We start from the raw sequence: 70,173 nt of genomic DNA, 5'->3' as shown, positions 1-70,173 counted from the left end.
CTGCTGATGGTAAACCTTCCTAACATAGGTTGTGTGTTAATTTATTAATATTAAATAACTAAAGTGACAATGCTTCACAATTTGAAATATTTGGGGATTACTTAGTATTTTTGGCTGTCTCTCTGTTGATGATCTGTGTTGGCAGAAACTAGTCGAAGTGTTTCGAATCAGTGGAATATGTTTGTCTCATCTTTGTACATTTGTTTTAATTTAGAGACATTGGAGGGTTTTCAGCCTGAACACAAAATCCAGACTTTGGCTAGACCACTTCAAAGCTTCCAAATGTTTTCTTTTTCATTAAAGAAAGGTGGTAGACCGTGAAGCAGACCCAGACAAACATTCTCCCACCACCATTTTTGTATGATATCCTTTTTCTAAAGAGCAATTAAATTTACACCCAAAATAACAGGAAGCACTTTGAATCACTAAGTAAAGGAGCTTTTAAGCTGGACATTGAAGTTTTTTTGTTTAAAGGGAAAGTAAGACTAAAATCAAGGGCAGGGCTCCTGGGAATGTCTTTGGCAGGCGGAAGAGAATACGGATACGATTGGCTAACCTGGCCTTGCTTTGAATGAGACCTTCTGGAAGCAGCTTCTCATCTGGTCTGTTCAACAGCTCCATTCAGAGCCCCACTGGACAATAGACCCAGTCTGAGGTTCCTAATTTTGTTCTATTACAAAGGTGAAAAATCTTTTTCCTTTTTTGTATTTCGCTGAAGTGGTTTTCTTTCAACAGCACCGTGTTTCCTCAAGTCTGTGATCTTGTTTATGCATGACACACACACACACATCAAATCCACAGGTGTGGCTTACGACCCTCCTAAAGACAGCATCCGCACTCTCCCAGATGGCGAAATCAGGCTTGGGAACAGGAAGCAAAAGAGATCCACATTCACAAAGCAGTTCGGGAGTTACTCTTAACCAGATTCCAGGGCATCTGCTCCCAATCTTTAGAGGATGCAACACGCTGCGCAGCTCTCCCTAGGGAATCTGTTGGCAAAGATGGCGATGACGAGTGATCTTTTACCATTTTCAGGGCTCTTCTCCATAATTATCCCACCAAAAGCCCTCAAATATGTAGCCTCAATTACAGAGTCTCTAATTGAAAACAATAGAAATGGCGTAGCCACAGCCATTAGAGTAATGAACACAATAAATTTTAATTACAAGCTTTGGTAAAAGACACTAAGGCTGAGGCTGGCAGGCTGATGAGCAGCTTCACCACCCAATTCATGAAACGTTTTCTTCACATCAGTCAGGAGGCTCAACCAAACACCCACACATCAGTAGGGTCCTGAGGGCATCAATAATAATCCACATTGTTGAAGGTCATACAAATACAGATCACTTTTGGAGCATTACAGCCTGCCTACTTTAGAGCTGTCCTTTTCTTTAAAGTTCAGATTTTTTTTTTAAAGTCAATCATGCAATTAGGATTCGGTCTTGTAGGCAACCAGCTTCTCTACGTATATAAAATTCCTGAAAGGAAACGACAGGACACATGGAAGAAAAGGAAACCAAAGGTCATGTTTTATATTCTGTTTAAAACTACTATGGATAAGAAGTGAAGCAATGTGTATACTTTAAACCTTGGTCTTTATAGAGTTTAACAGTACAGCCTCTGGAAAATGTCTAGTGCCTGCAATCCACTTGTCAAGTTCAATCTGGCGATGCCTACTCAAATTCAAAGAAATCCCACCAGATTTTCACCACACTGACCCAAACATTTGTCTCTTCACTTCTGACATCACTTCCTACATGGCCAAAACCAACTTACTCGTGTCTTTCTTCATGCTAGGACACGAGGAAAGACACATTCTCAGACCTCCGGATCAACAACAAAAATCTTTACTTACAAGCTTTTTAGTGTTAAGATTAATTCATTTTTGTCTCCTCAGACATGGGGGTTTTTACTGCTTTGTGGCATGATGTAGACTTTTAAGTGATTTGTCTGTTCAAATCTAATTTATTTGCAACTGATCCATGTGGAACAACTGTTTTTTTTGTCTTCAATGTTCTAAATTTTATTCTAGTACAGCCTTTAACATGTCTGAAGTATATATATATATATATTTTTTTTTTTTCTTTGTAAGTGGAAAAAATATTTTACACTTATTTAGATTCATGATGCTAATTTAAAATAAGGCAAAAATCTAAAAGCTTTTTAACCCCTGTGTTTTCTTTCTGATAAAATTTTGTTCATGTTCTGAGGTTTCGCTGCCCACTTTTTTGTATCTTATTCTTATTGCCTCTTTTTTTTCTAATTATGCCACAAAACCCAATAACCTCAACGCTCCTTTCCACTCCACCCCCCACCTTTCCCGCAGTGACACACAGGGCCTTGATTACATCATAAGCTGCCTGAACCTCCTCTGCTTTAAAGCCTGGGATTTGCTAGCAGGGCCCTTCTGTTGCGGAGCAGAACAGAGAGAGAAAGAGAGAGAGAAGCATACAGGCCCTAATCTATCAGGCGTCATAGTGTGCATCCCACTCTTCCTCCAGATTAAAGCCCAACAAGATTGTTTTCAGACAGATGAAAACATCCTTTATTGCTTATTGTTCTAAACTCTCCCCTGGTATTTTGGATTGGAACCTTAAAAGTGTGATTCACACAAGACTAAGTGCATGTCTCCACATAGCATTTGAGTCATTTTAAGTTTGATATGCAAACTAACTCTGTAGATTAAAGGACTTATTAGCATGTTTTCCTGGAAAAGCCTACCTCCCTCTCTTTCAGTCAGCGACACCACCACAAAGTGCAATCAAATCTTACAGTAGGTGATGCAACAGCTTTGTGTTTTGTAAGTCCATGTTAGAAATAAACCATTTTTAAGGAGAAAATTCAATTAATAAATAATTGATATCTAGGGGTCATCAGGTTTTGCAACTGAGAGCTACTTCCTGGGTACCACGAGCGGAACAAGTTAGAGTGGGGCCGGGGGGCGGGGCTAATGACCAGGCCCTTTGTACTCAAATAATGAAGCTCGTGATAATTTAACTTTACAACACAGACATACCCGCAACAGTGGAGCTTACACCACTTAGAGCGAATATGTCATTCTGGAATGAATCTGACATGAAGTACAACAAACCAAGAGAACAACAGAAACATCAGGCTACTGGTCACTAACGATGAAACGACACAAATTCAAATCAGTTCAGAACCGCGGATGGGTTCGGATCATTTTGACACTTTGTCAATTTCAACTCAGAGCCTGGAGCCTGGTTGACCCGTTGAACCGAGCACGCAGCAGCGCGCGTTGAAGAAGCTACGCAGAGGCACGCTCCGCATGCGCAGTGTGTCGCAGCACCTCGTGCACCTCTGGATGTTTGTAAGTCGGCGCGGATCGCGCGCGCCGCGGTTCACGCTCGTCCGGGCGGCTCCAGTGTAAACCGTAACTATAAACGCCATACTGCTGGCTTGGCTCAAACACGCGCTCAACCCGAAGCGACTATAACTCAGCCTTCAGCCCCTGACATCACCGCTGTACCAATGACGGAGAGAAAAGGGGATGTAAGCTAGGCGGCTGGGCTGGTACACTTCACAATCAGTAAATTGTATCAGTTAACTCACACATTGTGAATAATGTCAGAGTTGCTACCTGTAACTAGTCCGGCTCCTTCGCTGGGCTGGCAGTTTTGGCGGGTCTGAATCGCTGCCAACAAAAAAGTCCGGTTCATCTCCCAAGACGAGAAACAAAATATGCGTCCAATGTTTGCCTTGTCCTTGCTCTCTTTTTTCCATCCTTTTCACGTTGCCGCTCCATGGAGCTCCTCTCGTGTTAACGTAGTCCGTAAAAATGCTCTATCTAGTTTGCTATCTGTTGCCAAGTGACTGATGATGACGTTGGTGGACGGCTGGTGACAAGCCTTACCCAGAATACACTTGGAGACAATAAGGACGATCCACTTGTGTCATAAAGTAAAATGTAAATAAAGCCAGTCATGTAGCACAAAATTTTATTCAATATTTTATACCCACTATGTCACTAAAATCAGTCGGTCTGGTAAAGTTTTTAGCAACCATGAGTCAACAATGACTGGGGCAGTCTACTATATAATCTACTGGGGTACCATTTTAAATAATCCTACATACACCATACTCGACAGGAGAGGGTTTGCTTTCTCCAGCTCTCATCAGACGTGATAAAGACCTGGATCCTTGACGTAATTTCCTGTTCTCCATCCGGGCCTCCTCTAGGCCCTGGCCGGGGGCTCGCCGCCCCCCTAAAGTGCCGCCCTTGTCGTGTACTACAAACAGCTACCAGTTTATTTTAAATTATGAAATGTAATGATCAATGAAATATCTTTTTTAGGTCAACAGCTCATTGGGCAACTCCTAGGTCTGTGGGGGGCAAACCTGGGGCGCCCACAGACACCCTGTTGGTGACCCCTGACCTACACAGAAAAGCTTTGGTTCTCCATCATGAAAGCAATATATTTAGCAGTGAAAGATCCATCCGAAGAGGGGAGCCACTGTCATTGATCCTTCTTAACAGTTGGATGAAGCTTCAGCCATGACTTCAGTGGCACAGCACCACAGGGGGTGCGCTGCAGGGAGGGGCTGGGTCATTCTTTTTGTCCAGAGTTCTGCAAGCAGACTCTGTAGCCGGGCTTTAATCTCCACTAATCGTTTCTTAATACGTGTGCATCCCAGGCTCTCCACCTCTGCACGCATGCACACATATTCCACACATATGGATGACATGCTTCTGGCCTGAGCCCCTACTTGCTCAAACAAGACTTAATCTCTTAAAAACAAAAAATCACTGCTTTGGGACCAGATGAACGCATATTTCTAGTTGTCCCTTATCAAATTGCCTGCGAACTTCCTAAGATTTGACCTTTGGTGAATTTTAACATGACTGAATAACTGTATGTACTAAGTCTTTAATTGGAAGTTTTTGCAACCTAAACTGGAAACACTTTAGAGCTCTTGAAATAGTATAATGTCTAGAAAACTATGTATAAATGTTTATGGACTTTCTCAGATTAAAGAAATGTCTTAGAAGAATTAAGAATTTATATTATATTGTGATATAGTTTTTTCACATTTCCCCCAATCCACCTTTGACTGGTTGAACCTTTCAAGCTCTAATCAAGCTCTTCATGATGACTCTTCTTCCAGAAGCATGCGCTGGTAAAAACAGTGCTTAGACCTGGATTCAGTAAGAAAGAACTACAAAACCCACCAAGAGGGTTTGCCTGACCAAATCATTGCTATAATTAATGACCAGCAATTAATTGTTATTATTTTGTAGAAATCAGTTGTCACTTTGACATTAAAACCTCCCTTGTTTTAAACCTTTAATCAGAAAAGCTACATTTTATTGATCATGACTGATTTGTAAATGCAACAGAAGGGTAAAGCATCCAAGGGAGTGAATAGTTTTACATGCACTGTGCATCAGCGTGCGAGCTAAGGAATAAGGTTGAATTGCAATTGTACAGCATAAGTGGAAAAAGTTTGCTTTTGAGATCGACTGACAGACGGACCTGATTGATCCGTGAACCTCAAGCTAAGACAGCATAATCACACTACAAAGTGGAAATACATGCTTGGAGATCCTGTCTTTCAAACCACATCTCCATAAGATGGAAAATGTTCAACGATCTGTGGAAAGGCAATGAAAATAATGGGCTAAAATGCAGACATGCTTGCTGATGAAGCATCTTCCGCTTTAAATGCAGCCTAATAGCGGCCGACTCACACCTTCGTCCAACTCCGGTCCAGACACTGCGTAAGGACGAAGATAATCTTATTTCACTAATGCTCTGCAGCCTGCATTAGAACACAGGAGAAGCACTGTCTCAGCTCGACTCTACCCACCCAGGAAACTGCGAGTGAGTCAGACTGAGAGAGAAAGGGGCCAGAGAGTTGCTGAAGGTGGTGGTTGGGAGGCGGGGTGGTCTGTGGGGAGAGGGTGCACTCAAAAATGCAGTGTAACCTGATCTGTTCGGCCCATCTGGAGAAGGCCTCGCATTGACAGGGGTGATCCCACAATGCACTTTGCTGCAGAGAAGATCGTTAGAGGGAAGCTGACACAATGGACGCAGTCTTTTTGGAAGAATTTATTACGGACTTTTTTTGGGGTGTGCTAAAAAAAGAAAAACAAGTAACTTGAGAGATGAGTCAGCAGGTGCCAGCACACTGGAACTTACAGACTGGATGGTTTTGGCTAAGGCCTTTTGCCCTCTGAACACAGGTTTTCATTTAGATCATCCCAAATATGTATCCGAACAACCTTCGCACTTACCGACTCTCTTAGTGCCTCAACTGTGCAAAAGCGTAAGAGCCTTTTGCTGAAGTCTAGTGATGACATCCTGGTAGATCAAATGCACCAGGCCTTCAGGCAAACCGTTGACAATACAAATCATATTAGCTAAAGCTCAAGTGTGGGCCATAAAGCAGGATTAATGCAAAGGCAGATAAAGGGTTTTAAATCCCAACATATCCCCCTGTCACCTACATTAGCAGACCCTGACCCAGATATAGAAAGCTCAGAGTAGAGCAGTTTTATTCTTCTTGATTTGAGCCAAACTGTCAATTCACTGTTAGTGCAAGGTAACATCTGAGGGAGAGTCCCTCGCTCGCAGCCATTCGTCGTCAACAAGGCTGCATTGAAAGAGGAGGGTAAGACGACACCGCATGGGTTGGCAATTATGCCACAGGAGCTAAGACAGGAGTCCTCTGATCGCCGCTGGCTGCAAGCAGGAATGGCTGGACATCTGTGCATAAAGTCCACTGCAGCACATCTCATATCACTGTGCCATCAAAGTCAAAACCTATCAGGAAAAACTGACTGATGGGCAGAGAAATTCATTATTGTTGTTGCGTTATCAGCACAAACTACAAGCAATTTGTATCATCCATTAAACACATGAATGGTCTGAAAGAACTTACTGCTATTGAGAGCTTTGCTTATCTTTTTTTCCTAAGAATACGTTGGCTATTTTAGTGCATGTCAAAAAAAGAGTGATAGTGGTAAATTCAATCAAGCTATTATTTTCAATCAAGCTATTCCTTAAAGCTTCCTTAAAAGTTATCACTTTTGCACATGATGAACAAATTTGATCTATATCACTTCTATATGGTAATAAATATTACTTTTAAGTGGTAAAAATGATGACTCACCTCCGGTCATGGAAAATGTGATGGGTCTGCTAGCTAACTGATGTGCAAAAATGAGCTGACGGCTGAATTAAAACACCCATTCAAAGCTTCTTCCAGTTATCTAGACAAAATTTGACTAGTTTTGACTGGTAGTCGATGATAATCAAGATGAATTTTCCCTTGAACTGCCTGCAGAAGATGCTAGCCAAAGATTGACGTCGAATTCCAGAGGAGTCAAAGAAAAGTGTTACTTAGCCTGACACAAGCCACTAATGGATCTGCTCATCAGTCTTCACAGGAGCTCTCAGTAAAAATTTTGATAATGTCACACTCCCAAAAGAAATGGGACAGTATGAGAATCTCACAATAGCGTTAAAAAAACATTGTTTAATAATATTTGCATTGCAATTAACATAACAAGCAGCTTTAAGTTGGCTAGTCAGGCTATTTGCTAAGGCAATCCGCATATAGTTAATTGCTTAACAGGCATTCAGGGTTAGCTTAACATTGTTAGTTTCAAAGCAGTGTTCCCCTTATAAGAGTGGTAGATAGTCAGGATGGCAATATGTGGGGTAGGAGCAGAGCAACTTTAATTGAAAAACACTCCAGTCATTACAGCACTTTCTTTAGCATCATATTTAATGGTATTTTAAGCTATAAGAACACTGATGTTTTTTTTGTGTGTGTGTGTGTGTGTTTTGGAACTTTTCAAAATCTTGATATTTGTTAAAAATTGGTAAGTGACCTGAAAGCAGGTGCTTTTCTTCAGCAGTCAGTGGACATGAGGCTAGTAGTCTATGGGTACCTGATGGTTAGTGTGCTTTTCATGGGCATATAGTCATGTAAAACAGAGGTTTCCAACCCTGGTTCTCAGGCCCCGTCCAACATGTTTAAGATGTGTCTTTGTTCCAGCATATATGTTACATATAATATCTGATTCAAATGATTGCATGACCTTCTCTGCATGACATCTAGTGCTGCTGAAGTCTGTTAGTCACCCAGTTATTTAAGTCAGGTGTGTGACAGCAAGAAGACACTTAAGACATTCAGGACAGGTGTGATTGAGGAACTTTGTTGGGAGTTAATGATCTAAAACAGAGACAATACATTATTGGGTAGAATATTTTGATGAATGAACTTCTCATTTTTTACCTGAACATACTGTATGCACCCCACTAATGGCAGAGAGGTAGTTTTATTGAAAGATATGAACAAGTTGGTTTTTTTTTTTTTTGGAGTGTTTCAACACATTTCAGCTCTGACTGCATTCTGTTAAAAAAAACAAAACTTTTATTGACCTTTGACTAAAAACTCCATATCACATAAGTGGAAGATAATGGATGAATGGATGGACTTGAAACTTCAAGGTATGTTTTGTCTTCTACTGTGCATACGATGCAATCAATTTGTATGGCAGACTCCAAAGTGCCCACAAACAAATGCAGTGAGCATCAAATTCGCCATGATTTTTTAGAACATTTATGACATTGTAGTTGTCTTTTTTTACTTACAGAACAGCACAAAATGTGAGGCTTTTGTGTGAATCCAACCATTACAATTGTCCAGATGTGTAACCCATCGTAGATATGTTCCAGCAGCAGGGTGTAAAATACAAATGGATGGACGACCTTCAAGACCACATACCAAAAGCCTAAAATGACCTTCACGGAGTTACTGGAGCTCTGAGGCCAGGGTGTGCAGGGGAGGAACAGAGGCTCACCCCACCCTTCATCACCTTCAGCCACTCACTCACTAAAAATGTAAAAATGTTCCTCAGACTTTTATCAGCACAGGACCTGCCAGGTTGTTGTCGCTTTTAGCTGGCGGACGCTCCCAGACAGTAGTTGGCAAGTCTAGAACCACCGGATCCATCTACCTCACCAGTGTGAGTTCTACCATTGCCAAACACCACCTGAGAGCTGCCGGGACTCTCTGAACCCACAGAAGCCAAAAACATGAAGAAAGTGAAGACAAACAGTTTGCAATGGAGCCATAAATGCACATGGGTGAAAAAAAAAGGTCTGATTTTTTCTTTGATTTGGGGAGAGTCCTCTTGGGTGTTGGCTTCCATTATAACATTCTCATAAAATGGGTGCATTTTCCCCGAAGAATATAAACGAGAGTTAAGCAACCAAACAAATCAAACTGGATGGCGAAAGCATTCCAATCCACAGCCGAGCGAATTTGTTGGAAATCTATCTTGTCCTATATTGGCACTACACATAATTGCTCAAAGTATATATACAGAAGCAAAAATGTGCTAGTGCCAAAATGGGCAAAGAAGAAGAGTGGCTTGGGTATCCAAAGGCAAGCAGCTGTTGTCACAGAGACACATGGAGGAAAAGATGAACAACATGTCGCAATACAGCCCGTGCACCAGAAAGTTACATCACTTTCCGCATCCCACCCACGAGCAACAGAAGAGCACAGCAGCAGAAAGTAAGCTGAGAAGCAAGTGGTTCTTTCTCTGCTCTGTTTATGGCCCTATGGTAATTCACTGATAGCGAGCTCTCACAGTGAATTCTACCAGTGCCATACACAGAACAGGAGTCGTTATCAATACCCAAAACACCTACGGATTGGCCAGTTAGTGAGTCTGGGAGAGGTCAGTCAGACCAGCGGAGCAAAGCTGCGCACCACATAGACCACCACAGACAGGCCTCCAGTGAGCGGAGGAGAAACAGCAGCCCAGATGTTACAAAGATGTTATGTCACGAAGGTGGAGGGGATACGCAGTGGTTGTAGCAGTGACGCAGCTTTAACTCGGGTGTGCTGCAGTGCGGTGGACTGACCCAGCCATTGAGTAACAGGTCAAAGACTACTGTGTCTGGACTAAATATAAGTTCAGCCAATCCTGAGGGTGCGCAAACACCCTCGACTAGCCGTTTACGGCTAATCACCTGCGTTGCCATCTTTAGATTTCAAGGAAATTGGGGGTTATAATTAACTATTCTTAAAACAAATGTAAACAAGGCACATCTGAATGGGTTATTGTGCAATGTAACCACAAGAAACTCAAATTTAGAGTTGTACCTATTGGACTTCATTGGTGAGACCTTCTTTAAGGTTCGAGACAGAAAAATGTGTGGCAGGTGAGTTGATGGGGGTAGTAATTTTGAATCCAACAAAAAAAAAAAGGGAACTAGCCACATTTATGCGTATTTTCAAAGTATTTATCCAATTTTTATTAATCTAAAAAAAATGCAACAAAGTACCTGCTCTTGGTTGACACGGTTATTGCAAATACATTTGTAAATTTTCAATTTTTCAATGATAGACCAGAGGATCTGATTTCTGGCTGGCTGATTGGTGCATCTCTACTAAAATCTAACCAGTGCATCATAAAGGGGGGAAAAAAGGCTGATCTTGCAAAATGAAAAATATTTTGACAAGTAAAAATGGAAACACATCATCATTTCATTAAAACTACAAGGCCCAGCAAACAAATATCAAATGCAGCTGTGAAAACATTAAAAATCAGAGCAAATAGAGTACTACAAAGGTACATATGCACACAGCCATGTTAGACATAAGGTTTAGCTCAGAAGTTAATCTCTTAACATCCTGATCACAACCACAGCATTTCCAGAGATAGTCACCTTTAACATGACCTCTGTAGATTAGGGTCGTTTTACTCTCCAGCCAATGCTCTTCTGGGGATGACTTTATAAGAGATTAAAGGATATCTTTACATATTTTGGGAGAAAATTAACACCAGCCTTAAACTCAGTTGTGTAGATTAGCTTTTCAATTAACTGGCATACACAAGTTAGCTCCCTCGCCATCTCAAATGAGCCCACAAATCATAATAAAGCAAATATCTTACAAGAACCCAAACAAATTTTGTTATGGAAAATGCGATTCGTGAAGCTTCTCTTCAGCATTAAGGCCAAAAATCAGGAATGAATCCATCCAGGATGGAACAACAACCTAACAGCAAATGACTGACCTTGACTCTGTTGTGTACAGCATCCCTCTGCTACAGATAATCCGAGAGGAACGAGCTTTCTCAGTCCTCGGCCCCCGTCCTGCCATGCCAGGGCCCGTGCAGAAGACGCCCCACCCTTGGTTCGGCCATTAGCTTCCCTGCACTGTGGGGCCCTGCAGTGCAACGGAGCTCCCATTGATTCTCAGCGATCAAACCATGTACTAAGTGATTCCTCAGACGCCCAAATGGCTTCCTGAGCAAGACTCTCAATACCATTTCCTGGAGAAATCAATACCACTAAAAAGCCAAGTCGGGGGGGAAAATAAATAAATAAAACAGAAGAAACACTGTCTCCTTTTTCATACTCATTCTATGATATATTTTTTTCTAGTTATGCTTCTTTTTTTTCTTCTTTTTTTTACTGGAAGACTTTAAAACGCAGGAATGTAAAGTAGAGAAAATGCTATGTCATTTCTGACAGAAAGTTGCAGCTTTTAATTTTTTAAATTCCCTCAATGAGAAAATACACCTGGACTTTAAAATGTAAATCATTATCGAGGCCAGCAGATAAATAACACATCAAATAGCAAAACCACTTTGGTAGACTGAGGTGGTTTTAAGTATTTAACAGGCTTGCATTTTCAACTTGATCATTTTTAAATACAAATAAGAACTGAAATGTAATCGAGAATTTCATGTAAGACATTGCTCGTTTCTTCTAATTGTGAAGCTGTAATAATTATAAAAGAAAGCCCTTTCAACTAATTAAGCTGAACAAAAATAAAAATCAGCTTTGTTAAGTCATGAAAAAAAATAACCCATGACTTGTGTGAAATATTCGAAGGCTGTTAAAATTATAATTCGACACTATGTGCAACACATTATGTCCTTTTGTCTGCCGGCCTTAAATCAACAACATGAGAGCTGCAACCCCCCCGCAGTTAATCGCATTTGTCTCAGTAGGAACCTACAAGTCCTCAACTTCACGGTTATTTCAGGAGGATTTAGCGCTTGTCTAAGACCTGCAGTGAGATCCCAATTCACCATCAGCCAACAGTCTCGAAAACAGGAACAACTGAAAACTTGGATCGTTTTGTCACAAACCGAGTTGACGCTGCTGCTTACATTTTCCAACATAACCAGGGTGTTTTTATGGTTTATATTTTTGACAACATTCCAATAATAATAGTAATAATTATTATTATTTTTCTAAAGCGGGAATAAACTGCGAAGAGCTTAAAATTGTGCAGTCACAAAGTAAATCCTGGACCTGTATTCTCCATTTAAACGCATATAAAAGCAGGTGCAACATGGTGACGACAGCCAAGCAGCAGCAGCCCGGAGAGCCACACAAACAGCGCCAAAAGCCAACACATTAGAGAAAAAGACTGTTTAGTTCTCAGAGGAGAAATACGATGGAGAACCGCATTTCTGAATGCTGAGCTCGTTTTCGCGCTTGACTCGACCATGACTATTTTATTTTTTATTATTTTAAAAATAGTCCCATCTCTTATTGGGTCTGCAATCAATTAAATATATTGCTGTAAATTTAGTTGTATTTTTAAGCTATTTAAAGCCCCATACAATATATTTTATAATATGTAATCTTTTCTTTTAGGTTAATCACTCAGAAGGTTTTCCTAAATGAGTTCAAGCTCTCTCTCTTTATATATATAAAAAGCCTTGATTTCACATTTATCCGTTGCTAGAGTATAAATTCGCGTCATACCTTTGAATCTCTTGCAGCTGATCGGCACATCTCACACACTAAAGTCGCTCATTTTCATCGCAAACCTGTCATTACGCCTCAAAGCTTTTTGCTCCGGGTTTCAAGGTGCTTGCTGATGGTGACACAAGCCTCCGCTCCGCTCCGCAGCTCTGCAGGATCACAATGAGACAAAAGAAATCCCAACGCAGTCCTGAACTTCCTGAGTATCAAATGTCAATTTCAGCCCTCTGGACTCCTCTCCTCCTCTCTCTCTCCTCCTCCTCGCTTTTTTTTTTTTTTTTACCTGCGCGTCCAGAGCTGCTCGCTTGCGCAGGAAGAAGGAGAAAGGTGCACCTATTTAAAGGCGCAGGCACACGCAGGAGTGACTCAAGCTCCAGGTAGAACGAAAACTTAACAAGCTTTTAGATCCCGTCTTCTTCGGTGGTTTTTTGGTCAAAGTGGATGCGGATGAGCGCTGGCCTGCACTGAGTGGAAAAAAACAAAATCAAAACAAGCAGACTTTGAAAACAAAGAAGCATGACAATTATTACTGTGGCTTTTTGTTAAAAACATGGCCGGAGCAGCTTCCATTGAGTCTCCCTCCGCCTGCTGGACTTCAAACAGGCTGAGCGGATGAGGATTGGTTTAGTCTCTGCGGATTAAACGCTTTTGCAGCTAAATGTTTTGCTGCAAACTCAACTCCCCACCTCCACCTGTCCTGGGCAGTATTTTGAATATATATATATTGTTTTAATGGACAGATATTATTTTCAACGATGCATTACGATCCATTTTGATTTAAACCTTTTAGTTTTTGGGGTTTTTAAAAACAAAAATCTGGACAGGACAGGAATATATTCCAACTGTTTCTTCCATTTTTTAAAACAGACAGCAGGAACCCGTCCGTTCTGCTGCAGTAGTTTAGTAATTTAGACCTGCGATATGCCGTCCGAGGATTTCAACGCAATTTTATTCAAATTGCACATTTTTTAAAAACAGCAGCACTGGATGCTTTTATCATAAAAAACAAACCACTAACAGGCCGAAAGCATGGAGAGGCCTAAAGGCATGTGCTTTATGCAGTCTATAGATTACTAGTGCTTTAAACCTTCACAGCAGTTTTTTTTAAATAATAATAATAATAATAATAATAATTTTTATTCGAGAACCACACAGGTCCCATACAGCATCTTTCCTTTCATGAATTGGAAGTGGAGATGCAAAGTGGAACCATACAAAATACACTAAAACATAAGAAGAGCTGTTCAAGAAAGACAGGAACTTCAATCACAGAAGGTAACACAAGAAAAACATTAGATAGATGTTAAAGATTTAAAGCCATATACTTAAACCAAAACACAATTTATTATCAATGAAAGGCTAACCCTTTCCATCAAGGCAGTCTGAGGAACACATTTAACAGTATAAATATCGAGAATAGTGTCTGTTTCCCTATGGAAATATTTGACCTTATTTCTGAATTGGGTCTAGTTCAATAAGTACCATCCTACAGATTCCTATGAGAGGAACCTGGTTCTCCTGAAAAGTGTAATGCAGCATAATATGCTGAGTTCAGGCCGTTTTTATTGAGAAAATGTGACATGGATATAAACAATATCCTTAGAGAAAGGATATTTGGACATGTTTTACGAAAAAAAGGGAACACCTTTTCAAATAATAACAACAAAGTTTAGCTATAAGTTTTTCGAATACCTGAGGATAATTTTCCATCTCCTCAGAATAGACTTTACATCAACCAGAGTGATAAAAGAACATAAATCTCAACAGCTACGTAAAGGTGCTGCAAATGATCATGTCATCAGCATATAAATATATTCTGGTCCTTTCTAGATTACAGCTCATGTTAGGCTAACAGAAGCTTTATTACAAGGTTTTATATGCACCGTAATTCCGTATTACCATCTGGGAACTTCAAACTCCACTTCAGAGTGTACGCAGAACACATTATGAGTTCATATCCCCATTTGTTTGTAAAAAAAAAAAAGAAGAAGAATAGAGTGGCACCGAGAACAGATCCCTGAGGAACACCAGTAGGTATTTTAAGTGGAGCGTCTGTGTTGTTTTCTGTGGTAACCATCTGAAGTTCTGTCAGATAAATAATTTCTACAATAGTCTGTGGTCAATTCATAAGAATAAAACACCCAAGACTTACATGTTTTAGCCAAATCGACAATAATTCTGTTTGTAGGATAAGTTAATGATACAATTTGCCCCCGTTTTCAATTAAACACACAGCAATTAATTACTAAAATAGAAGTTTTAAAAAAAAAGACGTTATTGAGTTATTTCTGAATTAAAAACAAACAAACTATAAAGCCCAGTTTGCACTGACATGAATTTTCACATAACCAAAGCAATGCTCACATCTGATGGACTGACCACCGCATGCCCCCCCTCCCCACACACACCCCTCATCCACACAGGATTAGTTTTAGTCGGCTGCTGCTGCTGCTGCTGCTGCTGCTGCTGCAGTTGAGCCCGCAGTTCTCGCTTCGAGATGCTGCGAGATCAAATGACCACGTCCAGATGGCTAATGATTATCAAGCATTGCATTTAAAGCTCGCACTCCACTGCAGATTGCGTAACACTTCCTTGTCCGGGAACAGCAAGGGGCGGGGGAAAAAAATGCCTTTGCTGAACCAAAACAACGTATTTCTTTTTCGTTCGTTTTTGCTTTACAAGCCGATTGAATGTCGCCAAACCCTTCAGATAAAGTTCATACGACCTGGTGATGGAGGGCCAGAGCTGCATCTCTGGGCCTTCACACGGCCTCTGCTCCTCATCCTCCTCAGCCTCCTCGCACGGTGCGCCCGCGTTGCTTTTGGATGCTTAATATATGCGTCGGAGCGCTGGCCACGCTCCTCTCCGATGGGCAGCGAGAGTCCATTTACCTGCTGTTGATAATCAGATAACCGGGCGCACAAAACCCCGTCTAATATTTAGAGGTGATGCAGCCCGGATTCGGTTTCGCTCCATTCAGAGCGAATAGCGACGGTGAAATCCATCCTGACCGCCGCCGCTCAGCAGGAGCCCCTTCAAAAAAAAAAAAAAAAAAAGCCTTGACGTGGTTTCCACCTGCTGAAACCCGAACCGTGGATCCATGTGAGGGACGGCCGTGTGTAAAGGAGACGAGGAGCTTTCTATGAATATTTAAAAATAATAATAATAAAAAAAAACCCTGATTCGGTTCCTTTTCGTGACAGAACCCGAGGAGATCGGATGATGGAGGCAGGAGGGAGGCTGGATGAAACAATGATGCTACGAGAATTAGTCAGTTGGTTCGCTGAAAGGGAATATTTCAATAACCCGGGAATTGATGAGGCCAGGGAGTGACACCATCACACACACACACAAAAAAAGTTAAAGTAACGATCACCTGATTGAAAAAGAAGCACCAGATGTATAAATGTAATTCAAATAAATAATACGATAACAGTGATGATAAATACATTCGAATCAGAAATGTATATAGGCTATATATAAATTTTATATGGAAAAAAATAACGTAAATAAGTAAAGCTGTGATAAACTTGAGCTGGAGAACATTTTCAAACAAATACAGTAAAACACAACCGAAAATAACAACAACAAAAATATATTCATTCATTAATAAAAAAAAAATATATATATATAAAAAAACATTTTCTAAAATGGGTATCATACTTTTTATATGGATTGTGCTGTTAAATTCAACATATCAATATTTCGCAGCATATTTATTTGATTAGTATTTCTCAGACCAATTCGCTGTAAAGCTATTCAATTTACATTTATTTTTTATTTTTGTTTGGGAAACAGTTGTGCCAGGTTTGCCTTGGTTTCTCCTTTCAGCTGCTTTGAGTTGTTGTGTGTGTGTGTGTGTGTGTGTGTGTGTGTGTGTGTGTAGGTGTGTGTGTGTGTGTGTGTGTGTGTGTGTGTGTGTGTGTGTGTGTTTGTGATAGAGGCCATGTTAATCAGTACCTTATGTATTAGTAAAGACCCAGCGATCATTGTACTACTTGCCGCTGTTGCAACCCCAGACATCAGTTATGGGCCTGAAACGGAGCTTGTAACTCGAGAGAACCAATCGTCTGCCACCAAACTCCATTCTGAGGAACCCAACACCTAGAACACACTGATGAGAGTTTCCTCTGATTGGTTGATGAGCTCCCGGCTTCCCAGTATGATCCCATTCTACAACATTGTACGTCTACGTTGTATTGTACTGTATGTACATTGCAGGAGTTACTGACAATGTCGAGAAAGAGACATATGGAATCAACAGGGGGTCTATTTTGTATGAGTGGGATACAACCTTCACCTTTCAGCGCAGAGACTCGAGGTTCACTTCCTGCTAAAAGCTTTGTTCTGGAAAATGCTCGAGACAACAGCGATTGATCACGGCTCGCAGCAGACGGCTCGTGAGCTCTAATGTGGAGCCTGCGGGCTTCGTAATGCCTTAAAAGGCCACAGTGGCGCAGGACACCTGACCGCCCCGTCTCTGCGCGGGCCAATCGGATGGCTGCTGCATAGGCTTTTGGGATTACGTCAGCGGGTCTCGAGCAACGCACTGCGGATAAAACAGAAGCTTTAAATATTTCATTGAGGTTCTCAGGTTGCTGGACTTCTGGAGGTCAGGGCGTGGGGGAGAGACGGCCCCCAGTCTCCTCTCCTTCCCCTCCAATAACCTTCTAATGAGGAATAAAAGGGAAGTTTCGTTGAAATTGACTGTGATAGACCAACACAAAGTGGTGCATAAATGTGAAGAGGAAGGGAATTGGGAACCAGTCGTACAGAAGTATTTATCCCTCTTTATTTCTTAACAACTGAACAAAACAAAACTTTATAAATCAGAATGTAAAAAATGTATAGAGCCCTCCTATTTTAATTTGATGTCAGTACGATTCCAGCTCTTCAAGGCATTAGTGGGGGAAAAACTTCATTAAAACCGAAGAACCCCGCAGCAGACAGGTTAAGGTTATGGAGAAGTTTAAAACAGAGTTATAGCTTCTGAAACATCCGACACTGAACACATTTCCATGGAGATGCTTGGTAGTGACAACGACAGGGAAGCTGCTCATATCTTTTAAACCAAGCATCTTTTTTTTTTTTTTTTAAACCCATTTTAATTCTGTTAGGGTTCCGTTATTTAAAAACCTCACCTCAAATTCTGTACAGTCTCCGACGTGTCAACTAGTTTGAATTTAAAAAGCCATTTTCACATTTTAATCAGTTTTCAGCTTCAGTTGCTCTTTAATTATTTGGCGGTTTTCATGTCAGAGATGGGAGAGAAATTCCACGTTTTGGCTTTGCAGCAGCGATGAAGACAAAACAGGAAGAGAGGACAGATTGCTGCGTGACAGAATACATTTTTTCAGAGGAGAGCGGATTAAACAGCCTTATGTCAGAACATTTATCCCCCCTGCTGTGATTATACAGAGGGCCGGTGGGGAGTTTCAGCTGATGGACACAGGAACAGAAGATGAGCTAGCGCCCTCGTCTGGTCCGCTGGCAAAACAGCACCCAGTGACCGCAACAAACTAGGAAATTATCAACTACAGTCGAAGTTGTTCATTTACCATGGAATAAAAAAAAAATAAGCTAAACCTCAGGAGATGGACATGAACCATCTCCATTTCAGATAACAGCAAAGGCACCTGATGTCCTCCATCAGCTTCACAGCACCGACAGGAAAGCAGGCCTCACTCTGGACATTTCTGCACCAACCGCTGAGCGAGACCACACTGACACCTAGTGGAATAATGTGGAAAGCAAAAACTTCCACTTGAACTTGAAATGTTTTACTAAATTATCTACTAAAATAACCAATTAAAATGTCGTTTTGAAACAGTTATCATTTTGAATAGGTTAAAACATCATCAACAACAAAATACATTTTAATCCATGAAACTGAAAGCTAATAAATATAAATGTTATTAATCAAGTTCTCACTTCTACATGTAGAGATAGAAACACCCAGAGTAAACTACAAGTTGCATTAAACGGATGTTTTAGCTACCACTGAAGATAATCAGTCTTAAAAATTATTTTTATTTTGCTGGATCGGTACAACACTTTCTGACTTTTGAAAGAACAAAACAAATGCATCTTTTATGGCACTTTTAAATATAGGACTTACCAAGCATACAAAAGAAATCAGCATCACACAGAAGCGCATATACATATTCAATGTTTTATTAAAAAAAGAAGTTATAACAGTTTATTTTATACACAACTATTTATGAGATTATAAGCCTGTTAACAGAGAGCATTTGTCTTTTTGACAAGCATGCCCACTTCACAATGGGGGAGGGGGAAAAAAAGGGAAAATAAGATGAACAAATTAAGACCAGAATGAACTTCTTTTAACAAATCAAAACATAAAACCTTCTGTCTTTTTAAATGCTGCAAGTATCACACAATAGGTACCAAATACATAGTTTTTTTTTTTCAAACTTACATGTTCAAAGCAGTGTGTGCTTGATAAAAAGGGGCTGATGATGGTAGGAGTGCCTGGAAGGGGTTAGAAAATCCACACAAGCACCAGAAACTGAGTGAAGGTGTGCACTGAAAAGCATGCAACTGCTAAAAGGAGACAGTCAACAAAGCGGAGGGAGAGAGAGAGGCGGGATCTTTTGTGCAGACGACTCTTCGGTTGTGCTAACAAAGAGTGGGGCTTTTAAAGTTTGGCTTAAGCTCCTCGTCGTTTTATCCGAAAGGGTGCACAGGCGAGCACAGATTACGGTCCTTAACAGCCAAGAAGCTCCAAGATGGGAACCAACATCAGGTCAAAACTAGACATTTTAATGCTGAGTGGATACAAAGTGCCAGAAAAGTTTAAGTAATTTCTCATATTTGGGTGAGTCGACCTTATTTTCATGATTCTTTTCTGGAAACGCACCAACCTCAGCGCTCCGGTATAGCAATATCTCTGAAGTAGAGATGCATCTATCAGGCTTTTCCCAGCCACAAAAAATACCTGGCAGGACAAAAAAGTGTTGCAAATTGTTTGACAGACATGTTAGTTTTGAATCCAACAAAAAATGAAAGAATTACAAGATTATTCTTATAGATGCGTCAATGAATGTGACCTCAAATTTGATCTGATTTCAGTTAAACTTAAATAAATGCCCTGATGCATTTTTATGACAAAAATGTTCAGTCTTAATTTTATTAATTTAATTAGGGGGGGGGGGGGGGGGGGGGGATTTCAGCATTTGACTCACTTATAACCAATGAGAGATGACCAAAAGGAAACTTGCAGATTCCAATTTCTGGCTGACTGACTGACTGGTGCACTTCCACTCTCGATGGTTTCAATAGTATCTTTTTTTTTTTAAAAAAAAGACGTTTGCATGATAAATCAGCTCGTATATTAAAAATATATTTTCCTAGGATGGCCAAGGCAAGTGTCACAAGCAGCAGGTAAACTAGTAGGGAACACGTGGAACATCTTGAAAAGGAAAGCTTTCACCAAAAGCCACACAGCTGCAGGTGAAAGAAATTAACACATCTTTTAAAAAAAAAAAAAAAAAATCAAATTGTTCTGTTACAAACTGAAAACAAAAGGGATGCCTCTGCATTTGAACGAGTGGATGTTCAAGAGCACAAAAACAGTCTGACAGTAGAAAGATCCGAGCCACATTTCTGCTTTCTGTACAAGTCAGATCCGTCACAACCGCTGCGCCTCAAAATAAAATCGCTGTACAAGCTCGAGCGGGTGCATCTATACGGTTAGATGAGAGTGAAAATTCCCCGTTACTAAAGAACCTCATTAATAGGTTTACCAAACTACAAATCTATCTATCCTGACGCAGTAAAAAAACAAAACAAACACACACAAAAAAAAACAGCTCAACAATTCCTGCATGATTTTCTGCCTGTTTTTTTTTTAATACCTTCTAGGTGAAACATGGTTAACCACAATGCAGAACAGAAGCAAAGAGTACTTCAAACATTCGCTATAATAAAACCTGGGGCGTTTCAGATGAATTTTGTGTCGGCGCACAAAGACAACAGAATGGACTCACACCCAGAAAAGAAAAAAAAGGAAGAGAGTTAAAACGATGTGCTTCTCTAGAATATTACAAGTCGTCTCCATGGCTTCTTAAATACATGGTTTTTGCTGAGTTTCTTGATGCAATGATGAGGCACAGAAGAGAGGGGGGAGGGTTAAACTGAAGGTGATGTGATGACTTCCCAGAAGCATGCACTATTCATCTTGGGAACCAGAGCTACAAAATATGTCAGTTTTCTGTATTTGCACCAATTTTCACCCTGATCGGCATCAAAAAGTTAACGTTTTGGCTCAAACTGTTTTTTTTTATTTTGTTTGGTTTTTTGTTTTTTTAGGAGGCCAGAGCCATATGCAGTAGACAGACACTTTATTGTTTTTTTTTTAAAAAAACAAAAAAACTCAATATTTTTATCACAAAGTGAACATTTTTTTTCTTTTTAAAGAGTACATGTAATAAAAGTTTTTGGGTAATAGAACCAACTTATATTTGCACTTGTACTGTTGTTCTTTCAGCATCATTACTTACCACACAAAGGTTTTTTTAGGTTAAGGAGACCAATTTCTACCTACATTTTTTTTCCCCCAAATGTCTTTTTCTTCTTAGTGAAAGCAGACTGCCACTTGTCAGGTAACACAGCACAGGTTGGACCAATTGCAAAGGGGATAGAGCAGCGGAATGTGAGAAGGACTAACCTGTATGTAGCGACCAAAAAAATAAATAAAAAAAATAAAAACCTAAGAAACAGAACAAAAAGTGCTCTTCATTTTCAGCCCAATCAACCCAAAAACTCAAAGATCATTGAGTGTGGGATGCTTCACAAGTTTAAAACTCCCTTTCATGCTGGTTTTTAGCAACAAGGACAATCTGCTTCCTGACTAAGAATAATTTTATTCTTAAAAAAAAAAAAAAAAAAAACAGGCCAAAAATATAGTTTATATTACAGACTTTTTTTTATGAAATGCGCTTAAATCAGATACCCAGAGCAATATGTGTCACCCTGTAGTCAGACAGGCATTCATCTGTTCTGCAATATCGGCCTGTTTTTTTTTTTCTTTCTTCTTTTAAACACCAAGACGGTCAACAGACTAAAACAAAAATATGTAACATCCAACACAGCACTTAAACCGAAACAGACCTTATTATTCCAGACTTTTCTTCATTAGTATGTTACCAGAGATATGCTTAGCAAGTATTCTGCATTCATCGATGAGTATCTACTGGGGCTGTGTGCCTTAAAATAAGAGTTTTGTAACCTGAATAAAACAGAAGCATTTCCTCCCCCCCCATACTTGCTCTAGTTTGCAACAGTTGTGCGCATCGCAGCCAGCACAGCAGAGAGGGACAGGGGAGGGACATGCAGAACGTGTTTCGCTTCAAATTTGCAAGGAAAGCCAACTTTTGTCTCAAAAGTTATCAAGTTTTTACAAATACTGTCTTGGAGGAGATGGGAGCACTTTTCACCTTCAAAGAGCAACCGACATGTTACCAATTAGCATGGAGGGACGTGGCTGGCTGTGTCAAATGGAGAAAGAACAAAAAAAAGTCTAAGCAAAGGAACGGGACGCTTCGGGTGGAGGAATTTTACAACATTGAACAAATGCAGCAGAGATTGTGAACGCTATCGGGGAGAACGACTATAGAGGAGAAGGGGCGTCTGTCAAAACACACCAAAGGCTATATATCCATAAAAATCCTTGTTTAGTCGTAATAATAAAAATAAAAAAATCAACTTGTTTAAATATGAATATTATAAGTCTGCTTTCTCGTGGTTAGGAAATCAAATATAGTCTCTGTGGGGGGGTTAAAGGAAGGGGAGTGATTGGGAGGGAACCCTTTATTACTACAACTCCATGTCCTGGGCTTCGTCTTCTGAGAAATCAGACATGGAGCTTTCAGATGAAGAGTCTCCCGTTCCTTCCTCCTGCTCCTTCAGGGCTTCCTCTGTTGCATATTTCTGAATGTACTCTGGAGAAGAAAAGACAAAAACAGAGTCACAATGGCTCATAGGATTAAAATAAAAAGAGCAACTTTTTATTTTATTCTTTGTTTTAAACTCGTTTAGGATTTACCTTTGATTTTTTGTTTGTACTCCTCTGGCCGATGAAGATACATGGCAGCTGCATCGCCGTTAAGGGGGTCGATGGGGTTTGGGTAAGCCAGCAGTTGGGGCAGGAACGATTCAAAGATGTTGGTCAGATCTAAGCATGAAAACAACAAAAAAAAAGGTCTGAATTTGACCATTGCAAAAGGTTTATAGACACTAGAAGTTCATAGACACTAGAGCTAAACCTAATAGAGCAATTCTAACCCATTAATAGAAAATGTTCCACTGCAGCTCTGGCCGGGGCGTTTTGGATCGATGTTCTGTTGGTAGGTGAACCTCCCAACGCTCTGAAGTCTTTGAAACCTCCAACAGGTTTTTTTTTCCCCCTGCATTATGTTTTGTGTGAACATAAATGTTTTTCTTGCTGCTGTTCCACAGTATGACTACTTTTTTCCTGTCACTCTCCCAGCTGAGCTGTAGGTCTCTGCAGCTCTTCCAGAGTAACCAATGGCTTTCTGCGCTCTTTTTTATTTTTTTACCTTGATAAGGTGCTGTTTTAAAAATCCGTAAAGTAATGAGTTCAAATATTTTTGACTCAAACTTAATTTTTTCATAGCTGGTCTTTTTTTAGAGAACCTGCAATTCTTCCCTTCTCCACTCAGTGTCACTGTTGGGTTTGGTCAAATTAAGCAGCTTCCCTTGTCTTTTCAAAGCAATTAGAGCATTTTAATGCTTTCAAAACCTCCCCCTTTGTAGGTAAGCCCTACGCACAATTCTCTGACTATTGGCCTAGTTGAAACACCGTTCTCCAATCTGACTGTCTTTATCAGATTGACATAAGCACAAATGGTCAAAGAAACAAAAAGAGACTATGAATCTAAAACTTATCATCCCATGTGAGTGCACCGGTTGCAATTAACAGAAATCGACACTGAAGCGTCAGCTCTTTACATCACGATAGCACCATTTCTCAGTTCAACTGAGAAATGGTGCTCTAGAGAGGAGACATCATGAGAAACTAATCGGGAAGAGTAACAAGAGCAAGCCATCTTAAAGCCGGCAAACAGAGACTCATCTGTCTGAGGTGAAGGTTTCCTGACCTTGCTGGGTTGCAGCGTTACCTTATTAGTGTTTACTTTTCTCCCCCAGTAAGTAGAATAGGACCAACGGTGGTTGTCTGGTGTGCTCAAGGGGCTAGCTATTCGCCCCTTTTCACATGGTTTGTGCCACAATGAATTATTCACACGGGTTTGGGTGGACGAATTTAATTTAAACATGTACGTCTGTGAAGTCACTCACCATAAAGAGCTGTCCATGTCTGGTTGATGACATCTAAGCACACTGTTCCTGACCTGAAAACCCAGAGGAAATCAAGCATTTAACACACTTGGGTATCCCAACAAAACAATGATACCAATTACACATTAAGAATGTATCTAGTAGCCAAACATTAAACTTTTGGAATGGCCTTCCCAAAATATCAACCTCAACCGTTTTTAAACTTCTTAAATATGACTAAAAGCAAGGTTAGATCCAGAAATGTCTTTTCAACAAGTTCTTCAGATTCTGGTACAATAGTCCAGGTCAACTATTCCGTCAGAATGAAGTTAGGAGTTTGTCAGTGGTGTGGTGTGAGATACTGTAGGTCTATTTCGCCTATAAATACCTTATCCACCTTATGGGCTGGATTAAGAGTGAATTGGAATCATAAGATCTTTGAAAAGCAAAGACATGTTAAATAAAAATCAGTTTATCTCAACCAGAAACAAACCCAATCTGTCTTTGGACCCCAATCCTATAGATAGTGTGGTGTGCTCAAAACATATTCCCTTATAATTGGAACTGTATGTCTATAATAGAACGCCGTACAATAAAATGTAGTAAAAACTAATAGCTTTAATAGTCTGGATGTAATATAATTACAGTGTAAAAAAACACGACAAACACTCAGAACACCATTAACATAAATATTTGACTTAAACGGACTCACGCTTCATCAATGTTGGGATGAAAAATCTTGTTCATGAATCCTGAAAGAGCAGAGTGAAATCAGCACAGTCTCAGCTAAAGCTAAACATCGGCTGCGTGACGGCAGAGCTCCTACCTATGGATGGCGATTTGAATGGGTATTTATCAGGAAGATCTACTCGCACTTTCCACACACCTCCCTCGTACGGCGCTGTGCATGACAAGAGGAAAGGAGATGATAAAGGAAGACCAGCAAGCACACAAAATTGTCTTACTTCCCTGATGTTCCACCCTTCACACACTCCAGCAGCCCTTAAGTTGCGTCAATTTCCTCCGCTGCAGCCGGGCTTTTCACTCCCATCTCTATGCCTCTTTTACAGCGTTACGCATTTCAGCCCGTGAGAAATCTTCACCTTCGAATCATTTCAGAATTATTCACAGACATCAAAGAGGAACGAGAGCAACGTTAGCGAGTGTGCTGCTCTCCCAGAATAGCCGTGTGTAACAAGAACCACGTACTGAAAGTGGCCAGCGCACACACTTGTTATGGCTGGACGACGATGCACGTGTACGTCGGCGTCCAGCAGCAGCAGCGACGCTTGGTTTGAAACAGTTTGGAGTCAAGAGGAGCCTCTTCCTCTTTTTACCGATGCATGAGGGGCAGCGTGTGGCAGATGTTGTGAACACAATAAGGAGGAAGTATTTCCTGCAGATGAGGCCGTGGCTCTACTTTGTTTCACACTCCGTAGCCTGAGGTCTGGTTTCAATTCATTTTACATTCCTACCAGGCTGTGCGGAACCTCCGTTTTTCACACAACAGAATCCCCTGATCTTTAGGATGACATTCATTATCGGTGTGTGTGCGTGTGTGTGTGTGTTCTGGAGTTCTGTAGTTAATAACTGAAAAATAACCACATCACTCCACCTAATCAAGCAGCTAACCTAAGATATTATGTATGTTACTCCAACCAAAAAGGACAAAAAAATAAAATTCTGCACAGTAAGACCTTGAAAACTACTAAGGGGGTTCCATAAGGTGCAACGCTCAGTCCTTTGTTTTCTGGAAATATACATAGCCAATGACAGGCATTCTGAACTCTGCTTTTTTACATCTATGCTGATGACACAGTAATTTAGATGTTCTATGCCTACTTCTGAACAAGCTTCTTAGTATCTCCAACAGACCTGCAGAGGTATACAAGAACAGCTCTGTCATTGCCAACTTGCTGTAAACACATAAGATCATGTTAAAAATATTTAGATTTCTTGAGCAGATAACCTTGGAGTGTATGATGAGAATTTCATCTCAGGTCATGCCCGTTTAAAAACTGGTTGATGATAAATGACTGGTTGGAGAAACATTAAAGTGACTAAACTAAGGAGAGAATATGTGGCTGAAAATGGAATAAAAATATAAAAATTGCAAGAAAACAAAAATCAAGCAGGAATACTTACTTCCTTGTGGGCCATAAAACTTCACTACAAATTCATTGAGTCCACTGAGGATGGTGACTTCATGCTTGCTCTCGATGCTGAAAGACTGTTAAGGAAAACTGCTTTGTGATCAGACAAACAAAAACAAAACCACAAAAATAAATAAATAAATAATCAAAAGCCATTAAAATTTGGTTGTATAGGAAAACAGAAAACATCTGAAGTTTGCTTTTCTATTCTCTTCCCATGGCTTTACTGCAAGAACACAACAAGTTGCTTTAAGTCTATTTTCCACACATTTAGCCCATCTTTTTTCATTTTAGATTGTGTACCAACAGTTTAGGAAATCTCCAGTAGGAAACATAATCTGATATCAACACAAATATGCAGGAAAAAACCCAATATGATTTTATTTGGACATTAACTACAAACCACTGGCCTTTTCTCTCTCCTCCTTTCCCCCCCAATTATTTCATTTTTCCCCATTCAAGGTTAAAGCCCTTCTTATTATTTAAATTTGTTCATTAAATGATTCTTAAAATATGCATCACAGGAGAAAATTGTTAGAAGAAATTCCAAGTTGTCCTTCAGTGAAGCACAAAATTCACAATAAGAAACCCTCGAGGCTCGAGCTGCATGAAACAAACACCTGTGAAGCTTAGGTTTGCTCAAATTTTTACTCTTTTAAATCCCATTTATTTTTCCCCCCTTTTTCTTGTGGGCAGAGAAAAGAACCACAAGAAGCAAAACAAAAGAATAAGTGAACAAATCAACCACTAAAGGCAGCAGCGATTGATTGAGAACGTACCCCGTTAGTAGCATCACAGATATCAATGGGTTAAATTGAACTGGAGGTTATTTTAAGCTCCAGTTTAGTCCGCTAAGAGCAGAATGATTCCCTGGCTTCACTAAAGAAATGTGTCACTGTCAGACAGAAGAGGAGGCTTTCTGCATGGACGTGAACTTGAGTCGGGGAGTCTCTTTCTGATGCGAGTCGAGTGAAATCCAAGAAATACTGATAAATCACCGACACAGAGACATCCGTGTAAAGCAGCCCAAACTTCAGGAGCTGATAGAAACCATCCTCCCCAAGTCCAACTAAAAGCAAAGTGTTCACGTGTTGCAGCTCACCAAGCTCTGTTCTGGATGTAAGCACTTAGGGGCATTTATCCAACAGTGAAACCACTGGAGTGAGAGAAAAGCTGCACATACAACACAGCGGAGGGGGGATGGGCGGCAACGGTTGCACTGGAAGATAACAGTGCGACAAGGTGGGGGATAAGAATCCATACGGATAATGCTGCAGGTTAACCATTTCAGACTCAAAGTCGGACCCGACCTCATGGTGTAAAATTTGACATAAATGCTTTGTGTCTTCAGAATATATGAAAGCATAAGAGGTCTTTACTATATTATACGAGAAAATTTGTTAGCCAGATATGTTGTCATCCAGTTTTTTAAAAAATAATACAAAAAACCCCAAAAAACTCCCCAAGTCTCTAAGTCAGACCTGGGTAAGCTACAGTCTACATCCATAATATTTTGATGTTGAAAGCAAATCCAGAACGTCCTATTTTTGGACGTCAAATCCACATAAGCCACAAACATAGGCGGTAAAATGATCGCCACTTCAAATAAGGTTTAAAAAGAAAAACTGTTGCTTTTGTCACCAGAACTTGTGTTTGAGACGAGACGCACAAAAGCCAGAGTCTGAGTTTGGCGAAAATAAAAAGGCTGCATCCCAAAAGTAAAAATAAATAAATAAAGATAAACCAATAATTGCAGGCTATACTAAAAAGTAAATTTATGAATTTCATCTTTAAAAATGTTTTTTCTTTTAAGAGAGAGCCCAAGTAGTACAAGGCCTGGGTTCCTCTACTGGTATTAAGGGATCAAAACCACTGAAATTTTCTGTTATATCATTCCTGATGTGTAAATTAAGTCGTTTTCTGGTCACAGTGCTGTTCTGCTCCATATGTCACTGCAAGCTTCTGTTTAGCTGACTAAAAGGAAGTACAATAAATAGCATTTAGGAACAATTTCCTGCCAGAAATAACTAATAGTTTCCTTCAAACTAAAGGAGCGTCATACATCATGACTATGCTGGAGGGGAAGCTACAAGCGGCTAAGTCATTTTGGTCAAAACACCTCTAAAAATATACAACTTAAACAGATCATTTATACATTTGCTGATGTCTCTGTATGACATCAACATAAATGTCAGCTGGAATGACTATGAAAGACATGTTGCACTACCTCAACAACAGCAGGAGTAATTGCTGCTGTTGTGAAATTGTTTTCTAACACTCCTGTGAAAAATTTCCAGCTATTACCATGACAACGTAGTATTTTTGACTCGAGCTCGTCATATCATGAGAAACGGCTACCTGCCCATGCTTTCTTAAGAACATCCTTCCCTTTGACAGTGAATATAGCTGGACTGGGTACATTCCATCTCCTATACATCATCCCACCAACAACAAAGCACTGCAAATTAATATGACGGCGTGGCGAGCAAGTCTGAACCCGAACAGTGATGAATTTTATCTGATCAGAGTCGTCACGTGAGCTAGCGCTCTGAGTCATTGGCTCTTAATTTCAGACGGGGAGGCTCGAGGCGATCACTTCTCATAGAGACTAAATAACAACGCCTCACTGATGAAGACGACTGCATTACGCTCCAGAAAGGAATGTGACAGAAATCGGTCAAAGGAAAAACCGAAGCCTCTTGATTCTACAGCTGCTGGTAGAGCGGCTTCAGAAGGTGGGGATGGACATACGCTGCGTGGCGTGTTACCAAAAACTGGGTTTGGATGCATGCTAAAGGAGTTTCTCCGAAGACATAAATGCTAGAATAGCTTGAAGATGAAAATAATAACAACAACAACTTTGCACAAACTGAATTTTATGACGTTTTATTAAAGCTCTTTCGTGGTTTTCCATCTTAGCATAACACCTGTCCATCCCCCAACTTGGATTAGTACACATCATAATCTGAGGACAGTACCAGGTCAATATCTTTTTATATACACACACATAATCTAACACACAGGGGTCAGTCAAACCAGCAGAATGAATGAACAAAACACAGACATATCCAGACTATTTCACACATGGGAACCAGAATATAAAGTAGTTTGAAGCGTTTTGAATGTAAGCTTACCAACTCAAGATTTAAATATATATAGTTGGATTGGAGCCAGTTAGTTGCACTTAATTTTATTCAGGGGTGTCGGAGTGAAAGAGGCTGAACACAAAGGCCTGTCAGGTTTTTTTCAGAGTGGATTTCAAAACCATGAATCACCTTCTCCCCACTTCACTATGACTATCCGTCTGTCACATCAAAATCCAATAAAATACGCTCAGTTTTGTGGTTCTAACAAGAATTATGAATAGATAAAACCCAATTGTGTTACCCAATGTACTTTTGGTTTGCTTGCGGAGCACATCGTCAGCCTGAGGTGTAAATATATCCGGTAAATGGCATTTTCAGCTGCGGTGCAGACATGTTTGTTGTTCTTCTGGCCCTTCCAGGCCACTGTCCCCGTTTGACCCCGGAATCAAAATATCACATCCCGCTCAACCTCTTTCCAAGTAGGGAAAATAAACATGACGATGAATTATAAACAGCTTGCTGTCAAACAATGTGGTGTCATATGCACTCGAACATCTCCTCCTTGGAGACGGTGTTTGTTGAACTTGCAGCAGGAAAGTGTTTAAAAGTTTCACAACCCTTTCTCTGCTTTGTGTACGAGCAGCAGGAGGCAGGAAAACACAGCTATGTTTCCTTGTTTTGTTCCATTTTTACAGGAGGAGATGAGGCTTTCAAAAAAGCAGTTTTAGAAAGTTAATTTTTTGTGTTGTAATCTTCATACATTAAAGAGAGAAAAAGATATCAAAGTTGAAAAATAAAATGAAGCACTGGCAACAAACAGCCTGCAGAGTTTCTGCAGATTTCTAATTCATTCTAGATTCATTCAGTGAATCAGATCATAAGACATTTTTCCAGTCTGGGTCTCCATGTTTCACAAATCATCAGAGAACACAATCCTGAAATTGGTGAATCAATTCTACAATAAAAGGCGTTTTTACTTTGTAGACCAACTTAGATCTAGTTTATTGTAGAATCTATAATACTTGTCCTAATTAAATCATTTGTGTACGAGCTCACTATAAATACAGAATATGTCGAGCGCGGTTTATCTGCAGTGTTTATACATTGGACCTGGAATCTAAACCAGGTCCAGTTCAAAACTCTTGTGTAAGGGGGACTAATTTCTTATATTGTGTGTGTGTGTGTGTGTGTGTGTGTGTGTGTGTGTGTGTGTGCACATTGATATATTGGTTCTATTGCTAATTTAAAAACCAAAACCATCAATAAGTTTAACAGCAACAAAAGCTGTGAGTCAAATTAAAAAGTAGAGTAGTGCAAATTAAATAGTAATAATAAAAAAATAGCAGCAAAACATGGATATTTTGTCGAAACATATGTAATTATCTTTTAGATCATGGAATTAGGAGAAAAATCTTGAAACTAAAAATTTTTTCTGAACTTACCCCAACTCTGAAGATGGAAAAAGAAAATCTAATTCTAGACTGTTTTAAACTACATGAGATGATTTAAAAGACAATATATTGTTGATTCTGCCTCAGAAGCAGCACCATTTTCCAACTTCACAAATGATCCACACAAAGAAGTGATTAAAAATCTCAAATTATTTATACTCAATCCAGATCTAGCCAAAGCAACGTAAAAGAAAAGTTACTAGCAGAAAAGTTAGAAGCACGTTTCATGGCATATGACTAAAAAGGCTGCAGAAAGGAGTGTTAGTGAAACTTTTTAAAAGGAAGAAGAAACAAGATAGCTTCAACAGAAAGAGAGAAACAGAGAGCAAGTTTTACAGTAGAGATGAGGAACTCTGCACCAGAGACCTCTGTTTCACTTTCCCTGCCTCAAACTCAACTTGAAGCAAGACTACAATGAAAAAAAAAAAAAACCTTGAAGATGAAAGGCAGGAAACACAGCTGCTGTCACTGGGGTGTGAGCGACAGGTAGGCTTCCTCCACAAAAACTAGAACTACACAGAGTAAAAAATGAAAAAAGTCCTTAAAACGTTCCAATCTATCAATTCTAAAATGCCTAACAAGAACAGAAACACTAGAATATACATCTGAAAACGAACAACCATTAACGTCTGTAATAAATAAACTGTTCTTTCAGTGGTGTTACAGAAACGAGAGCCTACGAAAGTTTCATTTTGCATATTTAATTTGGAGATTATTGGTTTGCAATCGCTTTGCATGCACGCGGCTCCGTTTAAAGTCCAATCCTGTATTCAAATATGGCTGTTTGTGCATTCAACTTTGTATGTCACCGAGCAAAGTAGATTACTGTGCGACAGCACACGCTGAGCACGCCGCCTGAAAAACCGAGGTCGAGCTCGAGCGAGCACGGCAGCCGTCCTGCAGCGGCAGGCAGGGCGACGGGCCCGGCTGTTGCCGTGGGAACGAGATTAAACCAGATCAAACCCAAACACACAGTTTCACCCCCCTTGCAATTATCAACAAACTTCAGTGACCCATGACTCCATTTTCACCTCCTATGACTGATATTAACATTAGCCACAAACCAGTTTAATCCATCACATTAGTCCATGAGAAACAGTGTTATTTAACAAATCTTACTATTAATTTCGAAAAGAAATACCGTAAAAGTGCCAAATTCTATTGAATCAGCAACTACTGAAATTCCTCTGTAACTTTTTAATGCATCTTGGGGTCTTAAATACTCTAAGCGCATAAAGTTAAGTACTTATTTATAGTGCCACAAATATTGGTCCTCCGGTGAAAAATGTGCAAAACATTTTATTATGAGTGATTGTTAGAAGCAGAAACTCACACCGGGGGGAAAAAAAAATTAGAAAACTAAAGAAATTAATTTGTAAATTTTTCTAGATGAGGAACAAAATCCCAAGTTATGAAATTATAGCTTTGAAAAAAGAAAAAAAAATTTTTCTTTATAACCACTTACTGCTTTGTGTGCCTGTTGGGTGGGTATTATGATTAAAGAATTAAAATACAAAGTCAGTTATCGGTACCTACATGTTACTACATGTGATTTTAGCTTTAATATATTGCAGTTCACGTGCTTATAGTTTGCGCTTTAAGCATGTAGTGCTCTGTCTAATAGTTTGCGCTCTGTTTGCTGTAACAATTTCAGAAATCACAAGATGCTCCAGCAGAAACATTCATTTATTATACGAAACAATCCTGCATTTATTCATTAATCAACCCAGAAATAAATGATTCAGTCGTAAAGCCCAATACTTTGATAAATTCTCATCATAAGGGTTGTTGAACTGCTGTTGAAAGTTGGCAGTGCTGTGAGGCAACAAGTACAAAAATGTGAAATTCATCCAAAACAAAAAGTGTGTCTCATTTCAGAAAGTGAAATTCTTATATCTGGATTCGTTACACAGTATCGTATTTAAAGCCTTTATTTATTGTAATTTTGATCAATGTAGTTTATAGATAATGAAAATCTGAAATTGTGTCTTTCAAAAAATTTGAACATTAGAAGAGATAAAGAGAAAATACAATACTTTCAGACACAAATGTCAAGTTTCTGAGAAGTATGTTCATTTCTATGCCCTCAGTCAGCCTGTTGCTCTGCTGAGGTGTAATGGAAGCTCAGGTTGCTTTGATAGCAGCTTTCAGGTCATCTGCCTTGATGGGTCTTATGCGTCTCATCTTTCCCTTAACAATGCCACATAGATTCTCTTTGGGGTTCAGGCCAGGTGACTTTGCAGGCCGATCAAGCACAGTAACACTACGGTCACTGAAGCAGCTTTTGGTACCTTTATCAGTGTGGACAGGTGCATAGTCCTGCTGGAAAATGAAACCAGAATCTACTTGTCAGCAGGAAGAAACATTAAAAGGTCTAAGACATCCTGATAGATGGCTGTGTTGACTGAACCTCAGCGTCCTACAGTCATCATCAATGACCAGAAATGTTACAAGCAACATGGATTCTCTTCCTCCAGACTCTGGAGTCTTCATTTCCAAATAAAATGCAAACTTAACTTTCATCTGAAAAGAGACTTCTGGTATCTGCGGTTCAGAGGTGGCTTGACAAAGAACGCAAAGTTTTCCTTCCGCTCAATTTTCTATGACTCTACTTGGATACAGCCCTCTGAACAACCAGCTTTTGAGGCTTTCGCTCCTTGTGGAAGATATCAATGACCGTCCTTTGGTCATCTGTCCTTCAGTCTTACCCATTATTGTGCAGCCTACCGACCCAGACTGAGGTCCTGTTTAAAGGCTCAGGAAACCTTTGCAGCTGTTTTGTGTTAATTAGCTCATTAGCAGCACGATTCTCTAATATGATTCTCTGTACGAGTTTTACTTTCTGAAATGAGTGACAAAATATATTTAACTTTCTCACCTTATATTTGAATTCTTTGTAGCAAGTAAAATGTCCCCATCCCAAAAGACTGTTAGCACAAACAGGACTTTATAAAATAATGATTTACATTTTACTAAGAATCATAGATCCTTATTGCCAGCCTATTCATAAGAATATTAACTCAGAGCCAATTTATAAAATCTGTACATTGATGAAGTTTGTTTGCATTGAAATTATAGAAACACTAAAATCCATAACAAATGTGCCTCTGATTGAGTGAACATGACAGCAAGAATTCCTCCTTCCACACATACATACGTAGCATCCTCTATTACACCAGACCTGCAGAAGCTACACAAAAGAGCCTCCAGAGTTTGCCACAAATTAATAACAAAAGCTTCCACTCAAACCGACTGCATTTTACTAATGTTCAAATGAGAAGTTAGGCATTTCAGAACAAAACTGCAGCTTAAACCGACTTGCTCTCAAAGCTTTCAGCTCCTTCTGACACTTTCAGTGTCTGAATACTGATGGTGAGGCCAGCATGTGTGGGCTGCGCAGAAGAAATCCTTGCAGCAGGTTTTACATATCAATGGACATATGGCCCCAAAGGCCTGACTCACTCAGATCCACATGTAAATGTCTGGCAGATGAAGTGGTGCACTCACTTTAAAGGTTGGATGGGAAATACATGAACTGGGAATAACTTTACTTCGTTTTGCTTTGAAAAAGGTCAATAATACAGACCTATGGAGACTTTTTTTTTTAACACAAGAAATTAACTACCGACTTAAAAATAAGACGAGGGGAATTCTTTAGCAGTAAAAATACAAATGTAAAAAGCAGAATAATGCACCTGAAACTCTACGACGCCTTGAAATAACTTGAAATAATACCTCAACAGAACCTCAACACCAAAAAAATAAATAAAAAAATCTCCTTTTGCAATGCAGATTTGCCTTCCATTAGATGAAAGTCCAAATATACTGAAGGCTACCTCCCAGAGAGCGAGCTGAAGCAGCACAGAAATGAACAGGCCAAGTTCTTTGTCTTCACTGCTGAGAGATGAGAGCCCACCCACCGCAATCAAATGTGAATCCTTCAGCTGCTCCTCCTCTCAGCCCTTCACTAAATCAACAGTCTATTTACAGCTACAGCACGCAGGGGCCCATCCGTGCATGTGTGCGTGTGTCTGTGTGCGAGTGTCTCGGCCGCATGCGCGGAGGAACAAATGACACGATCATTAATGAACACAAAACTGAGCCAGGGCAGGAGACACAACGGGCCGAATCTGAGGCGACAGCCTAATGAGGAAGCCTCAGACAAGGTTTGCTGTCTGGCATGAGAACGACAAAAGGAGGATTTCCAGCTGTGTAATGAAGGAACAGCTAACCTGAAATTCAAAGTAGTGATGAAAAAAAATATATATATAAATATATATATATATATAATGCAGTGTTCATTTTATCAATTTCTTCCAGACAAGAAGCAAACAGCAGCTGATTAAAAAGATGGGGCGTGGACGTTGTGGACGTGCGCTCTTTGATAAGGGTCTTTACAAAAATACATTTTCAACATTCAGACAAATTCATTTAGAAGATAATAAAATAACAAAAAAAAAAACATAATTACACTCATGCATGGAAAAGACTGGCTAAGCTACCTAGTGGCCAAAAAAAAAGAAAAGAAAAAAAAGAGGCGAAACAATAAGGAAGTTCAGTCCATCTGTTTTTCTGCGGGAACTCAGCCAGATGTGCAGGAAGCGTCACTGTAAGAGCAGTGGACTTAACGCCGAGGGGCTCAAGTCTCCTCCAAATGAAGGGGACCGGCTCCTGGACCCACAATGTAAGACTGTCAATCAAAGTGGGGACCTGTTAAGACAATAGCTTTGTTCAAAGGTCAGACAGGCTATTCTGTTAGACCTTTTAAACAACCAATAAGTATAAAATAAATAAATAAATAAATATTTTCTATAAAAAAAATATCACAGACTGAAGATATTTACAGTTTTACCAATTTTAAATAAATGGTATGGAATGGAACCAGTCAAATAAATAAAGGGCTGATGTTTACTATACATGCAAAAAAAATTTTATGTTTTCCTTTGATACTAGGAAGTAAAACATAGGGTAACAGTTTGCCATACAGTTGGTGCCTGAAGCAAGTTTGGGATAGAGAGAAGTGAGCATCATGTGGATTTATTGTGAAGTCACTTTGAAACTGCATGCTTTTCTAATATGGTTACAACAAAACTAGCTTAAGTCTTAATAAATAAAATGTAGAACTATTCCTGGGGCTGGTTTTCATCACTGAAAAAAGCTAACAGCCAAGTCAGTGAGAAGTACATTTAATGAAATAATTTGAATAGAGAGGAAATAATACAAAGTATTGTCAATTTTCTAGCCGCTTTCTGAGCAAGTATGTGGCGGCAGTGGAGAGAAAAAAAACACCTAGAACCTTTAAAAGTAGATCTGCTACTTTCAGACCCACTATTACTGTTACAATGAAGCTCCCAGCTATTTTAACATCCAACACCATAAAGGCCTAATGTATCAGGTATGATACTCAGAAAATATTATAAACATTTTGTTAAAAGCATCAAATACAATGAAGCTTAATTTCGAAACATTCGTGGTAGTTACTTCTTGTATCCCATTTAAAGGGTAAATAAAGAAACTCATAACCCTCTGCAGTGTATTCCATCTTTGTTGTCTGAATTTTTCCCACTCTTCAAACTTCTTCTATTTTTTTTTACCCACTTAAATGCTGTGAAGCTATCCCACTCCGTCTAAAACACTAAATCTGCTTCAACTCCAGCTTCTCTCAAATCAGTCGCTCGTTCAGGAAAGAGCAGAAAACTGCTGGTAATTCCCTTCAGCAGACCGCGTTCAGTTTGTCCAGTGCAGCGATAATAGAGTGGGGGAACGTGGGGGGTGGTGGAGGGGCGAGTGTGGAGGTGGAGGTCCGATTAGCCGCCTGTGACTGGGTGACACATTCTGACACAGCAGCAGGAGGTGGAGGTCACAGGGGCTCCTGTAAATGGGAAACACAAAAGAACGGCGCGCTGATGCTGTCCGGATGTCTCGTTACCAGAGCACAATGGGGCCAAAAGCAGAGAGCAGATAAAGCTCAGGAGTGAGATTCAACTTAAACGGGGAAAGATGGAGGGCTGCTGATAAAAGAAAAGCAGAAAATGAGCTTATTTGGAAGAGAGAGAGAGAAAAGCTGCCATATCATGCGGCGTTAATATGATGGATACTAGGGTAGGATAAATATTCAGGTCCCCTCCCTAATAAATCCCAATAGTCCTGAATATGAATTATAACCAGCCATGCTTCATGGAACTCCTCTCCATTCCACACTGCAATCATAGTTGAATCTTGCCAACACACACTCACACACCCTTTCATGGTATGAAGATTTAAGAAATGGAAAGAAATGCATACATGTTAGCAAAAAAAAAAAAAAAAAAAAAAAAAAAAAAAAGCAGTCAGACTGAGCTCGTCAGGCCTCCTTTGTCAAACTTCATTTACCAATCAGTGCTGCCACAGTTTCCACAATGTTGCATAGCAAACAAAAACTTAATAATTATCAAGTGGAAGGTAAATTAAAAACTAAAACTTTTTTTGCAAAGAGAAATAGCAAAACAAAATTGAGAGCCTGAATATAATTCAGCCTTCAGAAGTCACACACAGGTAAGTAATGAAACAATATCCAAGCTAAGAACATCTCATGAACCTCTGCTCAAGCCATTCAGCAAGTCAGCCTATGTTGAAAATATAAAAGTCTTATCCTGAGTGTAAAACATTGCAACAAAAGCCAGCGTCCTCACAGTAGAACACGGTGGTGGCAGTGTCATGCTGGCATGCTGTACTTCAGCTGTGCCAGGGAAGCATGTCAATGCTGGAAGGAAAATGAATGGAGCTAAAAAGAGGTTGACCTTCCAGCAAAGCAACGACCCCAAACACACCGTCAGACCTCCGATACAATTATTAATATCAAAGCATGTTCTTATGGAAGAAAGGCTCAGTCAAAGTCCTGACATAAATTCAACTGGAAGTCTGTACAACATTTAAAACCGATGCTCAAGAATACTCTTCACCTAGTTTTAATAAAGTTGAGCCTTTTTTCAAAAAAAAAAAAAAAAAAAAAAAGGATTGGCTCAAAAACAAAACTTTCATTCCAAATTATAATTATGTCATATTTTATGTTGTACACTTCAGTAATGAAGCAAAATGTGAAAACTTTACAAGTCACTGAGTAGGTTTCAGCTACAACATGGATCAACATTTGTTGACCTGGATTTTAACCAGAAACGTCCTCTGATTCAAACAGCTACTTTAGCATCCATTGAAACAAATGTGGCCATCCACACATATGAGAGAGAAAGCTACAGCTAATCCTGCACAACAAGCTGAACCTAAAGCTCTTTGCATTGTCACAGTCTGCACAGATCCTCACTGAAGAACACTGTGTTCCAGAGAAGTTCAAGAGCAACATGGAATCCATAACAGGGAAAAGTTACACAGGTCGAGATTCAGACTGAACACCTTTTGCTGCTCAAGTCTAAACATCTTTGTAAAAAGCTGCAAAAGAACAGAAAGAAACCTTGGGCAAAAATCGGAACTGAGCAAAGCAGCTATGAGCTTATAAATATATATATATATATAAAATAAATAAATTAAAATGCAAATTGTCGTCGATCTTAGGAAAGAAAAAAAAAAAAGAAGCTTTAAACCAATCATGTTACACGTTGAAGTTTTTCTGAGATTTCTGAAGACAAATTCCCTCATGGCCTCCGCTCCAGATTCTTAACTCTCTCTGGCGTTCACCGCAAATTAATTCATGCAACCTCTCTGAAGCCATCTTAAAAGTGGTGTGAGTTTCAGGCTTCAGTTACACCCACGGAGGGAGCAGATAGGCGGCACAGAAAGGCGTCAGCTGCAAAGTTTGGTTTTTTTTTTGCTTTCTGAGAATCCAAACAGAGTGAGGTAGACTGCTTTAATTCTGACACACACAAAAAAAATTAAACCTAGAGGTGGTGAATCCCACGTTTTAGTCTGGCATTTAAACACACGCTCGCCTTCTTGAACACTTGCTGCTGACCGCTAACGCTGAATGCTCTGCTAATAAACACAGCTCATTGTGCAGAGCTGAGCAGGTGGCAAACAGCAAATCTGCTCCAGCCTGTCAGTCAGGCAGCTGAATGAGGAGAGCGGCTGTACAACTACTGCAAGATTTTATGCACTAAGGGGGAAAAAAAAAAAAAACAAGACAGAGAAGTCTTACTGTCTGTTTCACTCGTCTGTCACAGCTGCAATAACCATATTGGGTGTCAAGTAGGGGAAGCAAAAAAAGACTTGCTCAAACAAGTGCAGTTTCTCATAAGCAAATGCAACAAAATGCCTCAGGGAGTAGGCCAAAATTAGAGAACTCAATTCTGAAAGGAACATGTTTGATGTGTGAATTTTTGGACTGAAGAAACACACAGCTGAGTAATAGCGTATGGGTTTCCACTCGGCTATGATTTTACAAATTATAATGTTTTTTTTTTCTTTTCGTTTGTTTGGTTTAAAGAACAAGCCTGAAAAATGTAGCTCTGTGTGGGATTCTGGTCAACGGCATCAAGCTGATCAGCTGGCATTCATAAAAAAAAGTTTGGCAGATGAGTAACTTCTAGCAGATTTCAACAAATTATCAAGCAAACATCAACTAGACCATATGGATGTTTTAACTACTTGGTCATTCCCATCTGCCCTGTTCTATATATAAAACTTCTGTGTGTTTTGTTGTTAAGAAATGTTCCTGAAATCCAAGCAGTATTCTTACATGTTGCACATTTTGAAATTGTAAGGACTATTACAGTTTGATGTACTGTGCAGTTCTAAGCCACAAGTCCCAAGGACGATTAGGAGAAATTGTAAGATCCACAGCTAAGGTGAGAGAATTTAAATTTTTTTAAAGGATAATATTAGAAATTAGACAACTTTGAGGAAACGTCGCAAGATTAAAAAAAAAAAGAAGAACAGAAAAAGCCACTGCTGTAAAAATAGCAATGGGAAGTTCCAACTGCAGTTTAGGGAAGAATGTGAGACCAAGACTGAACTTTCTGGCCAATACAGCAGATGACCAGTACTCCGCATAAGCCTGAACACAACAGTCCATGCGGTGAAGAATGGTGGCGGCAGCGTCATGCTGAGGGGGGATGCCTGTCTTCAGTTAACTTAGTCAAGAAGATGGATGGATGGAAATACAAAGCAGTCCTGGAAAACAACCAGGAAGACGTTGCAAAAGACATGAGACTGGAGTGAGTCAAAGTCCAGAACCAAATCCAATTGAGAATCTCTGGCAAAACTTGAATATTCATATCTGACTGAGAGGTTGTGAAGCAGAATTGGCAAATATTTCAATCTCTAGACGGTATGTAACAGAGATGTACTGAAAAGCCTTTGCAGCACTAACTGCAACACAAGCAGCTTAATGTGCAGATGCCGTATCATCAGACTTATACTTGAGAGAATTTTTTTTTTGAAAACTACATATGATTTTCTTTCCTCTTAATTACACAATAATTCATCCTGGTCTATGGCGTCATAGATCAGGATGCCAAATCTCCATAAAACACTGACACATTTATGGTTGTAATATAAAAAAGTGTGAGTATGCTAGTCAAAACTTGCTATGGGAATGGAAAACTTTATTGACTAAAAGAGCAAAAATAAAAAAATAAAACAAAAAAAAAAACTATTAAGTCATTTACGTTATACTGAGCTAACAAACTACATGTAAACACGGTCTCTTTGATTCCACAGAAAAGCCTGGTTGGTAGCTTTAAAGTTAAAACAGAAATATATTAAAATCAGTTTTTATCATATTCTCTCCCCTTTCTTGATAAATCTGTTAAACCTGTCTGGTCAACCTTCCCTTACTGATTTCATTTGACCAGCCCACTTCAAACCCCTTATTTGACTAAGCTGCACTGCCATCCCATCAGCTGTTCTAAGTCCCTCCCCCTTGTGGTTTCCGGATAGTAACAGGCTGCCCAATCACTTAGCTGGTTTTTTCACCGTGCTGGAACAAAAAACAACAAAAAGAGGGGCTACCAGTTCATAACGTTCAGGAACAATTTATGGGGCTGGAAATCCGTTTTGTTGCTGCTCTGGTTCAGCTGGACAATTCGCTTTTGTCAGAGCCAAAATACAGCAGCACTACAAAAACAAGTCAGCTGATGAAGGCTCTCAATAATAATAATAGTAACAAAAAAAAAGTAGGAACAAACTAGATGCTGCTCTGCAGCTCAGACTCCAATGAGAACGAATGCTGTTCGTAAACTACAGGATCCAGCTCTCTGAATTAACACCAGTAAGCTATGAGACAGTGAAACAGAGTCAGATACACTGATCAGGTGGCCATTTTGATGTTGAAATTAACCAACAGACTACACAGCAAAGCTCAGCTGCGTTTCAACAAACAAAATTACAAAACCTCAGCGTGTTGGCGGACAAAAGCAACGACATAAAGACGGGGAGGAAAATGTACTCGCTTCAACGGCGAGAACAGTTTTTCTATTGTAATGGAGCGAAACAAAAGAAAGCTGCTGCTTCCGTTAACCTTACGTTATGTAAACAAGCCCCTGCGTAAACGTTTGAGGGGGCAGTTTGACTCAACTCCCCCCCCCCTTCCCTTCCTCCTAAAAAAATAGCAAGCTGGACAAAGAAACCAAACTGCCACAAGGTGATTCATGTAGTACTGGTTCTGTTAGTGGTCAAACAAGATGAAAGACATTCACAGAGCAGCAGAGCACTAGCTTCGTTCTGGGACATTCTTAATATACACAGCATACTAAGCTAATGTTGGTCACATATTGTGCATAAACGCTACATGAACCTGTGACCGATGTGATTGGCTAATAGAGTTGTCCCGATAAGCAACTGAAGGTTCGCAGGACAGAAATAGCTAACACTTGGCTAACGCTATCAAAATGTTGTTTACACAAAACAGCACTAATTCACACAGAAATTCCTATATGTTTAGTCATACAAAGACTAACGAGCAGCATTCATTTAAACAGCCCACACAGCACTTATTCATACATGACGGATGTTAACACGTACTGTTGTTTATGTTCTGTTAAAAAAAGGATACAGTTTCACCACATCGGTATCCATTCGCCTTTTACCCGGACTCGGAGACGACATTTTTTGTGCTATTTCCACCGCAGAACGCCAGTAAGTCAGCTGAAAGCCAGCTCCCAGGAACGCTAGACAGTCTAGCGGTCGATACTATCCGAAAGTTAACATTTGTTTTCCCAGATGTTCACGACAGAACCTCCTCACGGTGAAGTGTCTCCGTCCTATTGAGGGTTTGAGCTATACGTTAGATCTCCTGTTCACTGCCTTCTCTGCGATCTCACCATGGTTCTGACAAGCAGGGATCCCTCCGCGAATTACGCCATATATGTGCGCCTAGAAACGCCACCAAATATGGCCATGTTTGTAGTTTCTAGACTAGAAACTACTGTCCAGGGCCAAAAGTGCTAGAAGCAGCCCAAATGTTTTAATGTTTTATGAATTCATGGTTAAATAAACAATTGTTTACCTGACCATTTAAATATGCATACACACACACACACATATACACAGGAGTAAGGTCCTGAACCTTACTCATCACATTTAAGGGGCGGGGCTAATACAATTATAGACCACATGATTGGTCAGCAAAATGATTGACTGCTGACCAATAAGTGTGAGACCAGGGAATGGTCCATAATATTTTTATGTGTGAATTTATTGGAGGAAAAGACACATTTGAAAAGAAGAAAATATTATTTACCTATTCATGTAGTTTCGCCCCCCCCCCCTTACACTATCCCTTTAGTGTACGCAAGACTTAATGGCTCAACCCAAAGAATAACAATTTGGTCAAAAATTAGCAATGCAGTATTTCAAAACTTAACACAAAATTAACTCTAGCATAGGAAATCAGTAGATTTTTTATTTTTATAGGTACTTAGAAGCACAAATTAACTTAAAGGAGATAAGGATGTATTGAAAAATCATGGAGTTTTTCTTTCAAACTGCATCAAATTCAGCTATTGCAGCTAACCTAAATCAAACTCCTGAAATTGTTACATCTGTTGTATATAATTTATTATCTGCAGATTAATGTTACCCCCGTCTGACTACCAGTTAAAAACTTTCTAGAGGTGCTCCTGTGGAGGTTAAGCAGTCAAATGATTGCATCTGCGTGGCATAAGAGTAAAGGTTGAAAATATTTCAAAACACAGGACATGGAATAAAGCTGATATAATTTATTCAGTTGTAAATACCAGTTTCAGTTAATTATTTCCAGCTTTAATTTAGTATTTTCAACACAGTAAACACATTCTGTAACTGCTAGTACATTTGTATATATCTAAGGTAGTTATCACTTTTACGTTGCCTTTTTGAACAAAACAAACAAAAAAAAAAACATTTAGGATTTTAATATACATTCAATTTTTAGCTTTGTTCATAACCGGGGTTGTTGGCACAGCTTTTCCATTTATCACTACAAACGGATGAGTTGATCTGAAATTAATTTCAAACTCATTTCACTCCAGAATGAGTGAAAATCTATAAACAACCAGGTTATAAACTAGTGATTCCACAGACGTTTCTGCTTCGATTTCCTTTTTCTTTTTATCTTCTTGATTTGTGACATTAGATGGAGCTGTAACCCAGACTTTGGGAACCACAATTCTCAACAGCAAGCAAGAAAAATGTACTCAATTTCTTTTCCCCTAGTGTGTTTACAATTCAATCCATCATATCTTAAACTGTATTCACCTATTGTTAGAATGTCAAACAATAAATGGGAAACAAATATTCAGAAAACCATTTTATTAAGTAGCTTTCACAAAAGTCTATGAAGAAAACTGTCTACCTGCCGACAAGAAAATGCTTCAAAAAGAACATCATGCTTTAAAAACAGAAGTATGAGAAACATAAACTTAATTTGCTCACAGTTGGGTTTTTATGAGGTTCATCTTTATAGCTCCTGCAAACAACTATGCATACAGCACATTAAAAAAAAGAATTATTTTTCCAGTGTTGATCCAAATGGCCATTTATCACAAACATATTATTTTTTTCATTAAAGACATGATTTGGATAAGCCTTCCTTGAAGGTGCTCCTTTATGCGAGTCCTGTTATTTGTTGACTGCTTCTAAGACCAAGAACCCAGCAGCCACAAATCTCGCTTGTGTTCAAACCCTTTTGCCATTTTTACGTTTGGCACATCACAACCACAAGCTCAATGGATTTTACCTAGATTTCAAAGTGACAAAACAACACAAAGAAGAGCATAATTGTAAAATACAAGGAAAACACATAACTTCCAAAGGTGTTCTAAAAATAAAAAATTCTAAAAGGGTGTAGGATGCGAGTGTGTTTTCAGCCTCCATTTACTTTGATACTCCTAAATAAAATTAAGTACAGCAGACTGGAGGGCTGCAGTTGCTACCTTGCAGGAATAAAAAAACAAAACAAAACATTACTGTCACATTAACTGAATCCTCTAAATTGTTCTTAGACGCGAGTGTGTGTAGTGTCCTGTGTGTCTGTGTTCCCCTGTGGCGACCTGTCCACAGTGTACCCTGCCTCTCTGCCAATAACAATTGGAGATGAGCAGCTTTGAAAACGAAGAATTATTTTCCCTTCATTTCACAATTATGCACTACTTTGTGTTTATCTGTCGGTCTCAATATAATACATAAATGTTTGGTTGCGATGTCAACCAAATGTAAAAAAAAAAAAAAGTAAAAAAAAAGGGTCCAGGAAGTATGAAAACATTGCAAGGAGTTAGTTGTACATGTAGCACAAGTGAAATGTTTGTAATACCAAAAGGAATCCTTCACATTTTTGACAGTTTACAGAGAAAACTTCCACTAAATTCCCAATAGCAACACTTTATGTGTAACAAAAGATAAAAAAAGAGGGAGTGACATGCATGAATGATACACAGCACTCCTTTTATGCTGAGATTGATCTTGTTGTAAAGTTAAAAATAGGTAGGTCAACAGCCTGTGGATCTAAATGGTCTACTGAGATGAGGAGGATACCTGCCACTGACGAAGAATGGCAAACACTCTTTTAGACTTGTCACGAGGGCCCTAGCGGGAGAGAAAAAGCAAATAAACTTAACTGTTTTTGGTTTTCTTTTTTTTCCCCCAGACATTATTCAAGCTTTCTACTTGCCTGGGCTTGGGTTCCACCTTGTGCGTTGGAGTTCTTCTTTGTGGGCATGAGGAGGTCGAGAGCAGCTTTCCAGCCCTGCTGATTAACGGTCGAGGTTCTGGCCAAAGACGATAAGGCTCCTGGATCCATGTTCTCTTTGCCCTCAGAGATCCAGGGACACCAGTCTCTGTGTTGAGCAAGGGGGTCAAACGCTTTCTTGGGCAGAGGGCCATCCTGAACAAAAATATTTGTAAAAATTAAAAGATGAATTAGTGAGTTTCCAGGGTCCCTAATTAAATTTAACTACAAGAAGTTCCAGGATGCTCATTGCTTTTTCAAGACAAGATTCACAAGTAATTTGATAGAGATTTTTACTGTCATCACTCTTAAAATATTGAATCTGGAGAAAAAAAAACAAAAAACAAATGCGATGATAAACTTGATTGATAAGACTGACAGAGGAAGCAGCAAAAGATGGAAGGACAACAATTTTATACTATTGGTCAGCCAATGAAGTTTGAAGATAAACACATTTTCCATGTTTTATTATCCATATTTATTTAGACCTGGAAAATATCCAAAAGAAATGTCATGCTTCCTTGTTAAAAATGCAATATTGAGGACAATATTTTAAGTATTTAAGAATGTAAGCAACCTAAAATGGGCTTTTCTTTCAAAATTATAGCTCCAATTATCTTTTGTTTTGTCTTAGCTCTAAAACAAAATAGCAAAATAAAACAAAATGCATAGTAAGTGCTGCAGAGGATCACTTAAACATGGTGCACAGAAGTAATTTTAAGTCTTACTGGACCACCAGCCAATGAGAGACACAGGCGTTTGGGAGGGTGCAGGCTGGCAGCGCCGTCAGTCCCTGAGCCGAATCCCTGTCCCCGACTCCGGGTTGCAGGTCTCTTGCCTCTGGTTAAAGGACTCGTCAGATCTTCACTTGGACTCGGTGAGTCTCTGCTTCGGGCACGGGAGGCTACTGGAGATGCAGTACCATCATCCTGCATCAAACGCAAAGAGAAGTCAAGCTGGCATCTGCTTGTTATATATCTGCAGGAAAGGCATATATCAGGAAGACTTTAAATTTGGACTGAAACTTTGTTTACTGCAGTGTTTGATCAACAAATTCCAAAAGTGAACTGCTTGTCCCATCCTGAAACATGACAGCAGCTCCGGTTTTAAAATAAACGTATCATTTTTACAGTTATTTTTTTATTTTTATGCAACACTTTTAAGCATTTAACCAACTAATTTCTGTTTTTAGATGAAGTCTAAAAGAGTTTAGTTGTTTTGATATATTTTCTTTGATTTCATTACTTATGAATGGTTCTATGAATATACTAAGAAGAAAGTGATCATTTTATGCAAAGAGAATTGATAAAAACATTTTACCTCACTAGATATACAAATGATAATTTAACACCGAAAGACTCCCTGCCTTCACAGATCCAGCTATATCCATAGCAGATGAAAGTTGAACAGTTAAAAGGATAAACTCCGTGTTCTGTTTAGCCTTCCTGTTATTAGCTTTGAATTTTGCCCTCTCTTCAGGATGAACATATCACAGACATGTCTCAATGTGTTGTTTTTTTTAAATAGCTTCTTAATTCTGCATTTTGTCTGATATATTTGAAAACACCTCACTGATACTGAAATAAGACAAGAATGAGCAGTCTCAGTAACACTGAAGAATGTTTTTGTTACTGCAACAAGGAAGCACTTCTCTATGGTGCATTCCCTAGGCACCATCTTAGCACCTTAAAACTGAATGCTCCCATCACTGTCTACTGTGCAAAAATAAAACAAGGAAGACCTGTGCTGGATAAAATTATATTGTGTCCTGAAATAGAAAAAAAACATCTCTAATGCATACATAGGTCAAACCGTTTACTTCTTCTAGCTTCCTGAGAGCTTGCCTGGTCAGTGCGGGTGGAGTCCTGACTCCGAAGCTTCATGCGACATGGAGTTGTTGGAGCCGGAGTGGGTGAGACTGATTCGGAAACGTCTCCGTCGGACGTTGCTGATGCGGGCCCTGCGGTGGGACCAGAGGATCCCACGAGGTTTGGTAGCACTTCTGTGTCGCCACCAAGCCCCTCTATCTGAAGAAAGTTCCACAAGCCCACCTTTCGCATACAGTAGGAGCAGGAGAGGGTCGGCAGGCTCATTGCATGCAGAGCTGGGCTGGATAGAGAGAAGAGCGCATTGGTTATGAATTTCTTTTTAGTTATGACATAAAAGAAAATTCATCTTACTTCGCTCCCCAGCCACAGAGAGAAACGATGCATGCAGACACCTGCACTGCCAAAGACTCTGAGCAGGGAGTCTCTCCCTTTCGTTTCTGTTCTTCCTCAATCAACTGCAGCACAGTGCTGATCACATCCTCTGTCAGAAACTGCAAAAAATTAAAAAAAATAAAACTCACACAGGACAACAGTTACGTCAGGGTCACCAAAACATGCATTTGGATATGTTGGCTATGCTCTTCATGCCGTCCCCAGAAACACTTTACTTTACCATGGACTTGAGCAGCTCTGGCCTCATCGCCGGCAGCTGCTGTGCCAAGACACAGGTGCTCTGGAAGCGCTCCAGAAGGGAAGTAAGAAGCTTGGATGGTTCAGAAGCTGGAACCAACCAGAACCGCTCTGGGAAAAATTAATATTTATTATGACAATACCAAGGACTTACACCATGGCTGCATTAAATACAGCTATGTAACTGGTCTTACCTGGACATGGAAAGTCGGGCCAAGGACAATACTTTTCATGCTGCGTTTGAAGCTGCCTCGATATTTCTGCAACTCGAGTTTTATCTATTTGAAAAATCAAAGAGAGAAAACTTGACTTTCATTTAATAACCTCAGCAAAGCCTCGCCAAAACTGCTCCAGCTCTGGAGAAAGTTAGCTGCTTGAAGTCTTGCTTACATTTCTCAATGTCTAACGTTGGCTGTAGGGATGCACAAAGGAAAGCCTGGCAGCTGGAGCACTTTAGCATATCACAGCCAACGTTGATCCAACCATACCTGGCGCACATCAGAGGAGACAGGATGCGTGGCTTGGCTGCCCATTTCATACAGTGCAATGCTAAGGAAATCCCCAGTGCTATTAATAGAAACTACCTTGCATTGATAGAATGAAATAAAGAGTAAAAATGCATGAATTTATTAGCTAAGAAATAGTCCCAACAACATGCAGCAAAAGGAGAATTCCTCATTGTGAATGGCAATGAGAAAAGGATATCGAATATGATTCCACTCTGGAGAAAAAAGCTTCATTGTTCGTAGCTTCACAGGGTGCCTGGTTGTTGCCTTTTACTTCCGGAAAGTTTAAATCTCCTTGTTTGCTGAATAAGACAAAAAAAAAAAAAATAAAAAACACACATATCTTGACATAATTAGTAACAAAATATTATATATTCTTTCTGAAGAACAGTGTAAAACTCCCCATTATTGTTTACAATTTTCAGTTAATTTGTTAGGGAGGAAATTAAAGAGAAAAAAAAAACAGTTAATTGAATAGGATTGCTCAAGATTCATCATGAGTTTCTTGTCAGAATTTGATAATTTCCTCTTTCATCCAGTGTTAACAGTATCAAGAAGAATCATGAAGAAACAAATAAGACATTAAAGAAGAGGATGGACAGATGACAAAAAAATATGAATAGATAAAAGAGCAACAGCAGGATGAATGGACAAATTGAAGCGAGACAATGATGGATAAATGGACGGATGGGTAGGAGATTGACAGACGGATAGGCAAAAGGATGGATGGATGGATGTACTGTACATACAGACAGACGAAAGACAAATGATCAATCAAAGCAAAGATGGATGAATGGACAAAAAGAACAATGAACAGATACCTTGTGTGAGGATAAGGCAACTGATAGAGTAACAGACAAAATAGTTGATAAGCGGGCATGAAGATGGATGGTCCGATGAATAAATGGACGAATAAAACAATAAACAGGTAAACTAATAAATGGGTGGAGGGATCAATAGATACAACTTAAAAAACAGTGTGATAGGGGGAAACAGCTAAAATATCTATTACATTAGTCTTTTTCTGAAACTCTTAAAATTGTAAACGTTTAGCATTGACCTCTTTTTCTGTAATTATGCATCGTAGCTTTGGCAGCAATGCTTCACAGGACAAAAACAAATATGCCAAATACGCCACAGCTGTAGCATGCTCGTGTACTGCACCCAGCCCTGTCTTCCAGGCTCTTATAAACCTCAGCAAAGCGAAGGCGCGGCTACATTGAGCTGCTCGGCTAAGAGCCTAAGCCGTAAGCTAACGTAAACATACAAGGAAAACGCGGGTTGGTTGGCATTAATCACCTGTTGCAGTCTACTGCAGATACCCCTTCATTAAGAAGTTCACGGACTTTCTCAGGGGAAGCGAGGCTGGATTTATGTTGGTTGGAAATGGCAATTCGCTCCCCGCGGCTACCACCGTCCGTCGCCATGGTCGACTCTGAATGGCTTCCCCAGAAACTAGGACCTAAGGAAAGACGTTCCTCTTTGCCAACCCGCCCCCACTGACACCAACACATTTTAGCTGACTGCTCATAGAGATATAACGTGATTTGAGTAGGGGAATGATTGTGGCATTAAACCACGAATTTATTCAATTATTGGTATCAGTATCATAATATAAAAATGTGTCTAGCATATGTTTTTTCACACATTTTTTTGGCTTTATAGGTTTAAAGCAAGTTCAAAAAGCTATTTCTTTGAAAAAAAGAATAAGCAAACTAAAATATAAATAATTATTTTTAAAAATACATTAAATTACATCTGAAATAGAATTATTATTTCCACCTACATTAAAATAGCATCTAATTTAGTTCTTGAGATATTCCACTGTTGTTTACAAAGGTCAAAAACAAAAGGTGGAGGAATGTAAGCAACAAACATAGCAGAAAATGCTAATTAGTAAATAAAATAAATTCTGTCTGTTGATCTCTTTTTGCTATTTGGAGATCAGGAAGAAACACTGCACTTTAGATTGACACTGGGGATACTTTACCCAAGGTTCATACGTTTTATATGGAAATTTTATTGCATTAGAAACGTGTTTTTCTGCCTAAATCTGTTATTTTGTAAATATGTTATGCATGTCTATGATTTTTTTTTTCCCGCTTTTGACTATAAAACTAAATTTTGCTCCATTTGATGACAGTTACTCAGCAGCTAAGTACCCTTTTACAAAATACCTTTTTACTCTTACACAAGTAAGTTATTAGACAGTCACTGTAGTAAACATGCATAGAAGTACTACATTTACTTAACTACATTTCTACTTACAAATGAGAGTACTTACATTTCATCAACATATTTTTGATTCATACCCACGACCAGTTGGTGGCGCTAACTGCCCTAAAGCATTGTCTTCCAACTGCTTAGCAACACCAGAAGAAGAAGTATGTCATCAAAGGGTGGAGCTAAAAGAAAAACTATGAATGGCTTCAAAATAGGCTGAAATGCGAAATGAGACATCTACGCTTTATCGGACGCTGCGTTTTTTTCCATGTGACATCCAAAGGGACTGGGCAGTAAAGGGAGAAGAAGGGAACAAAAGATGTCGGACGTTGAAGGCGCTGACAGTTCAGAGCAGCTGAATAAATTTGAGAAATTGACAGGCAGGCCGCCGCCCGGACCGATGTTAGCAGGTAGGTCAACAACAACATTAACGTCACGACATAATGTTTAATCCCAGCTTTCATGTCAGATATTGAAGATTGGCTCAGCGCAGTTTCGCCACTCAGAGTGCCTCCTCGTAAATTACACTGATAAACATCACATTCATGCTAAAAGCCACTCATATTAGGCGTTTTACCGCGATGTTTCAGGTGTGCGTTGGAATGGCATTGTTTTGTTGATTACCGGGTAGCTTAAAGCTTTTCTGTTTAGCTTGAAGATGCACTTCCTTCTCCTGCCTTTTACATGTTTGACTCTTCAATTCAGATCAGTGAACATGCACTACAGTTTTACTGCGCGCCACATTTTACACCTGCTCAGGTGTTTTTATTTTTTATTTTTGTTGCTTCAGGAGGCTCGCTTAAAGATTTGGCACCACCCTGAGATGTTGTACAAATTTATACTCATCTTGGATCCTCTGCATGCCAACATGTACACGCAGAAGTGTTTTCCTCTTTACATATTTACAGTTTGTGCTTTTCTAAATGTCTTGGATCATAAAACAAGTGTTAAGTCATCTAAATCAATCAAGACTGTTTGTGGAAAGTAATCACCCTAAAATCTAATAACTGGGTGTGCCATCCTTGACTGCAACAACCACCATCAAGCTTTTGCTATACCTGGAAACTAATATTTTTTGTCAAAATGTTAGAATTTCCCCTACTCTTCTGAGTTCTCAAGCATGAATGACCTATTGAAGCTCATTTTACACAGCGAATTTTAATCCAGGCTTAAAATGTCCACTCAAAAGTGGACTAGACCACTTTTGAGTGGTCTAGTCCACTTGAATCAGTAAAGCAGCTAGAGACCGCTACTACAACCACCATTGTGTCAGAATGTTTTATTCAGATTCAAGTCTTTTGAAGATTTTTTTGACTAGGTTAGAGGTTGACCTGCTTTTCCTTTAATCCTTCTGCATGTGTGCTTGGCCTTAAGGTCACAAGTCAATGACCAAACATTCTACTTCATTAAATTTGTAGTAGACAGCAGAATTTCTGGTTCTCCAGGCCCTGAACTCCCCACCAACTACCACCACTAAACTAGACAAATGCTTCAAAGGTATTTTATGTCCCCCTTGTTCCACCTTGACTCCTCTCTGTCCAGGTCCTCGAACTCCTCCCGCCCGCAGCGGCCATCGCTGCGTCGCTGACAACACTAACCTGTACGTGTTTGGGGGTTACAACCCGGACTATGAAGAGTCAGGGGGCTCCGAAAACGAAGACTATCCACTATTCAGGGAGCTTTGGCGGTACCATTTTGCCACGGGCTGCTGGCAGCAGATTCGAACTGAGGGTTACATGCCCACAGAGCTGGCGTCTATGTCAGGTGAAACTCTGGTCCGGCTTCTTGCCTGTAGTTTAGAATCTAAGGTTTGTTATTCATATTAAAAGCTGAGTTTATTGTTCTGTGTCTCTCCAGCTGTTTTACACGGTAACAACCTTCTGGTGTTCGGTGGCACCGGGATTCCCTTCGGGGAAAATAACGGCAATGATGTTCATGTTTGTAACGTGAAGTACAAGCGATGGTCGCTGCTCAACTGTCGAGGGAAGAAGCCGAACCGGATATATGGACAGGTAGCTGCAGGAATCAGTTCCATGTCTGCATATTGGATAATTTGTCTTTTAGTATTTAATATTTTGATTCTGCAGGGTAATGACTGTTGCAGTGCACTGACTGATGGTTTTTTTCCCTCTCCAGGCGATGGTCATTATAAATGGCTTCCTGTATGTGTTTGGTGGAACGACGGGTTACATCTACAGCACAGACCTGCACAGACTAGATCTGACCACCAGGGAATGGATTCATCTCAAACCTAACAACCCGCCTGATGACCTGCCAGAGGAAAGGTATAGTGCTGGACATCAAACTGCTACTGAAAGCCATATACATATGTTTTCTACTCTCCAATATGCCCTTGACATCACTTCCTGTTTCTGTGTGTCACAGATACAGGCATGAAATAGCACATGACGGACAGAGGATTTATATTCTGGGAGGTGGGACTTCCTGGACGTCATACCCTCTAGATAAGGTACGACACCGCCAGTTTATCTGTGTCGATGTTAAAATATTAGTTATTGTAAAATGTTTTGGGTTTCCTTTTTGTAGATACATGCTTATAATCTGGAGACAAACTCTTGGGAGGAGATCACGACAAAACCACATGACAAAATAGGTGTGTATGATACAACTTTTTTTCAGAGTTCAGCCTGCTTTTTCTACTAAGTGCTTTGGAGGTAAATCTACTCCTTTAACTCTTTCACATTTGGTCACATTTTATTCATATTTTATGTGGTGAGACCAACAGAAAAGAATGCAGAATTGTAAAGTGAAAGAAAAACTATAAATATTTAAAATAAAGATGTGAAAAGTGTGGGCTGCATCTGTGTTCACTCAATACTTCATAGAACAACAGGTATTTTGAGGCGTCTTTCGAAATAGCTTACGCTCAGTCATCTTGGTTAATCTGTGAACAAATATGATCAAATCTCGTCCAAGATACTTAGAAAGTACTCCATGTAAAATATCCACAAAAAAAAAGTAAAACTTCTCCGCTTTTTGACAGGATATCCTGCTCCTCGACGATGCCATAGTTGTGTGCAGATACGCAACGGTGAGACAGACAGAACTGAAAAATCTCTGCTTGCTTTTTGCACGCTGGCAAACTAACGCACAACCTGTACTTTCCCCTTTGTGCTGTAGATGTATTCATTTGTGGAGGCTACAACGGGGAGTTGATACTAGCCGATCTGTGGAAGCTAAACCTGCAAACTTTCCAGTGGAGTAAACTACCAGCAGAGATGCCTGAGCCAGCCTACTTTCACTGTGCTGCTGTAACCCCTGTTAGTACCTTTCACCTAATGCAGAGAAAAAACAGGTTTATTACACAACATTAACATTTTTGGTGTTTTTCATCAATGAAAGTTTGTATAGTTTTGACTGAAACGTACATACACACATCATGGGAATGAATGTCATTAGTTTTTATTTGAACTTTTTCTTGTGGATATTTGTTCTTTTAGCAAGTTGCAGAGAAAACACTCTTCCATCCTAGAATTCAACAAATAGACTGTCAAAGAATATACATGATACTTTAAAAGTCAGTAAATGCGTGAAATAAAAACAGAAATATATTTAATTAAAAGCATGTTTTCATAAGATACACAACTTAATGTCTGGCGTGCAGCCAGTCAACTGTTAACGCTGCTGTCCTTCCCAGGCTGGCTGCATGTACATTCACGGAGGCGTAGTGAACATCCACGAGAACAAGAGGACTGGCTCTCTGTTTAAGATCTGGCTGACTGTTCCCAGCCTGCTGGAGCTGTGCTGGGAGAAGCTTCTCAAAGCCTACCCCCACCTGACTTCTCTCCCCACCTTTCACCTGTACAACCTGGGCCTCACGGAGGAGCTCGTAGACCGTGTCAAGTAGGCGCACAGGAACGGGATAAATTTCCCAGCAGCACTCTAGATGATGCCTGATGTAGCCCCCGCCTTAAAGCCAAAAACAATGGGATGCCTTTTTTTTATTTTTTTTTTTAAGTTCCCATATTTTTTGTTTGTTTTCTTTTTTTTGCCTGTTTTTTGTAGATACGAGGATGAGCGTCAATATTTTTGGAATGTTTTATGGATTATATTCTATTCCCTGTGCCATCACTGCATCTGTAGAGCGTTAAATTGTGGATGTCCTCTTCCAACAAACTGACAAGTTGTAAAAAAAAAAACAAAAAACAATACAAAAACTATATTTTGCCATGTGAAAAGTCAGATACTATTTACTCTCACTTCTGCAAATCCTCCAGATATTTTATAAATTCAGAGTGAAGGGAATAATGGATGTATATTTATTTCAAGGACTTGATCACTTTTTGCTGGAATTTTTATTTTTTTTCCCCCCATCATGAACTGATATTGCTCTTTGCACATTTCCCCTCCTCTGATGTTCTTGTTGGTAATTTTCTTATTTAATAGATCCTTTATTAATCTGTGGCTAGTTATTTCAGCCTAAAGAGGGTGACACATTGGTTTGCCAATTTTTCACAGTTACACTGACACCATACAGTTCTTATTGTCCTTTCCCCTGAGGGGATCTTCTCCGCTCTAGGTTGTCAGATGAAGTAATAGTCGTGCAAATTTCAGCAGTCTAGTTATCTTGCAAATTTGCACGGACGGACGAACAAAGCTTTTATCTCGCCTCGGAAATGTTATAAAATGTTTTAGATCATTTGTGGTCAAATTACCTAAAACTTGTGCAGACACTTGGGTGTTCATTGCCATGACAAGAACATTTGCAACTAGATTTTTGTCTCTGTTCCTTTTTTCCTGTTACTTTATGGCTTAAACATAAAAAGAAGGAGAATATTTGAGTTATTTCCCTGATTGTGTCGATTCTTAGCTTTATTTGTGAAACTACGCCTCACTGTGAATTGGGTGCTGTTTGAATCTTAAGCTATTCGTTTGATGATGCTTTTTACCTTCTGTTGAAGAAGATGGCTTTGCACTGAGAGCTGCTTCAGTAGCACAGTCGTTTATCCTGCAGTGCCTTTTTCTAAGATGCATGTTTAATCCCTTCAAATATTCCAGTCAGTGCATACAAGTGCTCATTTTAAAAGGCATGTTCTTTCCCCTGTAATAAACAGGTCAGTAACTCGTAATTGACTGCAGCATGTTGCCCTAAAAGAATTCTTGACACTTAATGTTTATTTAAAAGACGCCAAATATTGTTTCACTTTGAGATCTTTGGTTTGACCCCTACATGACTAATCTTATTTGAAACTTCTGCACTGCCTTCCCAGATTTTAATGCATGATGCCTGTACCTGCTTTTCAAAAAAGAAAAAAAAATCTTTACTTTTAAAATATGCTTTACAGGTTTCCTATTAAAAAAAAAAAAAGTTGTACAGTCTGATTTTATGAACATTGTCAATAAAAGTATTGTCCAAATATAGTCTTGCCCACATGACTAATTAGCACAAGTAGCACCCTTTACATTTATCGTTCTCCTTAAGATGTGTGCAAGAAAATACATTTAAAAGTAACATGAAGGTGGACAAGTTTGGGTACTTGTTCAGCTTTGTTTCTCTCAGTTTTAGAGACTCCGGATGTAGACACAACCAACTTACTGTTTTTTTTTGTTTTGTTCCCACATTTGAAAATACTTCTAGATGACTGCAATATTTTGTAGTATTTGTTAAAGCCACATCATTTTTCATCAATGAAAAGTTTCACTAAATGTGTTACAGTGCAAAAATAGAAATGTCTTAACATTTTGTTCAGGAATTTATTACATTTTATTTAATCACATTCCAACAGTTTACATCAATAGCCAAGATTCAAAAGCACTAGAAAAATGTTTCAGAAAACAAACTGTACAGTATCAATTGTAGGTCAGAAAAGACGATTTAAATACTCTGACCATTTCCCAGTTTTTGTGCCTCTGAAACCAAATCCAGTGAAAATAAAAAAACGGTGATCTTTTGGCATAAAACTGAACAGATGCATTCTTTTCTTTGCAGATTAACATGAGCGTGGAGAAGGAGCGAAGAAGTAAACGGCCAAAATGATGAAGTATACCACCACTAGGGCTGTACCTGCAAACACAAAGAAGACGACTGAGGACTTTTTGTTTTTAGTTTTTCTACAACATGTGTTGAGCCTTGCAAAGTGGAAGCAGGAGTTTGCAACATGATAACTTACCCTGAAAGTAGTCACATTTCCCATCCATGAAGATGTAGTTCACCAGAATGACGCTGAAGATGCTGGCCCAAAGATGAATGTCACTGAACACAAGCATAAATCCCACATCCTGGACACAAGAAACAAAAAATAATACTAAGCCAGTCAAGTTGAGCAGTTTGTCACAGACAATGTGTGAAAACATTACACCCAGCAGAGGAAATGCTTCATTTTTGTGTGAGGTTAGGCTACTGCAATAAAGGATGAATTCCTTTTAACACATTTACAAAAGGTGACAATAAATGAGTAGGATGCACTAAATGGACAAAGAAGTAAAACGTACTCACATAGAAAGCATTAAACAGGACAAGAAGTGGAATCTGTATCATGCAAACCTGCACAGCAATGCAATTGCCTACTTCAAGACTGCAAAAGAGTTAGAAATATACAAATCTTTAGACTTTACTGAGAGATTGTCAAAAGAATTTCTGTACAGTTTTACATTACGTGTCTGTTACAACTCCCATTACTCAAAATACTACAGTTTGACATAAGTTACCATGACAAAAACAAACAAACAAAAAACCTCAAGCTGATATTGTTTTGCAGTGCAAACTGGATCCCATTGACAATCTCAGGAAGCTCCGGCACCATTGCCAATACGGAGACGCCGATGAAGTACTGCAGGGAAAAAAGACCCAGCTGAGTGCAACTGGAGAAGTTCCAGTCTCATCATTTGAACCAAATGTTTTTGTTGAGAACATTTGTAGCCACAAATGGTTTGCATTTTAACTACCTGGGAGATGGAGGAATGACTCAGGATGGGCTCGATGTTGACAGTGCAAAGATCCGCGCAGCTGGCCATGAGCACTGTGGCAAAAATCAGCACTGCGAGAGCCCTCCATCTGGACCAGTGGACAACAGGATGACCTGATGGCAACAGACTTCTTATTAACCACCAACACACTCAAAATACATGCATTTAAATATTTGTGTGCCACCTTTAAATGTTGACTTGGCACAACTTTTTGTTAAGGGAACCTTAACTTTTTTTCCCCCTTAGAATACAAACATGGTTTTAAAACGTCAGCTTTTAGTTCCTCCTCTAACTTTTATTTATTTTAATAGTGGCTAGTTAATATATACTGCAAAATAAATCTCACAAAAACTTTGAGCTCCATCAAATACTTTAAATGTTTAAAGTTTTTCCTCCATCATATATGTGGATGATGCCTTTTTGGAAAGTAAAATAAAATTTTTTTAAAAAAGCCTGTGACAAAAATGTTAAGTCAAAAACCTTTACAGCAGTTGATACTAAAAGGTGCCCTTTTTGCAGCAGTAAAAGGAATTCACAAATTTCTATGAAAAAAAAAATTGTTTTGGCATGCGTGACTAACTTAAGATGGAAATCAAGCACTTAAGATTGTCGCATGCATGTAGTTTTTCAGGCAAGCAACATGCAAAAGGTTTTAATATTGCATGCAAATAACCACATGTAACCCACACACCCGTCGGAATGCGGCTAGGTGCAGTAGTGCTGGCATTAATACACATGTTGGTAGGAACCAGATGGGCAGCTGTGACCTCACCAGTGGGATTGTTGGTGTTGGTACCCTCCTGTGCATACTGACCGTGTGCTTGTCCCCCATGACTGTCGCTGACATGGATATCATAAATGTGTGCATGGGTCTTGAGTGTGAAGATGAGCCCGATCAGATAGGAAGCAGGCAGCAGGACGGAAATGGTGTACACCAGAGGCCTAGAAAAACATTTCTTAATTAATCCAAACTCAAGTGGAATAAATGTGCAAAAAATGCATCTTAGAATTTAAATGATTTTACTTACTCAATATGGGACAGAATTAAATGTGGGTCAGCTGTAGTCTGTTGGGGAAATAAGAAAGTGTTGCCTGAGTTTCATTTAAATATGTAAAAAAAAAAAAAAAAAAAAGCATAAAAATATTCCTGTAAAAATCTTGGAACTTATTCTGCCAAAAGCTGGGGAAAAGCTGCCCACCGTTTCATAGTGGCAGTCCTTGCAGGTGAATGGTACGGTGCCATTACCAGGAGTACTGGAGCAGCTTTCACACACCAGGTTACCAAAGGTCTTTGAGAAAAGGGTGGGTGCAAACACACCTTCAGAGTGAAGCGCAAATCTCATTAGGACAACTCTGGGAAATGTTTAAAATAACCAAACGCAATCCTTACCTCCAATGGATATGAAGAGCAAAGCTGAGCTCACTCCGGCCGAGCGACTGTTAAATCTCTGCTCACTGTGTTTGATTCCTCCAATAGTCATACAAATACCCTGCAAAAGTGTTTTAGAATCAATTAGACTTGCAGGCAGGTGGCTGTGTGCTCACATGTCCTTCAGTGACACTTACAGGTATGAACAGAATGCACCCAATCAGAGTGCCAGCCAGTGCAGATTTGACGATCTCCTCGTAACAATTACTGCCGGCGCGATGCCCCCGAAGCAGCGCCGTGATGTAGAAGGTCATCTCTGTGATGGAACCAAACGTTGCGTTGACTACGGCCCCCACTGCGAAGTTACTCTGTGCAGAAATGCTGAGCAGAACACAGCAGCAACACTGAAACATGAATTCTGCGTGCAGCACACAGCTCTTTGTAAATGTAATCACACTCCTTTCCATACTACATTCATATTTAAAGTGTATTTGATCCATCTAAAAATGAGAGGGGTTGAGGCACAACTGAAACCGAGCACATAAACTGACAAACTTAGAGTATTTTAATAAGAAACAGCTCAGAACTGTCCTGTCAAAACTCCCCGTCTTCAGTTTGCCATGAGCCATTTAATGAACACAGTGAACATCAAAGGGCATGAATACTTCTGATGCATTTTATTTTTTGCTCCCTCATTTGTTGAAGACAAAATGGTGATATTTTACCTTGCAATTCCCATGCCAATATAGTAGGACAGGGGAATTATGGACACGATGGCTATTGTAAACATGGTCTCTGTACTGAAGTATTCATGCTCTCGGTCAGTGTAGCCAGCGATTACAGTCACGAATACCAAAGGTAGCAAGTCTGCAAGAAGAGATTAAGAAAAACAGACAGATGCGCCTTAAAAAGAAAAAAAAAAAAGCCCTCCATCCCCCCCCTTCATGACCAGCTAAAAAAGGATACTGAGAGCAAAGATGTTGATCCCTTGGACTGTGTATTTGTAGTAATACACATTGAAGGCCTGATAACAGTACAAGACAACTCTTGTCTCACACGCGTCCTTCTGGAAGATCAAATAAAAGAGCAAATGGTAAAAAATAATTACTTAACTAGTTCAAAGCTTTGCAGAGCAATCAGATTAAAGGAAGTCAGTTGCAACAATGAGTTATTTATAATGATCTACCTTTAGCCCTACAACAGAAAATAAGAAAAGTTTTGGTTTCATGGACAGAAAACTCGACCAAATCCCTTTATGCAACCTACTCACAGTTTTGCATAAACACGATATGTTCCTCATGAATGGCCTTTAAAACTTCTGAAATGTTTATTAGTGAACCTCAGTCTATGACAGAAACGGTTCAAAACACTTAAAAAGCAAGGTTTCTGAAAAATACGACGTGTCGATCTCAAAATCTTTGCCATGACTGTAGGTTACAAAACACTTCAAAGGAAAGTTAACTTTGCTGGTGCAACAGCAAAGCCATTGTTAAAATTAATGTTGCCCATAGAAAACCTTGTCCACTGAATGGATCTCGATGTCTTCTGGGGCCATGAGGAGAACAGTGGTTAGGATGCGGCTGTTCATCTTTGCAATGGGGATGGTGAAGACTGGAAGCCAGGACAGGACAAATGCGAGGCAATGGACCACAGCCAGTACAGGGTAACCCAGCAACAACCAAAGGAAAGTGCTGACGCGGCACTGCAGAGACACAATGGGGAACGACTTAGTAGCATGAGAATCACGGATAATCATAAAATACATTCTGACACTCTCACCCAGTGCTTTCTGGTTTTTCTTGGAGGAAGAGTTGGAACGGGGATCTTAATAGGGAGGGGGGAGGACACCAGAAGAGGTGCACAGTCTTTGTCCCCAACCAGATCCTTATGCTCTTGTGGAACAATGTCGCAGTTTGTCGGCTTCACGGCAGACATGTCAACTAAATGACAAGCCTGGAATTTTAAAGAATAGAGTATAGAAAATAGTCCATTAGAAAAAGGTATTTGGCCAGAAATCATGGATGATTTATATCCATTTACCCTTTGTACAGATTTTCCAAATGGCCAAATTATATACCAGGCCAACTTTAAACAGACTTTACCTGAAAGGAGTGAAACAAATGGCTCAACAACATGCAGTAAAACGCTCACGTTTCTTAATGATGCAGCTGGTTCTAGAATACATACCATAAGGGACACCAAAGACAGTCAGAAACATCACAGGACAAATGAGCAGGTAGATTAAGGAGATCCACCAGCCAAATAAAAACACATACACTATGTTTCCAACGCTGACCACTGGAGCTGGACGACAGAAAGCAAAGAGCTTTGAGGTAAGAGCAAAATACTTAAGTGTATGCATAAAAATTAAATAATAGAGCTGCACAATATATCGCACAGTAATTATTGTTTCAATACCACTGTATTTGCATTTGACAAACAACTAACTAGACAATAGGTGCTAGGCAAATATTCAAATACCAGGTTTTTCTGCTTTCTATGAAATATTTTTGCAACACTTACAACATGGAGTAAAATTTTAGAAGGTTAAAAGGAATAAGGGGTCAGAGTTTTTAAAGGGATATCACACAAGTCATTTTATTCCCAAAACAGCAAGAGTTGGCCGAAAGCAACACTCAGTAAAACCCACATTAAGGTGGAAATAGTTTGTTTTTTCCCCCCAAAGCTGAACAGATTGCTCATTATCTAGAGTCAATATTTGCAATGCAGCAGAAAGTCAATTTTTAATAAATTGCTTATTTATCCCAAAGTTATATCTTTGCAGCAGCATTCTGAAACAACAGAACATTTTGCTTGTTTTCCTAATATTGTGCTCTCCTGTTGAACAGATGGCAAGAAAAGACCTTCAGTGTTCTTCACAATGCTGAGGTCGGTGTGCAGTTCTTTGTCGATGTCAGATCGGTCTTCGATTGGTTTCTCTGTCACATTGCCCTTCCATTTTCTAAATCCAAACTGGAAAACAAAACAAAATGGAGAATATTATGTTAACGTAGACTTTCATACCATCTTGGAAAAATATTCAGCCACTGGTTTTTCCTCCCATTCTTCATAGCAAAACATCTCAAGCTCAGTCAGATTGTACTTGGTGTTCAAATTTTGCCACAAATCTTTTTGTCCAAAAAGTTTTTTTTATTTTTTGCATCATTTGATCAGCAAACTGTGTTGCAGTTATATGGCATATCCTCCACATTACTTGTGACGAGCCAAACGCAGTCCTGCAAACATTGTTCTGAACTACGAATCTCTTCAACCCCTTATACCTTCTTCTGTCACTTTATTTTATAAGTATAGTTCTGAAAAATAATCATCTCCAAGTGTTCTGTGGAACATGTGAAAGACCAGATTGTTTCAAGGTTTAACGGCATGCTTTCATATTGTTCTCTCTGAAAACAAATTCACCATTGTACTTTTCCAGTAGTATACAAAAGAAATCACCTATATCATTAGACAAGCTTAAATCACAAAAAAAAGACGGAGAGAAAAGTTCTTTGTTCCATCAGGAATTTCAAAGAATGGTTTTGTTCCAAAAATCTTTTGGTGGTGAAATAACTGATTTGACGCAGTAATTGCCCCCTACCTTGTAGTTGTTGGCCTCTCTGTGTGCTTCCACTTCATTGTCGACTCTGATGGTCGTCCTCAAGGTGCCATCATGCCATCCTTCCTCTCCATGCCTTAGGGGAGAGTTCCCATGTGTTCCTGTTGTAAATGTGAATTGTTTTTGTTTTTTGCTATTCTTTTATCTCATTCAGATACGACAGGTGGAGGAATCGTGATGATAAGAGAGGTTTCGGCAAGTGAGAATAAAGCCATTCACCTCTGGAGACGGCAAGCAGGCATTTTGGCGTGAACTGGCAGAAGTGATGAACAGAACCGTCGGGGGAGGGGGTCGCCAGTGCTCCCACATCTGGATGATGGGGCCCAACAAACAGCCTCTCAGGCTGGATCTGCAGCCGTGCAAACTGCTGATGATTCTCAGGATCGCAACAGTTTTCTGACAAAAAAAAAAAAGTCTTCTACACAGTCTGGATGTGGATTGTGACTGATATCCACAGCTAATGCCCTCCTGTGGAAATGTGTGAGACTAACAAAAAACTCATGAGAGTCATGCAGCGTCCTTCTCCATTTGGTCTCTTCCAAGACTGATCACATTTTTAATGCATTGCAACACACAAATGAGCAGGTTATGCTTTGATTTGAAATTCAAAACATAGACATGCTGGTAATACAATACGTGGTCTGTATACATAAGAGAGAAAGTTTTCTATATTGAAAAAAAAGTCTAAAAATGATAAATGACTTTTGGAAGCAAGTTAGTCAATAATTCAAAATTGATTTTATAATCAACATAAAATATACACAACACATTATTCAGTATCATTGCAATAAACTGCATTAATCCAAGCTGTGATAATCAAATCGTATATTCTTCCCAGTAGTTTTAAACATACAATTTTAGCAACTGCATTAAATTGGTTAAAAAGTTTCAAAGTAATCATTATGATCCTAAATGTACTTCTGAGGACCTTACATACAAAATTAAAACGTTAAAATTTGAGATGTCTTGACTGCGCAGGTGAATTTAAGACAAAAGCAACAAGCAGACTGATTAAGAAAACGCACAGACAGGTGCGCATTGGTTGGGAGAAAATGAAGCAGTTTGTATCACCTGTTGATCCAGCCACTGATCTTTTCCGAAGGTTGTCGACATCTCCAGACAGCAATGAAAGCGTTTTAAATGACATTTCGTGTGTTTTTTCCACTCTCCAAATGAGCTCTCAGTGTTTGGTCTCCTCCTTATGCCAACCGGCGTCTCATTACTGACAGAGAGGGTGGTGCCCTTCCAGCTGTGCGCTTTATTTTCTTCCTCTATTGCAAAATTTGAAATTTACTCAGTTTCATTTTATACTTAATCATGCTTTGTTCTCTATGCGCCACATGATTAACCTCTAAATATTTTTTATTTTGTTAATTTTTTTTTCTTTTTTACAATTTTGACTTTTTATCCCATGTCTGATTTGATGACAGCGTGTGTTTAGCGCCCCAGGCGGTTTAGTTGGGAAACAGCAAGAGACAGCTCGAGATGCAACAAAAAGCTGATTTCAACTTTATTTATAGAACACATCGTGTACAATTATCACAAACTCACTATGCTCTAAAGGAAATGTAAAAAAAAATATATAAAAAAGACATTGGTTATTTATAAAATGTCTTTCACAAAAGCATGAATAAAACACGTAATAATATGTGAGCTCACATATTGCTAAAAATAAAAGTAATTTAAAAGTAAAAGGCATTCCATCCATCCATCCATCCATTTTCCGTAGACCCTTGGTGGGGTTGGGAGAGATGCTGGTGCCTTTCTCCAGATAACGTTTCAGGCGGACAGGTCGCCAGCCTGTCGCAGTGTAAAAGGCATTGATTCAACACAATATGAACATAATTACTAACATCACCAAACATCTGACTCTGATTTGATTCTTGGCATAAACACAACCTACATACCATAAAGGTCTACCTTCCAGTAGTGTTTATATCTTAAATTGTGACAGATTTTTATCATGTTACAACCATGGTGTGTTTTTTTTTTTCTGTGATAGACTAATAGAAAGTACTACTTAACTGTGGGGTCCATGTTACACCTTACATGATTGTTTTCAATTAAAATCTACAGTGCATTGTGTATTTCTATTCATCCATCCTCCATCCTACTGTGCCACAGGAGGAGCTGTAGAAATCCACAGCTCAGGTGGGAAAGTCTGTATCCCGGATCGGTCAGAGGAGACAAAGCTGGCATAAAAGCAAAACACTGGTTGGACCATTGAAGACTGACCAGGCTTTTTTTTCTGTGGTATTACTTTTATTTCCATATAAAAACAAACCAAGCATAGCTGCACAGTTAAGTGAAAGTATTGTTTTCTACACAACAATGTTGTGAAACGGTCTATAAAAACAGAAGTATTTACTTTTCAAGGACATAAAAAAAAACACACTCTTCATTTAATATTTGAATAGTTCCTGAACATGAGCTATGCCACATTTCTGTTATTAAAAGTGTAGCTTAAATAAATCTGACACGATTTTCACTAAATATAATAAAAAACAGAAGGTTTTTTTGTGTTGGCTATGAAACAATATAACTGCACGCATGAACTTGCCCTCACCACTTTGTTTTGGTTAAATCACAAATAAGAGAGAAAAAGTTATTTGAAAGAAAAATACAGTCAACTCATCCCTTTTTATTTATTAACTCTGCAGAATGTGTGAGCTACTTGCAGAGTCACACAAAGAATATAAATAGCACCTTAATTTAGACAGGGAAACAAGGAAATATTCTGCTGAGAAACCCAGCATCTGTGGTACAGATGAAACACTAAACCATAGAGGACAATAACATCCAGAAACCACTTTAAACATAATATATACAACAGTATATACAGTACAAATACATATTTTTTTCTCTAAATGTACAAAACAGAAAAGTGGAAAGAAAATCAGACAAATGCAGTTTCATAAAATGTTTTTTTTTTCTCCAAACAAAAGACAAAGAGATGCATTGTTGCACCAGGCAACAAAGCAAATATCAAAGAGTTTTGCACAAGAACATTGTGGTTACAGAAAGTCAAGAAACACTAAGAGAAGGGACACCAGAGCAGACAAAGGGATTGTCTGTAAAACTCAAGTAAACCAATGAAGTGTGAAGTGGCACAGTCTCATGCAGACTTCATTCTTCTTCATGCCACTTTTACTCTATTGTTTGAATTAGTGATTATTTCTCTAATACTGGTAACATTAGAACATCAGGTTAGCTCATTTTTAGTTTCAGTAGAAAAAGGCATATATTTTATGGGGGGGTTTTTTGTAATACAAAAGTAGAGATATAAGTTACTTTGAAATAGTTTGACTGAATTACCCCAAAATTATTAATCACCTCTAACTAGGACACTACTGTTTTATTGTGGAGGAAATTACTGATCAGTAAGGTTGGTGCCTAGGAATAAAAATTGCTCACTTTGTTGTAGGAATGGGCTGGCTACGGGCAGATATGTGAAATGTTTCTCTAGAAAATACCCTTCAGGGGTTTAAAACTAATAATTTGATTCAAGAGAAAGTGACGAAATAGCTTTTTTCCTTTTCTCTGGCTCTAGTAAGCATGGATCAACGCTCCATCCACACCTGCTGTAGGCCACGCTGGTCAGTTGGCTGAAAAGATGGTTCTACCAAATTCAGTCACTTATATATATACATATGTATATAAAAGATACAAATTATGCTGTTTTAAAACAGTTCTGAACAAAAATTTAAAGTTATTATGTGGAAAGTAAAGTGTTCCTCCTAATAAGGTAGCCTCCACATTAACTTGAATAGCTTAGCTGCCTGATCTGTTTTGTTGTCACAGAGTTGTTGTTGCTTTTTTCTTACTTTTAAAGAGGATAATGTACAGAATATGGTATAAAAACAAATCTTTTAAAAAGATATTTACATTAGTTTATTTCTCTATTATTCCCATACATTTTCCTAACACACTCACTCAGACACACTCACTCAACGTAAATAACAGAGACTTTAATCGTATATTTAGGATCTTAGTGATGTTGGAACTGGTACACTTGAGTAAGAATCTCTTAAGAGTTACTTAAAGGTAAATTTTTTCTTTTCTTGCTTACTCTGCTGTTTTAAAAGTCAGAGTCAGCATCCATAAGCTCCGCCTCCATTAAATTGGTCCTGGAGTGGATGGGTCCGTAGCCTGCCCTGCGGCCCGCCGGTACCCGAGCCACATGAGCCATTCTCTCTGACAGTCCGTCAGTACGCTCCACCTCTCTGGGGTACATTGACGATCCACTGGGCTGCCAGTTTGAAGTCAAAGGGTGACAGCTTGGCCTGAGGCCCAGATTTTCTGGACAATCAACTCGGGTCATCAGGTAACCGTTTCTGCTGCTCCTGCGCTCCAAGTATGAACACCTTTCCTCGCAGGGTTCATAATCTGGCAACGAGCCCGGCAGGATGCCCTGCTCCAGCGTCTGCTGCCTCTGCTGTTCACGCAGATTGGCCACCAGGCTTGGGTGGCAGGGAAGTTTCGGCAGGCGAGGAACTGAGCTGCGGCCAAACTCTCGCTGAAGTCGAGTCTGGTTTTCCACCACAACGTCAGGGTTACGTACCTCCTTCCTCCTTTTCTTCTTCTTCTTTTTCCTCTTTATCATCTCAGGTGATATGTCTGCCTCCACCATCCACAGTCTGTTCCTCTCCTCTGGAGGGGGCACTGTCAGAACAGGCGAATTATTGTAAGACCAAATAAGAAAATGTGAAAGGTTTAAGGGATGTTTTGGTATGCCGGATTGTAAATTAACAAAAGTGAACAGAGGAGGAAAAAATGTCAGAACCCACCGGTTCTCTGCAAAACAGCCAAAGCTCACCTGGAGTCCCAGTGGGAGTGACAGAAATGTCCTGAGGCAGAATGGCTCCCCGTCTGGCGACCATCTTGGGTACATGGAGCGCCCATGCTGATGAAACATCATTTGACGGCTCGTTCAGGTCAAAATTGATTCCAGCTATTAAAAGAGAAATCACAGAGTTTCAAATCAGAATCATCTTAAAGTCTGACGTGGTCCTGGAGGCTTAAAGCTTAACCAGCAGCTTTACAGTTTCCACCACTTCTCTGAAATAAAATATATACCCTACATATGACAGAAAGGTTTCAAGTGGATAATCCCAGACAATTTCTTTATTATTATTATTATTATTATTATTATTATTTCTATTTAAGTATTTAAGTTAGTACAGCCATTTGAACATAAACCCATGCAGTTGCAGTCACAGCTCACAAGGTGGCGCTATTAGTAGGGTTCAGATACTAACCCACTGGGCCATCATGTGACACAGTATGCATGCTGAAGGACAGCTCCTTCTCCGGGTCCTTGTGGAGCTCCTTTCTCATTGCGAACGCCTTAGCAATCATCTTGCTCTTCTTTATCCTCTTAGGTTCATTGTCACTTCGACCAATGATCCTGGAAAAATAACAAATTATAAGAGCCTGGTAGGCACCAAAATATGATTTTCATCTCTGAAATTACTTAGTGTTTCCTTACTTGAACCAAGTGCGTTTCCAGATGAGGAAGGTAGCTTTGGTCCAGACCCAGGTGCTCATGGCGATTCCTGTGCCGAACATGGAGAACAGGTTGATCTTCTCCACCATCAGGCTGGGACGGTTTTTAATGGTGCATTCTGGGATGGGCTTGTTGGTTTGAGAGGCGATTGTCACGTTGGCTTCACATCTGGTGGAAACATGAACAACATTCAGTCCCTTGTAGTTCATAAAAAGATTAACTTTTACAGCACAGGCTTGACTTATCGTTTGTTGAGATGAGGGGTAAATTATTTCCAGAGCCTGTGTTGTCAGCACTGTGAACCCCGTTTGCTGACCATTGTCCAGTTAGATAGTGACTTCTGTATGAACCATATCAGGTGTAACTTTTACTTTGCCTATTTAAGTGCAAACAAATACTATTTAATGTCAAAGTTGGGGCATCTCTTAAGTTGTTAATGCCCCAATTTAAAAATAAAACATTAAGATATTTAAAATACATTCATTTCCATTTACATGAGTTGAAAGAATAGAAATGACAGCAAAAAGAATAAATAACTGAGTTTTAATGCAATAGTGAGTAAAATAGTCACAAATTTCATAGCTTTTCGTTGTTTTTAATGGTAACAATTGTTAGATTATTTTAACATAATAATGAATGGTTATAGCAACCAATCTTTAAAGAGGAATCCGTCAACCTTCTTCATGTTTAGCTTCTTTTTATAACGTGCTATTTTTTTCATCTCTAATAAAGATTTGCATCCCGCCCCAGCATGATGCTGCCACCACCATACTTCACAGCTGAGATGATGTGTCCAGGAAGTAACTGTTCATCAACACATAGCCTTTCTTGTCTTTAATGTCAGCGAGGAAGTTTCCTTTTGGATTCATACGACCAGAAACGTCAAACGGGACTTCTTATGACTTTTGTTAAAAGTTGACTTTCCTCTCATCTTTCTTTTATGAAGGTTAGCTTTGTCAAGTGCATGATTAATAGTTGCATCTGAACTGTGGATCTCTGCAGATCCTCCAAAGTTACAATGTGCTTCTTGGTTGCTTCCCTAAAAATTGTCATCTGACAAAAATAGCTAAAAAAAACAAAACAAACAAAAAACCCTCATGGGAAATCTGTCTGAAAAACTCACAGCACATATTCTCTGAAGCTCCTCTCCCATTCAGCCTGGTTGAAGAAGTCATAGAAGTGACATCCGAATGTGATGAGAACAAAGCCAAAGGCAAGGAATCCAAATATACCTAATGATAAGAAAGAGAGTAACAAATCACACAATATCAAACAGATTGTTGGATTTTTTCCCCCTTATTTAGAAAAAAAAAATGTGCTAGCTCAGAAAATGAAACCCATTAAGAACATTTGTCAGTGTAAACAAGACGTTCTCCTGGGTCATCGTATCACATGGAGGTTTTAAGGGTGTTTACATTCTTTGTGCCATGTTGCCTGCCGCTTCAGACAAAACATCTGTTTCCAGAGACAGACTTGTGTTTTAGCTCAGACGTTTAGCCCTCAAATGTTAGCAAAAAGAACGGGACAGATCTTACCTAGTCTCAGCATTGTCTCATTGATTTTGCTGGCTGCTTTCTCACTCAGTAGTCCAGGGTGGTTACTCTTGATGGAAAATAAGGTCATGACACCTAGAAGAAGAGTATTTTTAGAGGAAAGTGTTATGAGTTGAACCCTTTTATGGATCGAGGTCACTACAGTGGGTTGCAACTCAATAATAACTAGTTACATTTACTTTAGTAACTTCTAGTTACTAAGCAGATTTGCTGCACCATACTGCTTACTTTTACCCACCATCTGATATTATAATCTGTTACTAATAACGTGAGTATCCTGTTTTACCAAATACTTTCTCATTTTTTCTTCAGAAGAATGTAGAAAGATTAAAGGTCTATATAAGGCCATAGATGACTCAAGACCTTTAGGATAAATACCTGGATTTATTTCATCGTCACTGCATATTGAAAGCGTAACAGATGAATTTTAATGCACAAACCTACCCCGAATGAGAAAGTAACCACCAACAACAAGCACCACTCCAATGGGCGCCAGCACAAACCCGGCTCGGAAATGGTAGTTCTTGTAGCCGACAAAGCAGATCCCACTCACAGAGTCTCCATCCACCTTTGGACCACAAACACACAAACAAAACATTCATTTTATTCCAAAATTCTCAAAACCTACAACCTCATGAGGGTTTTCAACACACCTCAGCTATAGCAAGGATGGCCACAGTGAGGACAAAGGGAATGGACCAGGTCACCATGTGGAAGTAGGAGGTCCGTCCGGACAGTGGCTGGTGAGTTGTACCCAGAGCCTTGAAGGAGGTGTGCCAGGCGTAGGTCAGCATGACGAACCAAATCACGCCTGACATCAAGGAGTAATAGACGATGATGAAGATGGTGACGCACGAGAGCGTTTCTGAAGACCTATGGAGAGGACATCAGTTTGTATCTATCTCTTTCGGTTTGGCTGTTGTCATCCAACTCTGGGCTGAAGCCCTCACACTTACGAGGGCTCCCCGAGCCGCATGGTGTTGTCACTCTTGCACACAATCTCTTTGCGTGCTCCGTCCAGGAACTGGGCGAGCCAGCCAATGCTGCCCACAAAGAAGCAGGCGTTGATGTAGAAGAGAATGACAGCCGGGTAGCGGTTCG

At 39.5% G+C, this 70,173-nt stretch overlaps 5 protein-coding genes across 7 annotated transcripts in view; 1 reads left to right on the top strand and 4 right to left on the bottom strand.

Annotated features, from left to right (window-relative positions):
• Positions 1–18,928: 18,928 nt before the first annotated feature.
• On the bottom strand, positions 18,929–42,076 carry ube2h (ubiquitin-conjugating enzyme E2H (UBC8 homolog, yeast)). The gene is made up of 7 exons (XM_028043647.1): positions 41,764–42,076; positions 26,235–26,311; positions 24,916–24,990; positions 24,802–24,841; positions 24,111–24,163; positions 22,837–22,965; positions 18,929–22,732 (listed from the first exon to the last, which is right to left on the bottom strand). The coding sequence occupies exons 1-7, from the start codon at positions 41,814–41,816 to the stop codon at positions 22,608–22,610; spliced, it is 552 nt and encodes a 183-aa protein (XP_027899448.1). The 5' UTR covers positions 41,817–42,076; the 3' UTR covers positions 18,929–22,607.
• Positions 42,077–43,484: 1,408 nt separating this feature from the next.
• Positions 43,485–49,335, bottom strand: zc3hc1 (zinc finger, C3HC-type containing 1). Its single transcript, XM_028044212.1, has 10 exons — positions 49,178–49,335; positions 48,078–48,180; positions 47,763–47,913; positions 47,567–47,650; positions 47,356–47,483; positions 47,094–47,233; positions 46,758–47,022; positions 45,642–45,842; positions 44,857–45,069; positions 43,485–44,771 (listed from the first exon to the last, which is right to left on the bottom strand). Exons 1-10 carry the CDS (start codon positions 49,303–49,305, stop codon positions 44,700–44,702), a joined length of 1,485 nt encoding a protein of 494 aa, XP_027900013.1. The 5' UTR covers positions 49,306–49,335; the 3' UTR covers positions 43,485–44,699.
• A 913-nt stretch (positions 49,336–50,248) lies between these two features.
• Positions 50,249–56,205, top strand: klhdc10 (kelch domain containing 10). 2 transcript variants are annotated; one of them, XM_028044366.1, is made up of 9 exons: positions 50,249–50,511; positions 51,644–51,865; positions 51,959–52,113; positions 52,238–52,386; positions 52,487–52,571; positions 52,649–52,715; positions 53,106–53,153; positions 53,243–53,382; positions 56,052–56,205. In XM_028044366.1, exons 1-9 carry the CDS (start codon positions 50,421–50,423, stop codon positions 56,097–56,099), a joined length of 1,005 nt encoding a protein of 334 aa, XP_027900167.1. In that variant the 5' UTR covers positions 50,249–50,420; the 3' UTR covers positions 56,100–56,205. The 2 variants fall into 2 exon arrangements, with proteins under 2 accessions (XP_027900167.1, XP_027900166.1); XM_028044365.1 differs by lacking the exon at positions 56,052–56,205 and adding an exon at positions 53,760–54,903 and having other exon boundaries at positions 50,250–50,511.
• On the bottom strand, positions 54,105–63,241 carry cax1 (cation/H+ exchanger protein 1). Of its 2 annotated transcripts, none has more exons than XM_028044363.1 (20): positions 63,085–63,241; positions 62,233–62,409; positions 61,996–62,114; positions 61,262–61,370; positions 60,585–60,701; positions 60,438–60,499; positions 60,177–60,350; positions 59,914–60,099; positions 59,364–59,463; positions 59,123–59,264; positions 58,595–58,778; positions 58,419–58,518; positions 58,228–58,346; positions 58,057–58,094; positions 57,843–57,970; positions 57,008–57,141; positions 56,771–56,892; positions 56,559–56,637; positions 56,233–56,341; positions 54,105–56,126 (listed from the first exon to the last, which is right to left on the bottom strand). In XM_028044363.1, exons 1-20 carry the CDS (start codon positions 63,158–63,160, stop codon positions 56,053–56,055), a joined length of 2,349 nt encoding a protein of 782 aa, XP_027900164.1. In that variant the 5' UTR covers positions 63,161–63,241; the 3' UTR covers positions 54,105–56,052. The 2 variants fall into 2 exon arrangements, with proteins under 2 accessions (XP_027900164.1, XP_027900165.1); XM_028044364.1 differs by having other exon boundaries at positions 56,798–56,892.
• A 1,393-nt stretch (positions 63,242–64,634) lies between these two features.
• Positions 64,635–70,173, bottom strand: part of smo (smoothened, frizzled class receptor) — a 7,815-nt gene continuing 2,276 nt past the window's right edge. The window contains exons 4-12 of the mRNA XM_028043706.1: positions 70,029–70,173; positions 69,726–69,945; positions 69,517–69,640; positions 69,055–69,147; positions 68,643–68,751; positions 67,502–67,687; positions 67,272–67,420; positions 66,830–66,964; positions 64,635–66,675 (exon numbers count right to left, since the gene is read on the bottom strand). The exon at positions 70,029–70,173 is cut by the window's right edge and continues 28 nt beyond it. Of these exons, the coding sequence (XP_027899507.1) occupies positions 66,092–66,675; positions 66,830–66,964; positions 67,272–67,420; positions 67,502–67,687; positions 68,643–68,751; positions 69,055–69,147; positions 69,517–69,640; positions 69,726–69,945; positions 70,029–70,173 (1,745 nt within the window). The 3' untranslated portion in view covers positions 64,635–66,091. The remainder of the gene's footprint in view (positions 66,676–66,829; positions 66,965–67,271; positions 67,421–67,501; positions 67,688–68,642; positions 68,752–69,054; positions 69,148–69,516; positions 69,641–69,725; positions 69,946–70,028) is intronic.

The sequence above is a fragment of the Xiphophorus couchianus genome, chromosome 17 (assembly GCF_001444195.1).
Source record: "Xiphophorus couchianus chromosome 17, X_couchianus-1.0, whole genome shotgun sequence".
NCBI lineage: Eukaryota > Metazoa > Chordata > Actinopteri > Cyprinodontiformes > Poeciliidae > Xiphophorus > Xiphophorus couchianus.
The sequence above is the reverse complement of the archived record's forward strand: the minus strand, read 5'-3'. Positions and strand labels throughout refer to the sequence as shown.

Bases quoted from the DNA above. Each gene is read 5' to 3' on its own strand.
- ube2h (XM_028043647.1), bottom strand. From the start codon at position 41,816: ATGTCGTCTCCGAGTCCGGGTAAAAGGCGAATGGATACCGATGTGGTG. The intron at 24,842-24,915 runs GTAGGAGCTCTG...CTGCTCTTTCAG, and splicing joins ATTCAAATCGCCATCCATAG to GATTCATGAACAAGATTTTT. The intron at 24,164-24,801 runs GTGAGTCCGTTT...CTGGGTTTTCAG, and splicing joins CATCCCAACATTGATGAAGC to GTCAGGAACAGTGTGCTTAG.
- zc3hc1 (XM_028044212.1), bottom strand. From the start codon at position 49,305: ATGGCGACGGACGGTGGTAGCCGCGGGGAGCGAATTGCCATTTCCAAC. The intron at 45,843-46,757 runs GCAAGCTCTCAG...CGTTTGATGCAG, and splicing joins ACTCCACCCGCACTGACCAG to GATGATGGTACTGCATCTCC. The intron at 44,772-44,856 runs GCAAGTAGAAAG...CTCTCCCGCTAG, and splicing joins AAGGTGGAACCCAAGCCCAG to GGCCCTCGTGACAAGTCTAA.
- klhdc10 (XM_028044365.1), top strand. From the start codon at position 50,421: ATGTCGGACGTTGAAGGCGCTGACAGTTCAGAGCAGCTGAATAAATTT. The intron at 52,716-53,105 runs GTGTGTATGATA...GCTTTTTGACAG, and splicing joins AAAACCACATGACAAAATAG to GATATCCTGCTCCTCGACGA. The intron at 53,383-53,759 runs GTTAGTACCTTT...TGTCCTTCCCAG, and splicing joins ACTGTGCTGCTGTAACCCCT to GCTGGCTGCATGTACATTCA.
- cax1 (XM_028044363.1), bottom strand. From the start codon at position 63,160: ATGTCATTTAAAACGCTTTCATTGCTGTCTGGAGATGTCGACAACCTT. The intron at 58,779-59,122 runs GTAAAATATCAC...TGTTCTGCTCAG, and splicing joins ATTGGCATGGGAATTGCAAG to CATTTCTGCACAGAGTAACT. The intron at 57,971-58,056 runs GTAAGTAAAATC...ATGTTTTTCTAG, and splicing joins TTAATTCTGTCCCATATTGA to GCCTCTGGTGTACACCATTT.